Source organism: Mesoplodon densirostris, chromosome 2 (assembly GCF_025265405.1).
Source record: "Mesoplodon densirostris isolate mMesDen1 chromosome 2, mMesDen1 primary haplotype, whole genome shotgun sequence".
Taxonomy (NCBI): Eukaryota; Metazoa; Chordata; class Mammalia; order Artiodactyla; family Ziphiidae; genus Mesoplodon; species Mesoplodon densirostris.
This window is the reverse complement of record NC_082662.1, coordinates 121,368,656-121,432,769: the sequence shown is the minus strand read 5'-3', so window position 1 is coordinate 121,432,769 and position 64,114 is coordinate 121,368,656. Positions and strand designations below refer to the sequence as shown.

Sequence of the window (64,114 nt, the reverse complement as noted above, 5' to 3'; positions counted from 1 at the left end):
CAACTTTGCACCACCTCCATTGTGTGCCATCCAAATGGCATGAAGATTGACTCCTGTCTCTGGGAGCAGGTCATGAATACTCTAAGCTATTTTAATAATTCCATACACCTAGCCAGTGGTTGGTTCAGGATCTCTAAACCAATCCGTGGATGGATTCCCTTAACCAGAGAGACAGGTTTTGGAGTCATACACATGATGAAATATGATCTAATGAAATTTGAATTTGCTGGAAGCTTCTGGGTAAAGTTTTCTCCCTCCTAAGAAAGGAAGGAAGAGGCAGTTTTTTTCTCTCTCCATGAACATCATATTGTAATTGTGAGGACCAAAACTGCTGCAGTCACCTTGCAACCAGCTTGAAGAACAAAATTCACAGTGGGAAAAGCAGACATAAGAGAACATCAGGGAAACAGTACTGGAACCACCAGAGTAAGTCAACACTGAAGTCTGCCTTCCCTCTGAAGTTCATGTTACATGAGCCAAGATTCCCTATTGAATTTCCTTATTGAATCAATTTGAGATAAGTTTTCTGTTATATGCAACGTAAACCATCCTAACTCACACATTCCAGTAGGAAAATAAATATCATTTTTTTTTATTTCAGAAAGATCATGCTGGTGATTTGGAAGGGGTAAAACTAGAGGTATGGCTTAGCAGAGAGATAATTGAACCACTCAGAAAAGATGATGAGAGTGTAAATTTAAGTTATGTCATGCATATGGCTGGGAAGGAATGGATACAAGACTATTTAGGTGGAAAGAACATGATTCATCATTGGATGTAAGGATACATGAGAAGGAATTTTGAATAATCTCCAGCTTTGGGGAGACTAGCTCGATAGTAGTAACATTTAGAGAGAGAATAAAACTAAGGAAATATAATATTAATGGAATTCCTTCTTAATCTGAATAATGGGGGTAACCATGCCCATTTCCTACTATTGTTGGGGACATTTATTGAGTTAGCACACAAAGCACCTGGAATATAGGAGATGCTCAATAAATAACAATAATGTTATCCATTACCTGTATTCCTCCTCCTATTAAAAAAAGTCTTTCCATCTTTCAAGATCAATATCTCAAATGCCACTCCTTTGTGAAATATTTTCTGCTCTTACAAATTAGATGCAGTATTTTGTATCATGCCACCCTTCCTGATCCCATCCCTGCCCCCATCCTATTCATAAGACAGCTACATCAACTGTGCTATTTTATCTTGACACCTACTGCAGCTTTACACATATGATATACACATGCCAGCTTCTCAGGATGCTGCTAACTCCTTCTGCTCTCCAGGAGAAAGTTAGTTCTTAGGGATTTGTAGAAATCTTGGGGATGCTTCTCCAGCTCATTAAATTAAAGGATCGAGGAAATTCTATCTAAATTTCAAGTGCTAGAGAGAGCTTCAGTACAACCTGGAGTTACCCCGGGTTAGTCAATGAGGCAACTGAACTGTCTCTGAGGGCCCAGGCAAAAAAAAAAAGGTTTTATACTGGGGAGATGCTATATTTTACTTGGGAGAAAGTCTCCTATTCCCCTGTTGTTAATGTACATTCCAGTATCTCAATTCATCAGGGGAGCTATGGGACAATTCAGAAGACAGACTGGTGAAGGAGATGAGTAGTACAACAGTGAGATATGTGTGTCAAGGAAATGCCTGAGACAGGCCCAGCCAGGGGATCCAGGACAGGAGAAGAGAAAGAAGGGTTGCTGATGGCAAACTTCACTAAGCACCTACTGTGTATATGGAACTATGCTAGCTGGGCACCAGGGGATGTAAAGATAAATTTGGTCTTGAGGCATTCAAAACTTAGGAAGGGAGAAAGACAAAAAGGAGATTAATTTGAAAACAGTAAGAAAAGTACCACAAAAGTAATTGTGGTATGAAATAGGAGTGACATGAAATAGAGGGGAACGCATTTTTTTTTGAGTGTAGAACTGAAGTGAGTTTTTTATTTGTTTCAATCAAGCATATGATAGAGTGATTAACCATTCTATCAAGCATATGATAGAATGAATGCAAAGTAATGTGCTCAGATACACCTTAAAATGTGAAAGAAACCCAACCCAACTCGTCCACTGATGGATGAGTGAAAAAACAAAATGTGATATATATGATACACACACACACACACAAAATAGAACATTATTCAGCCTTAAAAAGAAGGAATTCACCAACTTGGATGAACCTTGAGGACTCTATGCTAAATGAAATAAGCCAGTCACAAAAGAACAAATAGTATATAATTTCACTTATCTGAAGTACCTAGAGTAGTCAAATTTATAGAGACAGAAAGTAGAATGGTGGTGGCCAGGGACTCAGGTGGGAGAGGGAATGGAGAGTTATTGTTTAAGGGGTACAGTTTCTGTTTTGCAAAATAAAGAGTTCTGTGAATGTATGATGATGATGGAACACAACACCATGAATGTACTTATTGCCACTGAACTATATACTTAAAAATTGTTAAGATGGTAAATTTTAAGCATTATACCACAATAAAAAATTATTAAGGACATTTTTTAAAAGTGTTCTCTGAGGGCCTCCCTGGTGGCGCAGTGGTTGAGAGTCCGCCTGCCGATGCAGGGGATACGGGTTCGTGCCCCGGTCTGGGAGGATCCCATATGCCGCGGAGCGGCTGGGCCCGTGAGCCATGGCCGCTGGGCCTGCGCGTCCGGAGCCTGTGCTCCGCAACGGGAGAGGCCACAACAGTGAGAGGCCCACATACCGCAAAAAAAAAAAAAAAAAAAAAAAAAAAAAAAAAGTGTTCTCTGAAAGACCTTCCCTAATCCCCTGCAGTAGATTAGGTCCTTCATTGTACAATCTGGTTCTGCACCACAGTTCCTCCAACATATTACTTATCACACCCCATTGAAATTTCTGTTGAATTGGCCACCATCCAATGCTAAAGTTTAGTTTTTTAAGAGAAACATTATTTTAGTATGTTTTAGCCACCAAAATCAACTTCCTCTTTGGGCATACAGTTAGATGACTTACCAAGCTCTCTTTCACTTAAGTATGGCTATATAATTATGTTGTCTTTAATGAAATTTGGTCCAAAATAATGATTGCCACTTCCAGGCTTGGTCCTAGGAATCTCCCATGTGTGGTCTCAGTGCTCACTTTCCCCAGATTGCAGTATTGATGCCAAGGTTGCCATGGGGAGCCGTGTGTTGAAGATGCAATGTCAGCAGGGGTCCCTGAAAGACCATGTGGAAACAAGTTGGTCTGCTGATGTGAACTTCCATCCAGGACTTTTATGTTAGCAAGACATAAAATCTACTGTGCATGTTACTGAAACTTCAGGAGTCTATTTGCTGCTGCATCTTAGACTACCTTACTAATCCACTAAGTCACTCAGCCTATCTGACTTCATCACTTATAGCTGTATGAGTTGGGCGAAGTTACTCAGTCCCTCTTAGGGTCATCTTCTTTTTTTTTTCTAATTGAAGTATAGTTGATTTACAATGTTGTATTAGTTTCTGGTGTACACCATAACATATTATAGCACTTACCTATAGTTGGAGCTTATTGATGATTATGATTTTACTCCAATGGGCTAGCATGGCCCTGACTACCCCCTCTTCTCTCATCTCTAACCATCAGCATTCTTGAAAGTTCACTTAAAACACCCTATACTTTAGAAATTTCAGTCCTCAAATCTGTATGTGCCTCTATAGAAAACTCTGCCTTTGTATTACAGCTACAGTATTTTAAGAATTCTAAGACACCATTGATTTTTAAATGCAGGATCACTTTAATAAAAGACTTTCAAGAGAAAAGCACCCTATCTCTTTTAGTTATACACACTAATATTTTGGCTCACCTTGATTTCCGAAACCTTAAATTATTGGGGAAAATTCTTCTTAGAATAAATGACATAGGGTTTTTACGAAGTTATTTTATCCTTTCTTGCTCAAACTTCCTCATTCTCATGCAATGTGCATGCACATGGGTTCACACATGACAAGATATAAATGGGATAAAAATTCCATTGATCTTTGACAATCTATAGTACCACACCATGAAAGGACTACACGTCAGTAAATGTGACTTAACTCAGCCATGGAGGAGTGATGGTCTCATCCAGGAAACAGCCTGGCTCTCCTTGGGGCACTAGCAGTTTTCATTGCCTTGAGGTGACATAAAAGGTTTTCTGAGCACCTGTGTCTGGATGTACCAAGTTCCTAGTACCCCCAGGAATATAAGGAGAAGAAGCTCCTTCCCTAGGAGAATCCTTGTCACGGAAGAAAGTGCCTGCAACTGCCTCAGAACCTGAAAGAGAGAAAGTAGAGTGAGAGGGATCAGAGCATGTGTGTGTAAGTGGAAGGGGTGTTGTTGGTAGGTGCTGAGAGCTGGCATCTACTCCCTCCAGCTCTTTCTAAAGATTCTCAAAGCATTTCCCATAAGCCCTAGAAAGGCTAGAAGGGACCAGTTACCTGCACAAAGCTGCCTAACAAGGTTGAGGCTAGAGATACTCTTGCTAACAGGATTCATAGCTGTGCAGGTATAGGTCCAATTCAGATCACAAGAGTTCTGGGAGTCACTGAGGACTGATCCTTCCTGGGGCAGAATGGTCCTTGGTCCTATTGGTGTCCACCCATATATGGTGTTCTCTCCTCCTTCCTCCACAGAACACCTCAAGGTGACATTACAGGTGCTGTGCTCACAGATGAAGGAATCCACTCAAACGTGAGGCCTTGGCAGTCACTCTGCTTGAAGTAATAGTTTTAAAAGATACAAATAGCAATAAGGGGCCTTACTAGGCCATCCCAGGAGGAGAGGACACAGGGAATACATGGGAGAGAACATAGCAAGGAATCCACAACCCTTTGGAGAAAAGATTTCTGACTCTTCCAATTCCAGCCCTTAAGGGGCTGAATGGAGGAAGAAGCAAGTTGTGTGATGCTTTTCAACCAGGGCCATCAGCCAGACTTTGCTGACAACTGAAGAGGACAAAAAAGAATAAGAAAAGGGACGAGAAAGATCTACCTAAGAGAGGTTCTGGACACCCCAAAAGAGTGAAACCAAAGGACAATCTTTACCAAGGGCCATCTAACCCCCAACGCCCCCGGCATAGAGGATGGCCTTATTCACCCTGACCAGTAGGGAATTGGTCCTCTATGCTCTTACGCACTGAAGATCCTCAGATCATAATTGGTAAACAGTGAAGAGGTCGGTGTGCTTATCATGACTCTGTAAGGTCCTGTGCCTGCCATCATCAGGTTGCTGAGCTGCAAGGCGTAGGACTCGGTGACATTCAATCGATCTTTCTGCTTTGGGTCAGTCACCTGGTTTAGCGTTTCATTTGGTTCTGTGAAGACGATAGATTTTCCATCATGAAGCCCGGTGATGGACATGATCTTCTCTTCCACAGGAAACTTCAGGGTAAGAGTTACAGACTCCCCCAGGACCCCATTCACAATCAATGGGGTTGAGCTGATTTGTGAAACTGTGAACACAAGGAAGGAAATGACTATAAAAACTGGCCCTGATACCCTCCCTTTTCCCTAAGTCTCCCAGTCAGTCATAGCCTTACCAGATTGGGGCCCAAAAGAATGTGAGACCTAGCGGTGGTGCTTTGGCTGGAGATGGAATTGAGCAATGCTTACTCTCCTTCCTGCTGGGATCATGTTCTCCAACCTAGGGATTGGGTTCCTACTGAGGGCTATTGGCCCTGGAAGCTTAGAAGGGAGATGGCAGGGGAAGTCAGGGCCCAGCCTTAACCTGCCCAGCCTTTTTCTTTATCCCTAAATTTTAACTCTCATGACTTCCTATTTATGAAATGCTCCCCCACGACGCAGCTGGGGTTTTGATATCGCTGTAGTTCTGGTGGCTCAGTGGTGTATGGTATAACGATCTCTAGATGACAGTCTCTAGAGGATCCTGCCTCTTCCCGTGCAGTTTTGGAGGAGCCTGTTGATTTCTCCAGGCCTCTTCTCTTTTATAAAATAATGGAGATAAAATGTAAAGCCTTTCAACTCTGACATTCACAATGTCATGATTCTATGTACCCCCAACATTCTCTTTTCCTCCTCCTTCTTTCTCTCTTTCACTATCTAATAGGTCTTTCTCTCTCATGTCCTTGAGTCATTCACCCGCTTTTTTCTGCCTGGTCTCCCAATCTCTCCAACAAGGGGCTCTCAATTCTGGGAAAGTCCTTCCCAGGCAGCGCCCATGTAGACCCTCTGCCCCTTGGAAGGTCAAGCTACAGGGGAGGAGCCTCTGACCCACTCACCTGGAGACTGGAGAAGCAGGAGGAAGAGGAGAAGCTGAGCAGGTCTCATGCTGGCAGGACAGAGCTGGTTTGCCCTGAAGATCTCAAGGAAATAAGAGGAAGGCACAAGAGAACAGGAAGTTCTGTTTCACAGCACAGATAACACGATGAGATGCTATTATTTCCCATGTGCATCATTTTTGTTAAGCACATCCCTAGCACATCCCTTGATTGGCCCTGACATCTGCCTCAGATTCTGTCCTTAAAGTCAGAAAGAGTTCACAAATATGAAGATGGCACTTTAGAGAACCTGATACACTTTAACAAATGGTTTTGATGTGATTGTTAAGCTATTTTAAAAGTTAAATTCTCCTCTTACCCCCATTTTAAAGACAATCCTAGATATCATGCCATCATCTTTGTATTTCAACGTGTGTTTTAAAATATACATACATTTCTTACATAATCTCCATGCCATTATCACAACTAAAAAAATGAAAATAATTCATTGGTATTATATAATATCTAGTCTGTATTCCAAGTTCTCCCAATGGCAGGAAACTATTTGTAGTTGGTTTTGCTTTAATCGGAATCTAAACAAGATTCTTGTGCTGCATTTTGTTATTGGACCTCATAAATATCTTCTAATCTACAGAAGTCAGTGCCCCTCACCTCCTCCTTCTGTTTTTTTTTTTGAGAGAGGTTTCTCTCTTTCACTCTTTCTCTTTTAAGTATCATTATAAACTCATGAATTTTTGTATAATTCTTTTTTTTAAACATTGCTTTTAAAAAAATTATTTTATTTATTTTTGGCTGCATTGAGTCTTTGTTGCTGCGCGCGGGCTTTCTCTAGTTGTGGCGAGCGGGGGCTACTCTTCGTTGTGGTGCGTGGGCTTCTCATTGAGGTGGCTTCTCTTGTTGCAGAGCACAGGCTCTAGGCACACGGGCTTCAGTTGTTGTGGAACGTGGGCTCAGTAGTTGTGGCTCTCGGGCATAGTTTCTCCGAGGCATGTGGGATCTTCCCGGACCAGGGCTCGAACTGTGTCCTCCAGTGCATTGGCGGGCGGATTCCTAACCACTGCGCCACCAGGGAAGTCTGCATTAGTCTTTTATAATTTCTTTGAATTCTTACACATGAAGGTATTCCAGGCTCAACTTGTTCATAAACTTCCACAGACATAAAAGTAGCCGTTCCTCAAAAGATCCCTTATTCCTTTAATGGGGGAATGCTACTTAGACACCACAATTTTGTCTCTAAGCATACTCATTGGTATTGGGTTGTCATTGCTTACAGACATTTTCAGTGGACAGAATTAGGAAATACATATTCTTTAAAGAAAAAATGGAACAGAAATTTGTATTTTTCCACTTTCTATTTAAATTCTTTGATTTTACATATATCTCTTTCTTTTACAAGAAAACGTCTTGGTTCCTAACAGCACTAATGTAAAAATGTGTTTGTTTTATCCTGGAAAAAAACATATACAGTTTTAAGATAGTAATAATATCAGAATTTTTCATAGCAACAATAAACACTGAATGAGTTTAACATTTCTTTGTAGGTTTATTCATCCTGTAACCAAGCAGGCCTTCTCAGACTAGACACCCACCCATGTCCTCCGCCTGCCTTTTGTCTGTAGTAAAACTTTAGTTAAAGAACAAATTTCATCAGAAAAGTGAGAAAACACAGAAAGAAAGAAAAACAGTCAAGCAAGACAAAATAATAATACTCTAGCCATTAAATAAAGTCAAGGACCTTTAGTTCTTCCTCAAGGACTATAGATAATATTCTGAGCCATGTCCTCTGAGCTGTTTTGCAGATACTGAAACCCCCATCAGCTTGAAAAAGTTTACTGTATGCTGCCCACAAGCACGTAGACCCCAGACTGGTTGGAACCAGATGTTGATGATGCTGACTCCCGATTACCTCACCACCAACCAATCAGAAGAACGTCCGTGAGCTAATCACACCCTGCTCCTTGAAGACTCCTCACTCGCTCCTCCAGGGTGGGTCACACAGTCTTGCGGGCATTAGCTCACTGTGGCCCTCTTTGCCTGGCAAAGCAATAAAAGCTACTCTTTTCTACTTCACCCAAAACTCCACATTTCTATTTGGCACCGGTGAACAGAGGCCAAGTGTTGGCAACAATCCATAGATATCTTCCACACAGAATGTACAATGAAAATATTAGGGCTGGCTTTCTGCAATCAAATCAGCTTGGGATACAAGAGGAGTCCCCATGGATCTGCCATATTACCACAGCCCTCTGTCCAAGTGAGACTGTGAGACCTTGCTGCTCAAGGAAGGGGTGGACGGCAACTTTCTGTTAAGAGACAGACAGTGAGTCTATGCCCGGAGTCCTGTGCCTCTGTGTCTCGTGAGTAGCCTCATCTTCCACACATTTGGAACCTTATGCTAAATGTAGGACTGATAACCAAGTGGAAAAGGAATTCTACTTCACTGACTTCGCAGCCCAAATGAGCAGAATGAGAAATAGTTAGACTGCCAGGAGGGGATGGAAGGAACGTGTCTGTCCAAGCTCCTCCACCTGCCCTTCTCTCCCTGGTGCAAATGCCATACAAGCAATGAGCAGACTCTGTGGGGCAGCAGAAATGGGACTGGTGAGGAGAAGAGTGCAGGCAGCATGGGAGCGGAGTGGGGAGGCAGCGAAGGTAGCCATGTGAGAAAGGTCCTTTCCTCCATATGTTTATTTATTATGGAAAAGGCTAGAGACCCTTGATGAAATTTCCACCTGAAAGACCAATTATTACATGCATTCTGCCACCTCTGCTTGCAATATTTAAAACACTAATAATATTTCACATTTTATTTAGATTTATAAAAGGCTTTAACATTTATCATTTGCTCTTGTCTCTCTCTGGGTCCACTAAGGTAAGTATAAATAATCGCTATAATTTAGGTGAATAAGCAAGGCCCAAATTTCTCAAATGACTTACTCTTGCTAAAATTCATCTGATATCAGGCCAAAATGCCAGAGCTATCCTACCAAAGTGATTACTTAAAGACTCGTATAGAAAGCAATGCTGTGTGAATAATCACTTTAGTCTCCCAATAAAGTATGGACCACTGAGAATTTTCACATTTTTACCTACTATAGAATTAAAATCAAGTCAGTCAAACATAAGGAGAAGATATATATTTCTCTCTGGGGATACAGAGATGAGACAGGTAGCCCTAATTTGTTCTGGGTCTATTGGAAGAAAGTGAGTTTAAGCAAATATTTATAATATTGTATCTTATCGTAGACTTAGAATTTCCAACTCTTGCCCATCTTCCTGTGCCAACCTTGAAACCTCTGGCCTTCTGGGACCAGTTCTTACCTGGACCACCACATATATACCAGGCCAGGCAATGAATTACCACCTTCACCAAGCCTCGACTTCTATTACTCTCTGGGGTCCCAGCCTGGTTCTGCATTGAAGCAATTTTATTATTTGGGACTTCCTATTCTTTGTTTTTCTTCTGTGACCCAGTTCTTCTTCCCTTTTCTTTTTTTTTAAAGTTGTTTATTTTTGGCTGCGTTGGGTCTTCGTTGCTGTGGGCTTTCTCTGGTTGTGGCGAGCGGGGCTACTCTTCGTTGTGGTGTGCAGGCTTCTTATCGTGGTGGCTTCTCTTTGTTGCAGAGCACGGGCTCCAGGAGCCCGGTCTTCAGTAGTTGTGGCCCACGGGCTTAGTTGCTCCATGTCATGTGGGATCTTCCTGGACCAGAGCTTGAACCTGTGTCCCCTGAATGGACAGGTGTATTCTTAACCACTGCGCCACCAGGAAAGTCCTTCCCTTTTCTTATACACCTTTCCACTGAGCCTTCTGGACCCCTTATTTCATAGTCAACAAATTTCCATATATCTTTCATCTAATTGCAGGATGTTCACTTTATTAGTTATCCGTAACTGGAATCAGGCTGGCTATCAACATCACTCTCATCTGCTTCTGGGGCATCCCATAACATGTGGAGCAATCCAAGATCCTTAGCAAGTCTTATGAGGACCTGCCATTGTCTGATTTGTCTCTTGAGCCTCATTCTTACACCTCTTTGCCTTGCAGCTAACACCCCAACAAGCTTAAAATGCCTACATCTTTCCCTGTGCTGTATTCTCTCATCTACATTCTTGGCTCCTGCTATGCTATCTGTCTGGAAAGCTCTTCCTCCCACCCTTTATTTCTCCTTCCCCTACATAGGGTAACTCTTAATCATTCTTTAAGGATTAGCTAAAAATAATTAAAATAGTAGCCAACATTTATTGAGGGCTTACTCAGTGCCAAGCACATGAATGTTCTCCTCAAATCCTTTCAGCCCTCAAATGTGGTAGGTTTTATTATTTTTCTCATTTTCTAAATGAGGAAAGTAAGGCTTTAAGAGTACTGGGACCTATTCTGCCCCTAGGTTCATCAGACCCTTTTTTTTTTAGATTCCATATATATGTGTTAGCATACGGTATTTGTTTTTCTCTTTCTGACTTACTTCACTCTGTATGACAGACTCTAGGTCCATCCACCTCATTACAAATAACTCAATTTTGTTTCTTTTTATGGCCGAGTAATATTTCATTGTATATATGTGCCACATCTTCTTTATCCATTCATCTGTTGATGGACACTTAGGTAGAGAATAGACTTAAGGACACGGAGAAGGGGAAGGGTAAGCTGGGATGAAATGAAAGAGTAGCATTGACATATATACACTACCAAATGTAAAACAGATAGCTAGTGGGAAGGTGCTGCATAGCACAGGGAGATCAGCTTGGTGCTTTGTTACCACCTAGAGGGGTGGGATAGGGAGGGTGGGAGGGAGGCGCAAGAGGGAGGGGATATGGGGATGTATGTATACATATAACTCTTTCATTTTGTAGAATGAAACAGTTATATGTATACATGTGTTAGTAGAAACTAACACAATATTGTAAAGCAATTATACGCCAATAAAGACGTCAAAAAAGAAAAAAGCACTGGACCCCTTTCTCCAGGAGGATCCCACCCACCAAACAGGTTCCCATATTATCCTATACATATTTTTATCATTGCACTTAGTACATAATATTGAAATAATATTTGTATATGTTTTCTTTTTTCACTGGGCCAATGAATTCCTTGAGAGCAGAGATTGTTTCTTACTTATCTGAATTCTTGAACCTAGCAAGATGACTGGATCAATGAGTATTTGCTGCATGAATAGCTCACTTTATGAACAGATGGATGGATGGATGGATGGGTACCATCATATAGCCTGTTCAACTCTTATAGAAACATAGAAGAGGTAGAACAAACTGCCTAGGAGCAGTAAAAAAGGACTCAGGGAGGAGGTGTCCTTTCTAATGAACTTGAATGAAGAGTAGGAGATGTCAGACAAACAAGTGAATGAGGGCACAGCAATAGCTTCAGTGCATGCCAGGCACAAATATCTCAGATTTAAGGTGTCCCAATGTGTTTGGGCAAGGCTGACAAATAGAATATGTATATTTAGAAGAAGAAGGAGATGACAATATAAAGAGAGAGAAAGACCAGATTGTAAAGAGCTTTGCATTAATTACCTTGAATGATTGTAAGCAGGGAAGAACCTATTAAATTATTTGAATCATCTGTTTAGACAGTGGATGGAGAATGGCTTGGAAGGAATATAGAGTGATCTGTGAGAAGTTAATTGAAACCATCCAGGAAAAAGAAAAGGACATGAGCAACGGTGATGGTGGTGAAGAAGATGAAGATGGGATGGATATGAGTGTTAGGCTGTATGGATATGAATATATGGATATGATGGGATGGATATGAATGATAGGCTGAAGTGACTGAACTTAGTTACAGGCTAATTGTGGGAGGTGTGGGAGAGGAAGAAGTTTCAAATGACTCCAAAGTTTTTGACATGGGAAATGAGATAATAGCAGTGCTATAAACCAGTAGTGACAACCAAAAAAAAAAAAAAAAAAAAAAGAAGAACAGGTTTTGGTGAGAGGAGGCACAGACAGACAGAGAGGAAAGATTATGAATTCTGTTTGGAGTATATTAATTCTGTAATACCTATGTGATGTCCAGGTAAGTTACATGCATTATCTCATTTATCCTTTGCAAAGCCATCTTCAGTAGGTGACATAGTGACATAGCCCTATTTTGTGGGGAAAGAAACTGGAGCTTCTTATTAACTAAAACATCCAAGGTCAAACTGTTAATATGTTGTTGTGTTCCCTCTCTTATCAATGTCCCCAGTTCCACTGAAATATGTTCAAGGTGGTCCCCTTAGAACTGTGTTATAAAGTGCCCAAACGGGGGATTTGAGGGTTTGGCAGTAGATCCTGATATATGGAATCTTGCATTCTGCTTCCTAGAAATGAGCTACCCTTTCTTCTTTGTTGTATTAGAATGGCAATATACTAACTCCCATGCTTTCTCAGATCTAAATGAAGATATTATGGAGGAGGTTAGAAATAAAGGAAGGAAGTCACAGAGGAGAGTTGGCCCAGCAGCATATAGCACCCACCAGAAAGCTATGTATGTGGTAACCATGGACAGGAAATGTTACTTGATCTCACAGCCTGATAGAGAGTGCAGAAAACACCAATGTGCAAAACACTGTCTTTGTAGGTGACATTGTGAGTGTTAGAAGTTGGAACTGGATCTGGCTTTATAATCAGCAGGGTCAAAATGGAATAGTTATTTGGAGATGCAAGGAATTCACCTACGGGTATGAAGGGAAAGGAGGGACTTTCTGTAGTTGTAGGAAGGCTGCAAGTAAGAAGAACCTAAACCCTGACTCAGGGCATGTCCTCATCGAGGAGGAGGATGGCAATTAAAGAAATTGGGAAGAAAGGCCTTTGGAATGTCTCTACGTTTTAGAAAAAAAAGACATTTTATAGAGGTTCATAGTAGAAAAATCAAACAAAATACAAAGGCATAAAGAAGAAAGCCGAAACCCTCTAAAACCTTGCCATTTATAAATGATCCTTATCAATATTTTGGCAAAATTCTTTCTAGACTTCTCTCTGTGCATATACATATACACATACACATACACATAAGCATGCGTGCACACACACACACACAAAATAACACACATATGTGCTTAGGTGGAATCATCTGATTTTCTGATCTGCAACATTTTGTAACTCAAAAGATATATCATAGGCACCTTTCTACATCCATGAAAGCATATATTCATAATACTTTTATAATTGCCTAGTATTCTATTGAGTGCATGTATTGATTTACATAAAATTATGCTAGAAGTGTTTCTCAACAGTGTGACAGTAAAAATTTTCATACTTACATTTTTAAAAGTTTACCTAGATCTCTCTTGAGGTTAAATTCCTAGAAATAGTATTGTTTGGTCAAACACCTGTACATTTAAAACTTTGATATGCATTTACAAAATTATCCTGCTACCCAAATATTGTACCAATTTAACAGATGGAAAATTCTTAAAGTATTTTTATTGACTTGGATTCCCCTGCATGGGTCATGTCATGGAAAAATGAAGGCCACATAAATAACATCACACACTCATGCATTCAATTTTATTTCCTCCAAGTGACTTTCCAAGTTTGTTTAGAACAAAAATTAAAACTCAAGCATGAATATCAGAACAGAATGTGAGGAGGTTTCCCCTGAGATACTGGTCATCTGCAGTTGTTGAGGGACTAAGCACAGACTCAGAGACACATGTTCAGCTCCTACATTTACTCTATAGAAACAGGATGGACTTCCACCCCAAATGTGGTTCAAATGTCAGAGTAATGGTGCCACACACATATACCAAGAGGGTCTGAAAGGCTTATTACTTCTATAATGAGACTTTCTGGCTAGAGGAACACAGTCTTCCAGAACTGGTCTGAAAAAGTGGAGAGAGCAATGAAAAGTGTTAAAATGAAACACAGAGGCCAGACTTAAAACTTCCCTGAGCAAGCAAAGCCAGTTTAGTCAAACAAGCAAAGCTTAATCTGGCTTATTCTGCAAGACAAATGAGGTTAACTTGGGTCACTTCTTGCTTATGCCTCTTGAGAATCATAAACGAAACTTAAGTTCCCCAAAATTGATATTAGATAACCACTAACCAATTCCCGGTCATTTAAGAAAATTCTTGTATTAACAAATCACTGTAAAGAATAAACACTCACTGCTTTCACATTATATAAGCTGCTTTACAGCAATATACCTCTGAGCCTCATTCCATGTTTTGGTTTGAATGCTTCCAGTTTGCAAACTGTCTTTTTGGTGTGCACAATAAACTTGTACTAATCACTACTTATGTGATTCATTGATTTTATTTATATTTTTTAATGAACTTTGACAAAGGAGTCTGGCTTGGGGTTTTCATAGTACATCAGAGTGGGGCTGGTATGAGTGTTCCTGCATTTGGTCAGAGGCTTGTGTGTTTTGAACTTCTTGATTGTGACAAAGGAAGGAATATCCAGCTTTTCTTATCAGCTTGGTCAACTTGCTCAGTTGTGGGGAAGGGAAAAGGATGAGGTGAGGCTTAAAATCTGTCAGCAGTCAAACATCAAAAATATAATGTCAGATTCTTACTGCATTTACAAGGCCAAAACTTTGTCAAAAAGAGCTTAGCAGTTTCATGAAGAGCAGAAATGTAGAAGGCCTATAGTCTTCTTTAAACCTCAACTGAAAACATCAAGCCAAAGATTGACAAATGGCCTGTAAAAGACCTATGGAGTTCTAATCTCTTAAATGAAAATAAAAGTTCCCACTGCAGAAATGATAAAGGAGGCACTTCAATAGCCTAAGACTTGCAAATATTTGAGAGGATTTCATCCTTCTTGTTATATCTAGAGTGGTCATCCACTGAGGTCCAGCCAGCATCTATATATTGAAAACCTATATCAAATATAGGAAATCTTTTTTCTATATAAAGCTAAATATCCACCTAGAAAACATCAAGATCCACATTTGTCAAATCAACTCAAATTGTTTTATATTATAACAAGAAATTTAAAATGTTCCATTCATAGTTTTAATATAAAGCACAAGATATATAAATTTATATTTAAATAATAATATTAATAATAATGTATTACATTTATTGAACACTTACTTTGTGCCAGATACCCCATGTTTATTGCACATTATTTACAATAGCCAAGATATGGAAACAACCTACGTGGCCACTGAAGGATGAATGGATAAAGAAAGTGTGGTACAGATCTTCCTTGACTTACGATAGAATTACATCTGGATAAACCCATTATAAGTTGAAAACACTGTAAGACGAAAATGCATTTAATACACCTAATCCACTGAACATCTTAGTTTAGCCTAATCTACCTCAAACATGCTCAGAACACTTACGCTAGGCAAAGTCACTTAACACAAAGCCTACTTTAGAATAAAGTGTTGAATATATCATGTAATTTATTGAATTCTGTACTGAAAGTGAAAAACATATTGGTTGTATGGGTACAGAATGGTTTTAAGTGTATTGACCATTTCACCATATCATTGTGATTGTGGACTGACTGGTAGCTACGGCTGCTGCCACTGCCCAGCCTCAGGGGACAGCACCGGAAGGCATATTCCTAGCCCAGGAAAAGATCAAAATTCAAAATTTGAAATATGGTTTCCACTGAGTGTGTATCACTTTTGCACCATCGTGAAGTCAAAAAGTCATAAGTTAAACCATCGTAAATCGGGAACAATTCATATATATATATATATATATTATATATATATATATATATTACTCTGTCATAGAAAGAATGAAATCTTGCCATTTGCGACAACATAGATGAAACCTGAGCGTATTATGCTAAGTGAAATAACTCAGAGAAAAACAACTTATATGTGGAATCCTATAAAAAACTTATCTGTGGAATCTTGAAAAACAAATCAGGCTCATAGATAAAAAGAACAGGTTGGTGGTTGCCAGAGGTGGGGAGTGAGGGAGGTGGAAGAAATGGGGGAAGAAAGTCAAAAAGCACAAACTTCCGGTTATAAAATAAAGTCATGGGGATGCAGTGCACAGCATGGTGACTATAGTTAATAATACTAAATTGCGATACTTGAAAGTTGCTAAGAGAGTAAATCTTGAAAGTTCTCATCACAAGAAAAAAAATGTAACTGTGTGTGGTGACAGATGTTAATGAGACTTAACTGTGGTGATAATTTCACAATGTATACAAATACTGAATCATTATGTTGTACACCTGAAACTAATATAATGGTATATGTCAATCATACCTCAATTTTTAAAAATTTTTAAAAAGTAGAACCTTTCAATGAAGTCATTTGGGTTAGAAGTTTTCTTAGTGGGAATTATTTTTCTAATTATATGTTTATTGAACTGTAATGTACAGAAAAGTGTGCATATGATAAATGAAGAGTTCAGTAAACTACCAGACAGTGAGCCTATCAGTGTTAGCACTACTGACACCAAGAAATTAAAAATTACCAGCAGTCCTTAAGCCTCATCTGTTGCCCTGTCCCAATATCAACATGCAATCTCTCCTGAAAGGTACCAGGAGGCTTCTAATACCATAGGTTAGTTTTACCTATAACCAAACTTTATACAAATGGGGTCATACAGCATATGTATTTTTTCCATCTGACTTCTTTTGGTTAACATTTTGTTTGTGAGTCATTCATGTTGTGCAGGCTAGCTGAAGTTTCTTCATCTTCGTTGCTATATGGTATCCTTCTGTATGTGTACACCACACTTTATTAATACATTCTACAGTGATGAGCATTTGTTTTTTCAGCTTGGGTCTATTGTAAATAATACTTCTATCAACACCATGTACATTTATTTATTTATCTATCTTTTTATTTATTTATTTGCACTTACATGCTCTCATTTATTTAAGGTATATACCTAGGAGTAGAATATTACTGGTTCATAGAGTATGTCTATATTAAAACTTTAAAACTTTAATAGATAATAAAAAACCATGTTCCAAAGCAGTTGCACAATTTATCCATCCATCTGCAGTATATGTGGGTTTCCATTGTTCCAAGCAACATTACTCCACTGATAACACCTAGTATGATTAGTCTTTTTATTGTAACTGTTCCTTGTGGGTGTATCTTGGTATCTTATTTTAGTTTTAATTTTTATTTGCCTGATTACCAGTGAAATTGAAACCTTCACAAATGTTTATTAGTTACATTGTTACATATTTTTCAACTCCTTTGCTCATTTCTCTATTGAATTGTCTGTCATTTCCTTTTTATTTGTATAAATTCTTTATATATTTCAGGTAAGAGCTTTTTGTTATATGTTTTGCAAATATTGTCTTCTATTCTGTGCTTTGTTTCTTTACTCTCTTAATGGTGTTTTGATGAGTGGAATTTCTAAATTTTAATTTAGTACATCTTATCATTTCATTTAGGCTTCTTTCTTTTAGGTTTTGTTTAAAATTTCTTTCCCTACCACAAAGTCATACAGAGTACAGATATTCTTCTATAAATACAGTATCTTTTAGATTTGTTGTTTTACACTTCACATGAGGGTCTACAATACACTTAGAATTTTTTCATTTCTTTCCCACATGGATAGCCAATTGATCCAGCACTATTTGTTGAAAAACTGTCATTTCTCCATAGCTCTGCAATACTTTTTGTCATACATAAGTGTTTATATACATCTGGGTGTGTTTCTGGAGCTTTTATTCTGTTCCATTTTTCTATTTGGGCTTTCTTTTGCTTCAACCACACTGTCTTAATTGGAGTAGCTTTATAAATAGATTTTGATATCTGGTAGAATTAGTTCTGACCTCTTTCCTCTTCTTCAACAGTGTCTTGGCTGGTAGTAATTCCTTTCATTTTCATATAAATTTCAGAAACATTTGTCATTTTCCACACTAAAAAAACCCTACTGTGTTATTGTCTGGGATTGTCTATATATATTAATCTGGAGCTATTTACATCTTTACAATATTGATTCTTCCAAGTTGGATACATATGCATTCATTTATTTAGGTCTTCCTTTATATCTCCAAATAATGCTTTATAATTTGATTCTGGAAATCTTACACATCTTTTCCTAGATTTACTCTTAGGTCCTTGAAGTGTCTTGATATCATAAATGGTGTCATAAAGATTTTCAAGTTTACTTTTCTAAATGTTATTGTTATATGCAAATACAATAAATTTTTACATAGACTTTGTATCTTGTGCTTTTCTAAACTCACTTATTAATTTTAACAAATTATCTGTAGATTCTTCGGATTTTATTGTCCAAACAATATTGTTTGTGAATATGGATGGTGTTATTTTTTCTTTTTTAATCTTCCCCCATGCCCTGTCTTACCACTCTGGCTAGAACCTCTAGTACAATATTAAATATTTTCCTTTTTCCATTATTATTTCTTCTTTGATACATAGATTATTTAAAATTGTATTTCTTGTTTCAAAATATAAGATTTAAAAAAACTTCTGATAATTATTCATAGCCTACATTCATTATCATAAGAGGACATTATAAAGAGAGTATGTCAAAATATTTCACTTTGTGGATTTGTCTATTTCTCCTTATAGGTCTATCAATTTTGTATTATATAGCTTAAGATTATCCTACTAGGTGCATGCAAATTTTAAATTGTTACATATATAGTTATATTTTAAGATTGTCTTACTAGGTGCATGCAAATTTTTAAATGTTATGTATTACTCATAATTATATGATATATTATAAATTGTTATATATTAAACCTGTTTCATTACAAGGTGAATCTGTTCATTAACACTTTTGACATAAGCTCTATTTTGTCTGATATTAATATAGCTACTCCATTTTCTTTTGGTTCATATTTACATGCTATAATCTTTCTCTATGATTTTACATTCAGAATTTCTGTTTATATGTTTTATATGTCTCCTTAGTAAACATTACAAAGTTAAATTTTGTTTATTTTAATCCTATCCATCAATTTTTATGTTTTACCTAGAGCACTTAGTCCATTTACATTAAATATAATTACTAATATACTTGAGTTTATGATTCATATTATTCACCAACTTTGTAATTATTCAGCTCTTGATTTTTTTCTGATTTAGGGGGATTTGGAGAATATTTAGTAATTCATGTCACACTTTTTGATTTGCACTATTCAAAATCTTATTAAATATAACCTGTCACTATATTTGATATACAGTTCAACAATGTAATCTTTTTTGAGTTTTTTTAATCTCCTTTTATCTTGTGTTTTTGTTTGCTTGTTTTTTTGATTAACTAACTTGCATATCACTGTGTACAAAGAAGGGAGATATGACAAGACTCTGCTTATGGGAAAGGGGCAAGGGTGTCAAAGAGAGTTCTTGGCATTTCAGTTGGCTGAAAAGTCACTCTGTGGAATCAGAATGTCTAAATATATTTCTAAGTTATTTTGTTGTGGAGTGTGCAAGGCAAACCTCTCCTCCCCTACCTCCTCTGCAAATCTTCAGTAAATTCTACTTTGCTCACCAATCCTTTCTTATGAGTGAATTTTGATTTTGGCAGGGAAAGGCATTAGAAAAAGTGTTGCAGTATTGCTTTATGGGTCCACATGGCAGTGTTAGGAGAGAATGTGAGGCACAGGAACTTGGAGGCAGAGGAGATCATAAAAAAGTAAGTCCCTAGGAATTTACAGAAACACTGGAGAAATTTCCCAAGGGCACGGACTTGAGGAATTGAGGTAATTCTACCTAAATTTCGAGTGCTGGGGAGGAGTCCACTGCAAGCTGTGTTGTACACTACTGGAGTTATTCCTACATTAGCCAATCAGGCAGCTGCATTGTCTCTGAAATGCCCAAGAAAAACAATTTATACTTGGGAGAAACCCCTTAGACCTCTGCCATCAGTGCCTTTGGGTGGACATTAATTAATTAAATTTATTGAACCAATGGTCTTGTGTACAGAAAACCTCTCAGGACTAACCATGCTGAGCATTCACTGCTTCAAGTTAGTCACACTGGCTTACTGAGCCTCTGGAGGGACTGCCCTGACCAGAGCTAGCCAATTCCTAGAGATACTAAACAGCTCGCATCACTTTTCAAATGCAAAGACAACCAATCTAGAGCCCATACTCCTAACCACCTCCATTATCTCACACTCCCAGACACTATCCACCAGCCCTAACCACCCAGGGCGAGGTACCAGGCAACTAGGAACAACTCCTATGCTCCAGAGTCCACTGAAATGATTCAAACTAGCCAATTCTAGAAACAGGAAGTATTCTGTGCTTTTGGATACAAGGGTCCCTAGCTAGTTAAGATGCATGTCTAGCGGAGAATTTCAATGACCCCAAATTCTTGCATCTTCCTATACGTAAAAAAAGCACTAAAATCATTAAGTTGAGATATCTGTTCTTTATGATAAGCATTAATAGTTTTATGTTTGAATACATGTATTTCTCAGACCCCCCCGCAAAAAAAATCACATATATCCTGGCTCCTCTCCCACCTCTTCAGAGCAGTTCCTCATAGCTATCTGAGAGACTGCCTCCCAGGTTATAGTCCTCAGTAAGGTCCTTGTATAAAACTGAAACTCACTACTCTTACATTGCGCTTTTTTTTTTCAGTTGACATTCTCTATACCAGTAAAGAAATGGACCAGCAAAACATTTCACTGAATTCAAGTTATGTGGCCAAAGAACAGCATAAAGCTAATTAGCTTAGATAGAAAATTAGCTCATCCTTTTCAACTCTTTAGAACTATGGTCTAACCACTAACTGAGATAGTTAAATCATAAAGCAGTTCCTAAAACTGCCAAGACATTTGTTTTTAATATCAAGTGTAATCCATGGTTACTGTTTGAGATTCTATTTCTCACCTAACAGTTATTCAACTAGATAATAAACTACCTCCCAGTTAGAAAGCACCAACATACACTCACACACACACGTGCACTTTCTCTTCTCTGTATACTGTGTAGGAAAAAAAGACCTGTGATCTAAGGAATGCAAGTTAGAGGAGATGCAGATAAAATTAGTTTTATTTGGAATGAAGGATTGTGGGACTTTTGCCTGACAAGTAATAGAGACTTCTTAGAAGAAACAAACAAACAAACTAGCCAATTCTAGACCTGCTTACCCTGCCTCGCCTATTCCTTCCCAGGGAAACCACAATAGAGGCTATGGCCTCAGTTCCCCCCCATCCTCTCTGCTCTTGTGCCTGTGACCTATGTTTTTCTGTGTGCCCCCTCCTCTTGGGAACTGTGAGAAAAAAAGGTGTTTTTTCCATGGCAATGGTCTCCTGATCTGTAGGCCTTTCTGATCTTCAAACTTTCTATGTATTCACTATATTTTAGAGCAGCACAGTACCTGGATGTGCCAAGTTCCTAAGATGTCCAGGATCACAAGGAGAAGGGACACTTGTCCCAGGAGAATTTACATCACTGGGCAGTAAGTACCTGCCACTGCCCTGACCTGAAAAAGAAGTGAGAGAGGCCAGAGCACGTATGTGGACAGTGGAGCGTGTGTGTGTGTGTGTGTCTGTGTGTCTGTGCCAGGAATAGGTGTGTCCTTTTCTCAACACTCCCTGACCTTCTCAGAGCATTTCCCAGGGGTCCTGGAGATGCCAGAAGGATCAATTACCTGCACAAGGTGTGTGGATGGAATACTTGGACCTTTGGCAATCATCTTGGGACCACAAGAGCCAGGCTGCCTGCTGAGAAGGCCAAAGTGGAAAGAGAGAAAAAATCTGGGTCTTCAACAGCGGCATTGAGCTGCTTTACCAACTGGCCTAGGAGGCCATGCCTCCTCTGGACTTCCAGTGGGGTGGAAGATGAATTTCATCCCTGTTTAAGCTATTTGAGTTGGGGCTCATTTTTGCAGCAAAAAGGATCCTAAGAGATACACTGACACAGGGCATTGAATTGTTAAATTAGTTTAGATACTATCTTAATTAATCTGGGTTTTTTTTTATGTGGTAGATGTTACTCATCTACTAACAGTGTGTAGATGTCACTACATGTTGAACTCCCCCTATTTTCTGATTTCCTCATATCTTGAACTAACAGCTTTCCTAAAGTCCCTCTACCACAGATTGACTATCTATCATTTTCTCCTTATCATTCATTAAATAAAATTTTAAAAGCTGTGTTATAATTGTATTGAATATTGAAAATAATAACTTGGTGTTAAATTAATATAAGCATACCTATGACATCTAAGAGGTGAAAACAGATAATGTATCTGTCTTACTGCTTCAACTATTTTGTATACTGGAAAATAGTTTTACATGCATCACTTTATTTAAAAATTGAAATACTCAGAAGTAAACAAAAGAAAAAAGCAAATAATTCATCTGAGGTTATTTAATCTTCAGCCTGGATCTGTAGGTGAGTTTTATCACTGAGATAAATCCTTTCTCTGCTCTATAGTTTCTCTGAGGGCCTTGGAGCTCATTTCTACAGTTCTTATTTAGATGGTGCTCATCTCATAAACCACTTTGAAGTTTAGAAGAGGACGAGGAAGTGGAAGGAGAGGGGAGTAGGAAAGTACACTGGGTTGGATAGTGTCCTCCAAAAATTCATGGCCAGCATGAATGAAAAAAGAAAACCCTGAAGAATGCAAACAAAAATCTCAAAAGCGGCTGAGACACTCCAATCAAATATAAAAGGTAAACTTGGTAAGTATGAATTTTAGGAGAAGATGTGATTAGGAAATTTGTTCATTTGGCAAGTAAACATTAGGTAACTTTTTTTTCATGCAGTTTGATTTAGATGAACAGGCTTGACTGTTCATGGAGCAGTGTGAGAGAAAAGGAAGTTAAAATGCTTTTCCTGCAACAAGGCTTGGTTGCTGGGCTAATTCATAGTAAATAGGATCCTACTCTTCAATGTAACTACAGATGAGTGAGGAGAGAAAAGTTAAGGGAAGCTGCTTCAGCCTCCATGAGAGAAATCTGGATTTTCTTCCTGAGGTACTCAGATTTGTTAGGTGTATTAGTTTTCTATTGTTGCTATAACAAATTACTACATATAGTGTTTGTCTTTGTCTGACTTATTTCACTTACTATAATGCTTCCAAGGCCCATCTTTGCTGTTGTAAATGGCAGAATTTCCTTCTTTTTTAATGACTGAATAGTATTCCATTGTATATATATTGACCACATCTTCTTTATCCATTATTACGTTGATGGGCATTTACGTTGTTTTCACGTCTAGGCTATTGTGAATAATGCTGCATTGAACATGGGGGTGCAAATGTCTCTTCAACATAGTGATTTAGTTTCCTTCAGATATATGCCCAGAAGTGGAATTACTGGATCATATGGTAGTTCTATTTTTAATTTTTTGAGGAACTTCCATACTGTTTTCCACAGTGCTAGTACCAATTTGCATTCCCACCAACAGTGCACAAGTGTTCGCTTCTCTCCACATCCTCACCAACACTTGCTATCTCTTGTCTTTTTGATCATGGACATTTTAACATGTGTGAGATGACTTCTCATTGTGATTTTGATTTCCATTACCCTAGTAATTAATGATTGTGAGAACCTGTTCATGTACTTGTTTTCCATTAGTATATCTTCTTTGGAAAAATAATTGGTGAAAGATGTTACCTCGGTATGGATTTAATTTTCATTTCTCTTATGATGAGTGAGGATGAAGGGACTGGGTTTTGAAACAGGAAAAAAAGGCATGAAAGCCCCTGTGATGATAAAGACCTTGGGTGTATATCCAATTATGTCCTCTGTTATGCCCCAAAATATCCTCACACCAAGCTTAGCACCCAATTTCCTCTGTCATGAGTAAAAGTTCTCTCCTCAACTGCCATAATTCTCAAAAAAATTATACACCAAATGGCCTGAGTTCACACAAGAGAAACTGGGGTTTGAAAGCATATCTCTCTGATACAAGCTCCTCAGTTAGTGTCACTCCATTACACTACATTAAACCAAGAGCAGAGCAGTGGGACTTCCAAGGAAGAACAAAAATCTGCTACAGGAAAGTTCAATGTAAGACAAATCCCCAAGAGTGGGTCAACAGCTGGTAAGCAAAGCAATAAGATAAAATAATAAGATAAAATAATCATCTGAGTTAAGAAGGCATTAAGAGAAGTAAGGATGAGCCCTGAGCACACAGGGCTATCTATTTTTATAGATAGGTACTTGAGATATGTACAAATTCCTACAGATATTTGGATAAGGCAGGTGAATCGGGAGAGAAATTTTCATATAGTTCATACTAATTGACATTGTGTGATGGTAATTGTTAAAGTTAAGTAAACGTAATTCAATTTAAAACATTGGATTATAGATATGTTTACATGGCTTCTATCTGAAATTAATTAATTAATAGCTAATTAAGTAATACTATGTAGGATGCTAATCTATATTGACACTAACTTTAGTCACATGGTCACAGATAGCTACAAGGCAGGCTAGGGAAAATAGCCTTTAGCTAGACAGTCATGTACTCAGTTAAAAATTTTACTACTCTAAATCAAGGATTGACAAACTATAGCTGGCGACAAAATCTTGTCAGTGTCTCTTTTTGTAAATAAAGATTTATTTGAACATAAAACAATACTATGTAGGATGGTTTAGCTGCTCAAAAAGCCTTGGAGGAAATGGGGAGATATTCGTCAAAGGGTACAAACTTCCAGTTATATGATGAATAAGTTTTGGGAATCTGATGTACAGCATGGTGATTACAATTAATATTGATAATACTGTATTATACACTTGAAAGTTGATACAAGAGTAGATCTTATATGTCCTCACAACAGTAAAGAAATGGTAAGCATGTGACCAGATGGCAGTATTAGCTAATGCTATGGTAGTTATCATTTGCAATGTACCAAATTAACACGTTGCACACCTTAAACTTACACAATATTACATGTCAGTTGTATCTCAACAAAGCTGGGGAAAAAAGGCCTTAGAAATTACTCTTAAGACTAATTCTGATTCTCAGATAACAGAAACCATCATTTCCAAGCATATCAGTTGACCAAGGTAGAAAAGGCTCAGCAGAAAAAAAGAGATTTTTCTCATCAATACCAGGTTGTCTAAAGGGGGCTAAGTGTCCCTGGCTAGATAGACTTTTCTCAGTCATCACTGCTGTCCTGCAGGATGGAAACTTCAAAGGACCTGAGACTCTTCAAACCCAAGCCTAATATATTCTTTTCTTCCACCTGGAGAAGTATCCCTGCACTAATTTTGCATATCCAGATATCCCTCCCACATGGACCAGCTCCTTCCCCAAAAGGCACGATGCTTGAGGATGTTAAAAATGGCCTTTGTTCACCAGTGGCTAGGAGCCTTAGCCAGGGGATATTCCCCCCCAGCCATCCTCCCCTACAGCATCCAGTTGCTTTCTATTCCTATTTCTGTCTTACATTTCTCATGTCATTTGACCCATAGATGCATCCTACCTTCTCAATTGTTCCATTGCGTCTGGACAAATTTGGATTCATTCAACATCTGAACGGTTTATGAGCACCTGTTCTGAGCTAAGCATAGCATAATCATAGGCAGCTTCAGCAGAAAATGGGCATTCATTTCAGCCAAAAGCAGTGATGTGATCTCGGGAAAGGATGCCATGAGCCAGAGAAGGTAAAAACTGGTGATTTAGGGTGACAGACAAGGCTGCAACCCAGTTCTGGGGAGCTTGTCTTCGGCATTGAGCTTGAGCCATGAATATCGTTGATTGCAGTGTACCCAAATGCACTTTAACCCACTTCTATGAGTCATACTTGGTCTATTTACAGGCTGAAAAGTCTTGGTCACTTCACTACCCCACCTCTCACATTTCCTGAAGCTCATGACACTACCTCAATCCCACAGGTAACGTCAACCCACAAGCCAGAGAAGGAAGAGGTATTTCCACAGGCTCCATTAGGCCAACTGCTTCCTCTTCTCTCCTCAGAGTTGTCCCTGAACCTGGGCTATGAGAGGGCTCACCATGGATCTGCCTTATTATCACGGCCCTCTGTCCAAGCGAGACTGTGAGACCTTGCTGCTCAAGGAAGGGGTGGACGGCAACTTTCTGTTAAGAGACAGTGAATCTATGCCCGGAGTCCTGTGCCTCTGTGTCTCGTGAGTAGCCTCATCTTCCACACATTTGGAACCTTATGCTAAATGTAGGACTGATAACCAAGTAGAAAAGGAATTCTACTTCACTGACTTCGCAGCCCAAATGAGCAGAATGAGAAATAGTTAGACTGCCAGGAGGGGATGGAAGGAACGTGTCTGTCCAAGCTCCTTCACCTGCCCTTCTCTCCCTGGTGCAAATGCCATACAAGCAATGAGCAGACTCTGTGTAGCAGCAGAAATGGGGCTGGTGAGGAGAAGAGTGCAGGCAGCATGGGAGCGGAGCGGGGAGCCAGAGAAGATAGCCATGTGAGAAACGGCCTCTCCTATAGAGGTTGATTTATTTGGTATGGAAAAGACTAGGTGCCCTTTATAAAATTTTTATCTGAGAAGCCAACTTTTTACATAGATTCTGCTGGCTCCACTTGTGATTCTTAAAATACTAATAATATTTCGAATTTCATTGGATTTGTAAAAGGCTTCAGCGTACATCATCTCCTTTCATCCTGCTTGTAATCTATCAAGAAAAGCCACCATTTTATAGATGAAGAAACAGAGACCTGGGATTTCTCAAACAACTTGGTTGTGTTACACTTCATCTGGTGGTTCCAAAGAGGCTGAGTTCAGTATGCAGGTCCAAGCCAGAGCATCAGAGCTACACTGCTGAAGGAACTTGTTTAGCCCAGTTTAGAAAGCAATCCTGAACAAATATCAGGGGAAATCTACTGTCTTTAAAGATTCTTGTCTTTGTGGATACCACTGAAATTTTTCTTTACCTGTTATAAAAATTAAAACCCAAGTATCTCCATGGATGCGCTTCAGGGCTTCTTAGAATTTGGGAGCTATAAGGACAAAAGAGATTGTCATTACTAACAGAATAGGCAGGGATATATTTCTTTCTCTATATGATACCGGGAATACAGATATAAGAAAGGCAGCCTTAAGGTGTTGACAGTTTGAATTTTCAAGTCACAGATGATGTTGGGGGTGTTTTCATATATTTTTAGGCATTGTTAATTCCTCTTTTGAGAATTGCATAATCATATCATTTACCCAGTTTTAGCTTGAGTTGTTCATCTTCTTACTGATTTTTTTCAATTTCTATGTATGAAGGTAAAACTTTTTTTTTCAAAAAAAAGACAGACACAAGAAAACTACAGACCAATTTCATTTTCATTTACTATCCACTTCCAATAAACTACTAACAAAATGGAAGCCAGTAAAATATTAATGGAGAAAATACACTATGCTCAAGTATGGTCCAATCCAAGAAATCAAGGATGGTTCCCTGATAGGAAAATTATTAGTTTAATTACATATTAATAAGTCAGAGGTTACAAACTGCATAGCTGATTCAAATTTGCTTAAAAGGTATTAGATAAAATTCAGCATCAACCCCTCAATTAAACACACACTCATGTGTGCATATGCATGCACACACTTACGTACTCTTAACCATGTAGAGCTAGAGAGATGCTTCCTTAAACAAAGGCCAGATGAAGCACTGGAAGAATTACCCCCCAAATCATGAATGAGTCAAAGATGTTCATTATAAGCACTACTATGTAACATTTTCTGGGAGATGTTAGCAAGTGTAATTAGTCAAAGGAAATACATGTAAAAATTGAAAAGGAAGATGCAAAATTATTATTATTTGCAGTTGACATGACATTATACCTGTGAAATATAGATTTAACTAAAAAGAAAAACTACTAAAAACTAAGAAAATCCAATAAGGATATCTGCTTATATTATTGAAATCTAAAAAATCAATAGCTTTTTCATACAGAAACAATAACCGGTAAGTAAATATAATAATACATCTCATTTACATCAGCAAAAAATTAATAATACCCAGGAATAAATGTAATATGAAATGTAAAAAATTAAATAGCTACTGGGGAGTTTACTAGAAGACTTCAGTGAAGGGAAGGATTCAGTTTGAAAGCATATCAGTTCACCATAATTAATCATAAATTCAGTATGTTTCCAGTGAAAAATCAACAGAATTTAAAATTTTTTCTTCAAAGATAGTAAAGTTTATCCAGGTGGGAAATGAAACACAAGGAACCTGACAGAGAGCCAGAAAATTTTTTGTTAAAAAAGGGGGGGCTTCCATGGTGGCGCAGTGGTTGAGAGTCCGCCTGCCGATGCAGGGGACACGGGTTCGTGCCCCGATCCCGGAAGATCCCACATGCCGCGGAGCGGGTGGGCCCGCGAGCCATGGCCGCGGAGCCTGTGTGTCCGGAGCCTGTGCTCCGCAACGGGAGAGGCCACAGCAGTGAGAGGCCCGCGTACAGCAAAAAAAAAAAAAAAAAAAAGGGGGACTAGTACCAAATATTAAAATACATTATAAAACTACAGTAACTACTACAGTAATTAAAAGAGTTTGGTACTGAGAAATCAATGGAATTGAATATAAAATCTGGTAGAAATGAATCCAAATACATATGGAATTTAGCATATGCGTAAAATAGCATTTCAAATCAATGAGGAAAAGATGAGTGATAATTGTGTTGGGACACTTGGCTGGTCACTTAGAAAAAAATAAACCTGAATCCCTTTCTTACTTCTTGAAGTAAAATTAATTCAAATTGGTTCTAATACAGAACTTATTTTTCTAAATGAAACTGTGTGTACTAGAAGAAAACGTGAACTATTAAAAGATATTCCTGGAATTGAGAAAGACTTCCTAACAAGATATAAAACACAGAAACCAAGAAAAGATTGTTAAATATGACCATTATAACAAAAAACTGTTGTTAAAAAAAACTTATTGACAAACCAACAGAAAAAAATCAAAACTTCATTAACATATAATGAAGCTTTTAAAAAACAATAGAAAACTAGGTAAAATGCAAGAGGAGGAGATTCTCTGAAATGGAACGTGAAAAAGAAGGATAAGAAAAAAATGCTAGATCTCACTCATAACTTAAAAAACACAAATTAAAAGAATAACGTGGGCTTCCCTGGTGGCACAGTGGTTAGGAATCCGCCTGCCAATGCAGGAGACCGGGGTTCGAGCCCTGGTCTGGGAAGATCCCACATGCCGCGGAGCAACTAAGCCCATGTGCCTTAACTACTGAGCCCGTGCTCCTAGAGCCCACGAGCCACAACTACGGAGCCCAAGTGCCACAAATATTGAAGCCTGCGCGCCTAGAGCCTGTGCTCCGCAACAAGAGAAGCCACGACAATGAGAAGCCTGCGCACAGTGACGAAAAGTAGCCCCCGCTCATCACAACTAGAGAAAACCTGCACACAGCAACGAAGACCTAACAGAGCCATAAATAAATAAATACATTTATTTATAAAAAAGAAAAAGAATAATGTGATACCATTTTTACCTCTTCAAGGGTTTAGAATTAAAACTATGAAACTACCCAGAGGAATTCAACTGCTGAGAAGCAGAAGTGCTCGCACATGCTAAATACAGCCTCTTTGGATAGAAATGTGGTCAAAACATAAAATGCACAGGTATAACCTTTGACCCCAAATTTCATTAATAAAAACGTATCTTATAGTTATTACTGCATAAGTATGTGCAAATTGACATTAACAAGATTTAGTAAATCCATATATGGTATGAAAAGAACTCCAAGATCTATTGTTGTGTGAAAAAGGCAAGATGCAATGTATGATCCCGTCTGCGTAAAAAAAAAAAAAAAACAAGTATGCCTATATCCTTCTATATTCATAAACAATTTTTGAAAGTTATATAAGAAACTTATAATAGTGGTTACAGCTGGGGAATTTAGGAGGAATAAATAGGAAAAAAAAGGTTGTGGATTCACTCTTTTTATTTGATAACTTTTTCACACTTTAAATGCTTACGTGCATGTATTTACTTTGGTAATTTAAAAAAATGTTTATAAAAATGTAGTGAATCCCTACTATCTATTCAAACACTGTGCTAAGGCCTGGGGAGATTCTAAGGAGATTCCAATAGGGGACTTGCAATTTTTTTCAACATGTAAATAAATAAAATAAAGGTAAGACAATATTATACAAATTCAAGGACAGAGGAGATGAGCAGGAAAGTCTTCTTAGAGGAGGCGGTATTTGAGCTGGGATTTAAAAGAGTTGATAAGATTTGGTTTCACAGAAATGGGATGGAAGGCATTGTAGGTTGGGGAAAAGGAAGGAACTTAGGTCTAGAAATAGCATATTTTAAAACACATAACAATCATACAGAGTTCTGGAAAGGTAGTTTGGAAACCAACTTTTGGAAAAGTCAGTTTGGGGTAATATTATGGGGTCTTAAAAGAATGATTCTGTAGCTAATGGGGAAACATAGATGGTTTCTAAGCAGGGAAATGACAAGACTACTGCTGAGTTTTAGGAACTCCAGTCTAATAAGGAGAGTGTACTGAAACTGGCAGATGATGATGGCAATACAGATGGGAGATGGTGAGGAACTAGCTACGGTGGGGCAAGCAGTGGGAATGGAGATTAGAAGAAGTTGCAAGAGATGTGATAGAGACAGGAGAGACGTTGGTCAAGATTTCAGGGTAGGTAGTCAACACTGGGATTCTCTTTAAAAATTGACATTTATGCTCAACTGCTCTGTGATACATCATGCTAGCTTATATATTCATTCAAAGCAAAATTCATTGAGAAATGTAATACAAATAATAATAACTAATCAAATGGAGAGGCAGAAATAAATATTTGTTAAACACCTGCACTTGATCAGGGCTCACCCTCTTCCCTGCCCACATCACTAAAAGGCAAACAAAATTTCAGGCACCCTCAGGCTTAAGGCTCAGATCAAATGGTCCCCATCAAAACGGTCTTTTTCATAATTCTTGTGAAATTTTGTTATCATAAAAATCAGACAGACCATTCAGTTGTTATTGTTCAACAGTTATTTAAAGTTTCTCATGTCAAGCACTATGGTAGACACTCAGCTGATGCCTTCAACACAGCTCACAGTCTAGTGGGGAAAATAAAGAAGTAAAAGGACACTGTGACATGTGTGATAACTGATGACTGAGAGCAAGGAGTGATTCATTCATCAAGGAGTAGAGAGCCTACATGGGAGCTGGGACTTGGAGGATGACTAGAACCTTCATTCGTTCATTCAACAAGCACACACTAGCACCTATTATGTTCCAGGCATGTTCTTATGCATTGGTGAAACAGTGATAAACAGTACAGATACTAGTCCTGCCTCCATGAAATGACATTCCAGTGAGAGGAGACAATACAGTGAAAACAAAACAGAGGGGTATTACAGGGAGGGACAAAGAGTCTTCTTTAGGTTGGGTACAGGAAAGATTCCTCTGAGAAGGTCACATAAAGCAATTCATATTCCAGTATACAACCCTAAGTAAACAGAGCCAAAATTATCTACAGCACAAGCGTTAGACTGTTTTTCTACATCTGTGCAGCAAGAGCCATTATGAAGGTGCTTTTTATGAGTCAAAAATTGTGCTAAGAATGTTACATCAATTATCTCATTTATCTTTTGCAAAGCCATCTTCCATAGGTGATATATCCCTATTTTGTGGGAAAAGAAATGGAGCTTCTTATTAACTAAAGTGTCCAAGGTCAAACTGTTAATATGTTGTTATGTTCCCTCTCTTATCAATGTCCCCAGTTCCACTGAAATGTGCTCAAGGTGGTCCCCTTGGAACTGTGTTATAACGTGCCCAAGCAGGGAACTTGAGGGCTTAGCAATAGATCCTAATATGTAGAATTTGCATTCTGCTTCCTAGAAATGAGCTACCCTCTCTTCTTTGCTGTGTTAGAATGGCAATATGCCAACTTTCATGCTTTCACAGATCTAAATGAAGATATTATGGAGAAGGTTAGAAATAAGGGAAGGAAGTCACAGAGGAGAGTTGGCCTAGCAGCATATACCACTGACCAGAAAGCTATGTATGTGGTAACCATGGACAGGAAATGTTACTTGATCTCACAGCCTGATAGAGCATGAAAACACCAATGTGCAAAACACTGTCTGTGTAGGTGACATTGTGAGTGTTAGAAGTTGGAACTGGGTCTGGCTTTATAATCAGCAGAGTCAAAATAGAATAGATATTTGGAGATGCAAGGAATTCACCTGCAGTTATGAAGGCAAAGGAGGGACTTTCTGTAGTCATATATAGGAAGGCTGCAGATGAGAAGAACCCAAGCCCTGACTTAGGGCAGGTCCTCACTGAGGAGGAAACAACAGAAAGAGTGAATGAGAGAGAACCCAAGAGTCATTTCCAGCTCTCAGATTCTGAGATCTTTGGAAAGACTTGAGTTCAGAAAGAAAAAAAAAAATTCAAACTTTTTTGTATTTTTAGAAAAATCAAATGTTGAGAAAGGTATAAAAAAGAGAGCAGAAATTATCTCAGTCTCACCACTCAGAAATCACCTTTTCTAATCTCTCCAGACTGTTCTCTATTCATATGCATGTATAAGCAAATATTATATATGTACATAAATGGTTCATTTTATATATGATCATCTGCAACCCTTTTTTTCAGTGTATAATGGGTATCTTTCTACTTCAAAGAAAGCCAATACACATCATCCTTTCATGATTGTTTACTATTTTATTGATTGCGTATATCATAATTTATACATAATGATACATTTAAGTTATTTCCAATTTGGTCCAATGAACCCAATGTAATTTGAGAAGATTAACATTTTTGTGTTTACATCTTTGAGAGTTTGTCCAACTCTCTCCTCAGGATAATATCCTAAACATTTTAACATTTTTACACACATTGACAAATTAGTACAACAAAAGATTATATGGATGCACACTCCAATCAAGACCAGTGAGAAAGCCAGAAGTTAAAAGTCTTAAAACATTCTGTATTGACTTGTAACTGTTTTTTTCATCATCTTAGCAGTATATTTCAAAGAACAGAAGTTCTTGATTTTGATGAAGTCAAATTTATCATGTTTTTCTCTCATGAATTGTGATTTCAGCATTGTATATAATAAACCCTTGCTTAATGCAATTCACAAAGATTTTCTCCTTGTTTTCTTCTAGAGTGCTATACTTTTAACTTTCACATTTAGTGTAGCCTATTCTGATTTAATTTTTGCAATCTGGGGTAAGGTTGGGGTTGGTTTTTTATTAAATATCATCACCTATTTGTTCCAGCTCATTGTGGAACAGACTATCCTTTATCCCAATAAATTGCTTTGGTGCCTTTGTAAAAAACAAAAACAAAAACTATTGACTATATAAGTTTGGATCTATTTCTAAGCTCTCACCATGGATCTTTTTTTTTGTCTTTATGCAAATTCTGTATTGTGTTGATTACTATCACTTTATAATAAATCTTGAAATAAGATGGTTTAAATCACCCAACTTTTTCAGGGTTATTTTGGCTATGATAGGCCCTTTGCATTTCCATACATATTTTAGATTCAGCTTTTCAACTACCCACCGCCCCCACCAACACACACACAGACTGATGACATTTAGATTGAGATTGCATGAATCTAGAGATCAATTTGGGGAGAACTAACATGGTAATATTAATTCTTCTGATCCATGAACATAGTTTAATCTCTTTATTCATTCATATCTTTTAAAATTTCTCTCAGAAATGTTTTGTAACAGGTCTTGTACATCTTTTGTCAAATTTATCCCGAAGATTTCATACACTTGATGCTATTTTAAATGATATCAGATTTTAGTGATTTAAAATTTTAAATTATTTTATTTTCATTTTCCACTTGTTCAATGCAAGTGAATGGAAACACAGTTGATTTTCATATACTGAACTTATATCCTGCAACCTTGCTAAACTCACTTATTGGCCCATTGGCTTTTTTGTAGAATCTCTGTATGATTTTCTACATGCCATCTGCAATTAAAGGTGATTTTATTTCTTCCATGCCAATTTTTCTGTTCCATTTTTTTCTTGCCTTATTGCACTAGCTAAGACTTCCAAAACAATGTAGAATAGAAGTGATGAGTGCAAAAATCCTTGTCACTTTCTGATCTTGGGGTAAAAGTATTCAATCTTTTCCCACTAACTACATCTTTAGCCCTCCTGTTCCTAGTAGGGCTGAGAGTTTTTTTCTGCATCAACTGAAATGGTAGTATGAATTTTTGTTTCTTCTCTGTTAATCAACAGATTAAATTTTCTAGATTCCACATGTAAGTGATACCATGCAGCATTTATCTTTCTCTGTCTAGCATGGTTGAATAATATTCTATTGTTTATATATACCGCATCTTCTTTATCCATTCCTCAGTTGATGGACACTTGGGTTGTTTCCTTATCTTGGCTTTTGTGAATAATGTTGCAATGAACATGGAGTACAGATATCTCTTTGATATCTTGTTTTCATTCCCTTTGACTGTATACTCAGAAGTGGGATTACTGGATCATAATTTTTACTTTTTTGAGGAACCTCCATACTGTTTTCCATAGTGGTTGCACCAATTTACATTCCCACGAACAGTGCACAAGTGTTCCTTTCTCTCCACATCCTCACCTATACTTGATATCTCTTGTCTTTTTGATGATAGCCATTCTAACACATGTGAGGTGACATCTCATTGTGATTCTGATTTCAATTTCCCTGATGATTAGAGATATTGAGTTCCTTTTAAAGTACCTGTTGGCCATTTTTATATCTTTTTGGGAAAAACATGTATGCTTTATGTATTTTGAAACAAACATTTAGGTGCATAAACATTTAGAATTGTTATATCCTCTCGATTAATTGACCCCTTTATCTTTTTGAAAACCCCACTTCTTTATTCCTGGTTATAGTCATTGCTCTGAGCTGATATCGCTAGCTTTCTTTCTATTAGTGTTAATAGTATATACTTTCCCCATCAATTGACTTTTTTTTTTTTTTTTGCGGTATGTGGGCCTCTCACTGTTGTGGCCTCTCCTGCTGTAGAGCACAGGCTCCGGACACACAGGCTCAGCGGCCATGGCTCACGGGCCTAGCCACTCCGCGGCATGCGGGATCTTCCTGGACCAGGGCACGAACCCATGTCCCCTGCATCGGCAGGCGGACTCTCAACCACTGCACCACCAGGGAAGCCCCCATCAATTGACTTTTAATCTAGTTGTGTTTTCATTTTTATATCAGATCTCTTGTAAGAATCATACCCCTGAGTCTTGCTTTTTTATCCAATCTGACAATAACTTCCCTTTAATAGGGATGATTAGGCCATTTGTATTTAATGTGATCATTAATATGACTGTGTTTAAATCTACTATCTTGGTATTTATTTTCTATTTGTCCCATCTGTTCTTCTTTTCCCCTTTCTGCCTACTTTGGAATTGATTGAATATTTAAATTATTTCCAAATTATCTCTTTTGCAGGCTTGCTACCTATAATTCTTTGTTTTTTGGTAGTTTATTTAGTATTTATAGTATTCATGCTTAACTTATTACAACCTATATTTGAGTAATATTATACCACTTCACCTATAATACAAGAACCTTACAATAATATCCTTTCATTTCTCCCACACTCTAATTAAGTTTTTGTGCTCTTATTGTCATCCATTTTATTTCTATATATTTTATTACCCCTAGAGTAGATTGTTATTACTTTTACTTTTAGCAATCAATTATCTTTTAAAGTGATTTTAAATATAAGAAAAATAATTTTTTCTTTACCCACATAATTACTATTTCTGGTACTCTTCTTTCCTTTGTATGTACCAGGGTTTCTCAACCTCGGCGTTACTGAAATTTGGGGCCAGCTAATTCTTTGTTGAGGGGAATGCCCTGTGAAACTTGTGATGACTAAAAATATCTCAAGACATTGCCAAAAGTCACTCCTAGTTGAGAAATATTAGTATTGTTTCAGATTTTCACCTGGTACCATTTTCTGTCTGTCTAAAGGACTTCCTATAACATTTCCTGTAGTGTATATATACTGGTGTAAATTATTTCAGCTTTTGTGTATTTGAAAATGTCTTCTTTTCACCTTCAGTTTTTGAAATATTTTCCCTAGATATAGATTTCTAGGCTGATTTTTTCTTTCAATACGCTTAAGATTTTGTTCCACTGTCTCCTGACTTGCAGCGTTTCTAATAAGAAGTTTGCTGTCCTTATATTTGTTCTTCTGTAGGTATGTATTTTTTTTCTTCAATTGCTTTTGAGATTTTCTCTTTATCATTGGTTTTAGGCAATTTGATTGTGATGTACCTTTGTGTAATTTTCTTTGTGTTTCTTGAGTTTGGGGTGCATTTACTATTTTGTACATGTGGGTTTATAATTTTCATCAAACTTAGAAAATTTTTGTCTGTTGTTTCTTTAAATAGTTTTGTTCCCACTCAGGGAATTTAATTACAGGTATATTAGGTTACCCAAAGTTGTTCCACGTTTCACAGCTTCTCTGTTTATTTTTTTCAGTCTTTTTTTCTCTCTGATTTTCATTTTGGATAGTTTCTATTGCTTTGTCTTCAAGTTCACTAATTTCTGTCTTCTGCAATGTGAAATTTGCTGCTACTCCCATCCAGTGAATTCTTCATTTTATACAATGTAGTTTTTATCTCTAGAAGTTTAATTTGGGTGTTTCTTTAATATCATCCATATTTCTACTTAGCAAGCTCTCTTTTCTCTAGATTCTTGAACATCTGAGATAATAACAACAACTGTATTAATGTCCTTGTCTACCAAGGTAGAGCCTTATGTCTCCCTAAGTTGATGAAATAGAGCTAGGAGTCCAGGAAGGCCAAGGTGCCTAGAGTTTATGGGGGTGAGAACACAGAAGAAAAGATACACTAAGAAAGAGCTCCTGGGATCTGCAGAGGGGTTCCTTGAATCTTCAGCTTAGTGTTGAATGGCTCATGTGCGTGAGGTAAATAACCAGGCTGCGTAAAAAAAAATCACCCTAAAAGCCAAGGGAACAATCTCTGGAGCTCACGCTGGTCTGGAAATAGTTTGTATTCTCACCAGAGTAGAAAATTTTATAATTCATAGACCTCAGTTAGAATAATCAGAAGCATATTGACTCAGTAGTGGGATAGAATTAGCTCTGTAATAAGGCTGCTCTTGTCTCACCTAAAAAAGATTTAAAACAAGTCTCCAAAAGATTGAACTATTTCCAAGTAGCTTAACTGTACCCTAGAAAAAAGTTCAAGAATCTTTATAGGAAAATGAGAATATCCAGCACCATAAAGATAAAATTTGCTACTTCTGGCATTGAATCAAAATTTACCAGGTATGAGGACTTTCCTCATGGTCCAGTGGTTAAGACTCCATGCTCCCAATGCAGGGGGCAAGGGTTAGATCCCTGGTTGGGGAACTAAGATCCCACACGTTGCATGGTGCAGCCTAAAAACAACAAAAACAAACAAAAACAAAATTTACCAAGTATGAATAGAGGCAGGAAATACAATCCATAATGAAGAGAAACGTTAATCAATAGAAACAGACCCAGAAATGAACCAACATTATATTTTATAGGATATTAATATAATCAATGTCCTTCTGTGTTATATTATGCCACAGAAAGAGAACTGACACATCTGTGTGATAAGGCCATGGTTGTGTACTCTTATTCTTATCAAATGAAGGCAAATGGTTCTGACTACCTTGCTATTAGGAATTTTAGCTAGCTAGCTAGATAAATTGCTTTTGTTTGATCTACAGCAAACATTTTCCTAGATCTAGATGCCAGATCTGTGATTATTTTATCCACAAAAATATGCACATCTGGAACTGCAGTTGAAAATACAATAAACTTTGATTAAGGTTGTAATAATCCATAGTCATTCTTCAAGATATATCTGGTGTTTGCACTGGCCAGTAGGTCAGTTAAATGAGAATGTGGTAGGAATCAACACACCGTACATTTCATGATTTGATGGTGCCCTTAGTATAGAAATCTCTTCCAGGGATGTGATATTGCTTTAGTTTACTGTCTTGGCAGATGAAACCAGTTATAGGAACTTCTGCTTTGTCCTTTCCACTACAATAGTCTTCATTCTATGATTCAAAGAACCAATGAAAAGATTTTGACAATTCCTAAGTGTGTAAGTGCATTCTGGAACTGGGGAAATAACCATAGGATGGTCCCGCGGTCCCATTGGATCCACTTGAAGTAGACTCGGGCCAAGATTTCGTCTATCACCTGACTCCCATGAGTTCTACTTCTGACTACTGGATCATGGGAACATTTGAGTCTCCAAAAATTAGTGTCAGTTCAGAGCCAGTATCAAATAACCCTAAAAATTATTGGTTATTTTTCCTTTTCCCAGTACACAGTGTCCCTAGTAAATGTTGTACATTTTTCTGGAAAAGGCTTGGGGAAGTGTGGTCACATTCCTTCCTTAAAGGAATCAAGAAACCCAACACCCCTCTCAGTAAAAGGGATCTGAGTCTGTCAACTAGATTAAATCTGTAAATTGGGTAAGACATCCAAGAATCCCTACCCTGTGACTTAAGTCAGTGTTGTGCCACAAGACCTAGAAGTTCTCTGCTTACTTTATATCCAACAGAACTTTAGGCTGCCCATCATTCTATGTTTTGGAATCCAGTGAATCAATTAAACATCACCACAGATCCCTGTACAGCAAATTGCTCTTACACTGTTACATCCCTCTGGCTTATGATAATTGTGCCGTCTTTGTCTCTCACTGAGTGCTAACACCTAACTATTCCTCGATGCCATTATTTCCACTAAAATCAGGGCACCCAACAATTTCAGGATTTCCCACTGTCAATTCCAGCTTACAGCACAGAGATGTAGTTTTCAAAGATGCTGGTTCTCTCCTCACAACTTATTTTTTAGTTCATCATGAAGGTGCTGACCTTCAGACACCTGAAGAGGGGTGAGTAATAACTAGACAGTTTGCATTAATAGATTTATTATAATATTCCCATCTTCCTGAGTCTTCAGATTCCTTTCTCTATAGAATTCCAGGGAAGTTTTGGCATTTTGATCTCTATTGAATGTGAGCCATCATTAAATCCATGCTTCAATTAACCAGTCAAGCAGAATGTTTATGTCACTCCCCAGTGCATGAGCTAGCACATTAATTCCAAATCCTGGGTGAGTGTGCCTTTATTTATGAATTCAGCCAACAAATCTTCTATTTTATCCTTCTTGGTTTAACATCCTAATATCCATTTCTGTGTATACTCTTTATATATGTGTCTCCCACTGACTGAACCCAATCAGAGGCCTGAGAGCAAGGGAGCCCATAGAGGTCAGAGCACAGAGCAGAGTGGGGAAAGTTAGAAAGAGGATCTGGAGATACAGAAAATATCTGGCATATGTATATACTGGTACAGTAATTCCCCTACATAAGAACCTTCAAGTTGTGAACTTTCAAAGATGCAAACGTGCGTTGGCATGTCCAATCATGTAAGTTAGTTCACATGTCTGGCGTACCTTGCCACGTGCGTGCATCCTCTACAAGTGGTTGTGCTTTTGTGTACTTTACTGTACAGTACTGTATAGAGTACAGTAGTACAATATCTTTATTTCAAGCCCAGGATGTCTGGTAGCAAGCATAAAAGCAGCAGTGATGTAGGTGGTACTGCTAAGAAGAGATTCACGACACAGAAAATGGCAAGGGGATTTTCTTTATTTGAGGAGGCACTGTTAGTTTTTGAGGCATAGGACCTGAATGTAGAATGGTACACGAAGGGTGCAGCAGACATTCAGAATGCAATCCAGTGCCACCGTGTCGTCTATGGTGAGAAAAAAAGAGCTACCCAGACATCACTGGATTGTTTTTTTCAAGAGGGTAGATAGAATTGAATCCAGCAAGGAACCAGAACCTGTGCCATCAACGTCAGGCATGAGTGAAACTGCAGCTTGCCTTCTGTCTCCTATTGCTGACGATCCTTCAGCTCTACCATCTCCCACCCCCTCTCCCTCCTCCAGTCAGTAACTCTTCTTGCCTATTCCCTCGATGCCAGCCCCTGGAAGCCAGCAATTGTACTGTACTACTATACTTTTCAAGGTACTGTACTGTAAGATTAAAAAGTTTTGTTTGTTTGCTTGTTATGTATTATCTGTGTGAAAAGTATTATAAACTTATTACAGTACGGTACTATATAGCCGATTGTGTTAGTTGGGTACCTAGGCTAACTTTGTTGGACTTACGAACAAATCGGACTTACAAACAAATTGGACTTATGAACACGCTCTCAGTACAGAACTTGTTCGTATGTAGGAGACACTGTTCTGGACACGTTAGGTTTGAAATATCTAACATCCAAGAGGAGGTGTTAAGTAGTTAATGTTAAGTAGTTAATGTTAGGTAGAAAAAATGAGTCTGGAGTTCAGCGGCAGGTTGGAGGCAGAAATACAAATTAAAATATAATTTGATAAGTGTTCATATTTTCACAGTAGTCAGTCTTTCCATTCAAAAACATTCCACCTCCTTTTATTTTGTTCATTTATGTCTCTTGGTAAGATTTTTCATACACACTTGGCACATTTCTTATTAAGATAACTCAATGCAACTCAGCAGTTATTGAGAATGTATTATAAGATTGGCAATGGTGCTAGAGTGAACAAAGCAGACATGATTCTGGCCCGAGTATGAAATACAGATGAGGAAATGGATAATTAAAATTCGGTATGATAAGTTGTTTTTTTGTTTTTTTTTTGCGGTACGCGGGCCTCTCGCTGATGTGGCCTCTCCCGTTGCGGAGCACAGGCTCCGGATGCGCAGGCTTAGCGGCCATGGCTCACGGGCCTAGCTGCTCCGCGGCATGTGGGATCCTCCCGGACCGGGGCACGAACCCGTGTCCCCTGCATCGGCAGGCGGACTCTCAACCACTGTGCCACCAGGGAAGCCCAATAAATATGTTTTGATAGTAATGGACTACTTTTTCCAAAGGTTTCCCTCCTTTCCCCCTGATGGAATGCCCCACCCCAGGGTGCCTTACCTGAAGCACTAGGTGCCTTGAATCAATTCAGCTGTCTTTCTCTGCCAAGTCTTCGAGCAAAGCTTGGATGGCAGAGGTGGCATGTGGCTGGTTATCGTGGTATGTAGTATGTAGATAGTGAGGTTCTTGTGATATTATCACTTGAGACCTGTTAAGACAGGAATACATACACCAACTAAACCCCATCTACCCATCATTCCTCTTCTCTCCCCATGAGAATCAGCCTGAAGTTACCCCATCCCCCATTCCATACTCTTAAAAACACAGGGAGAAAATCAGGGATACAAATTTTAAGACTATATTCATTTTAGGTCTGTTTTTTGAAAAATCTAAAATGTTTCTTGAATATTGAAAAAAGTAAAACCACTCTAAAAGAGAATTATTAGAGAATTAAAACATAGCCTTTACCACAAAATAGTGTACTTCAAAAGAAGTGAGGTTGTTGGCAAAAATAATAAATACTTAGTGGTGGGCACTTTTTATCTGTTTAATTGTTTTGCTTTTGTGTTTGGATAAAAGCTGTTTCAGAACAGTGAGTAAGCATCTGGAATCTAGAAAGTTAACCACTGTGATTACTAAAGGCTTAAATAACAAACTCTGTAGCTTGTTTTCAGTAAAGAGATATCAGCTCCCACAAAGAGCCAAAATGTTCATAATAGATTTTTTTCAAAGTTGCAGAACAAGAGATGTTTGTTGAAGATCAACAAATCATAGGAAAAGATTTACTTAGCCTATTCTAACATCTTTAGCATTTCCCAACTAGTGTAAACAGATAGAACTTTTCCAACAGATGGAAAAATTTGCACCAAAACCCCTCAGAACTCAATGATGACACCACTGATACCCCTCCCTCCCTGCCTTCCTCCCTCTCCCTCCCTCCCTTGTTCTTTTATCTTTAATCTCAAAATTGCACTAAAAAAGCTATTTTACTTTAAACTTTCTTTATTAATTATAATTTAGTAAGTTTTATAGAGTATGTGTTATTTTTGAATACTGTATTTTAAGTTAATCTAATAATAGTTCATATTAGAAAATACGTATTTTCCATTAATTTACACTTTTATTTGTACTTTATAATATACTTATTTTTAAAGTATATTTAAATGTAATAAATACATAGTTTCACTGATCTTTGTTTTGTAATAAGTAATAAAATATTGGCATTGTCAGTTTTGTGTCAATAGTGCCAATCCGAAAGAGGAGACACTTGGGCTCATGGATTATACACATTTCAACTTTACTAAATTTTGCCAAATTGTTCTCCAAGATATTCGTATCTAATTACACCCCAATTAGTAGTATATAAAACTTTGTATAGCTCCAAATCACAGCCAGTATTTTGAATTAGTTAACTCTTACATCATTGTCAATCTGGTATGAAATTATATCTAATGTGGTTTCATTTCTATTTCCCTGATTGTTAGTGAAGTGAAGCACCTTTTCCTATGTTTACTGGCCATTGTACTTGTCTTTTTCTTATTGTACATTAATGTTCCCATTTTATCAATATATTAGGGTTGCAATTATCTTCTCCCAATTTGCGGACTTCTTCATTTTGTTAATAGTATATTTTGATAAATAGAAGTTTTAATTTTAATGTAGTGAGTTTATTAATCTTATCTTTTAGCTTGTACTTTTTGTGATTTAAGAACTCCTTCCTTGGGCCTCCCTGGTGGCGCAAGTGGTTAAGAGTCCGCCTGCCGATGCAGGGGATACGGGTTCGTGCCCCGGTCTGGGAGGATCCCATATGCCGCGGAGCGGCTGGGCCCGTGAGCCATGGCCGCTGGGCCTGCGCATCCGGAGCCTGTGCTCCGCAACGGGAGAGGCCACGACAGTGAGAGGCCCACATACCGCAAAAAGAAAAAAAAAAAAAAAAAAAAAAGAACTCCTTCCTTAACTCAAGGTCATTAAGTCAGTCACTTACATATCTCCCAAGCTTAGTGTTTTATTTTTTCATAATTGGATCTTCAATTAGAGTGTGAAGCAGGAATCCAATTTTATTTGTTTACACATGAAAACATTACCATTACCATTTAAAAAACAGCCTATCCCTTTCTCATTCATCTGCTATGCCAGCTCTGTCCTATATCAAGTTTTTATACATATATGGGTCTGTTTCTGGGCTATTTTAGTCCATTAATGTCTTCTTGACTCCAGAGCCAGTTCCTCACTATCTTTTTTTTTAATACACAATTCATTGGAGTATAATTGCTTCACAATGCTGTGTTAGTTTCTGTTGTACAACAAAGTGAATCAGTCATATGCATACATATATCCCCATATCCCCTCCCTCTTGAGCATCCCTCCCACCCTCCCTATCCCACCCCTCTAGGTGGTCGCAAAGCACCGAACTGATCTCCCTGTGGGATACATCTGCGTCCCACTAGCTATCTATTTTACATTTGGTAATATATATATGTAAATGCTACTCTCTCACTTCGTTCCAGCTTACCTTTCCCCTTCTCCATGTCCTCAAGTCCATTCTCTACGTAAGTGTCTTTATTCCTGTCCTGCCCCTATGTTTGTCAGAACCATCTTTTTTTTTTTAGATTCCATATATATGTATTAGCATGCGGTATTTGTTTTTCTCTTTCTGACTTACTTCACTCTGTATGACAGACTCTAGATCCATCCACCTCACTACAAAAAACTCAATTTCGTTTCTTTTTATTGTGGAGTAATATTCCATTGTATATATGTGCCACAACTTCTTTATCCATTCATCTGTTGATGGACCCTTAGGTTGCTTCCATGTCCTGGCTATTGTAAATAGTGCTGCAGTGAACATTTTGGTACATGACTCTTTTTGAATTATGGTTTTCTCAGGGTATATGCCCAGTAGTGGGATTGCTGGGTCATATGGTAGTTCTATTTTCAGCTTTTTAAGGAATCTCCATACTGTTCTCCAGAGTGGCTATATCAATTTACATTCCCATCAATAGTGTAAGAAGTTTCCCTTTTCTCCACACCCTCTCCATCATTTATTGTTTGTAGATTTTTTGATGATGGCCATTCTGACCTGTGTGAGGTGATACCTCATTAGTTTTGATTTGCATTTCTCTAAAGATTAGTGATGTTGAGCATCCTTTCATGTGTTTGTTGGCAATCTGTATATCTTCTTTGGAGAAATGTCTATTTAGGTCTTCTGCCCATTTTTGGATTGGGTTGTTTGTTTTTTTCATATTGAGCTGCATGAGCTGCTTGTGTATTTTGGAGATTAATCCTTTGTCAGTTGCTTCATTTGAAAATATTTTCTCCCATTCTGAGGGATGTCTTTTCATCTTGTTAATGGTTTCCTTTGCTGTGCAAATAAGTTTCATTAGGTCACATTTGTTAGTTTCTGTTTTTATTTCCATTTCTCTAGGAGGTGGGTCAAAAAGAATCTTGCTGTGATTTATGTCATAGAGTGTTCTGCCTATGTTTTCCTCTAAGAGTTTTATAGTGTCTGGCCTTACATTTAGGTCTTTAATCCATTTGGAGTCTATTTTTTTTTCTTTTTTTTTCTTTTTCTTTTTTTTCTTTGCAGTACACGGGCCTCTCACTGTTGTGGCCTCTCCCATTGCGGAGCACAGGCTCTGGACGTGCAGGCTCAGCAGCCATGGCTCATGGGCTCAGCCACTCCACAGAATGTGGGATCCTCCTGGATTGGGGCACGAACCCGTGTCCCCTGCATCGGCAGGCAGACTCTCAACCACTGTGCCACCAGGGAAGCCCTGGAGTCTATTTTTGTATACGATGTTAGGGAATGTTCTAATTTCATTCTTTTACATGTAGCTGCCCAGTTTTCCCAGCACAAATTATTGAAGAGGCTGTCTTTTCTCCATTGTATATTCTTGCCTCCTTTATCAAAGAAAAGGTGACCATATATGTGTGGTTTTATCTCTGGGCTTTCCAGCCTGTTCCATTGATCTATATTTCTATTTTTGTGCCAATACCATACTATCTTGATTACTATAACTTTGTAGTATAGTCTGAAGTCAGGAAGTCTGATTCCTCCAGCTCCATTTGTCTTTCTCAAGATTGCTTTCACTATTCAGGGTCTTTTGTATTTCCATACAAATTGTGAAATTTTTTGTTCTAGTTCTGTGAAAAATGTCATTGGTAGTTTGATAGGGATTGCATCGAATCTGTAGATTGCTTTGGGTAGTATCATCATTTTCACAATGTTGATTCTTCCAATCCAAGAACATGGTATATCTCTCCATTTGTATCATCTTTAATTTCTTTCATCAGTGTCTTATAGTTTTCTGCATACAGGTCTTTTGTCTCCTTAGGTAGGTTTATTCCTAGGTTTTTGTTGTTGTTGTTGTTGCAATAGTAAATGGGATTGCTTCCTTAATTTCTCTTTCTGATTTTTCATTGCTAATATATAGGAATGCAAGTGATTTCTGTGCATTAATTTTGTATCCTGCTACTTTACCAAATTCATTGATTAACTCTAGTAGTTTTCTGGTAGCATCTTTAGGATTCTCTATGTATAGCATCATGTCATCTGCAAACAGTGACAGTTTTACTTCTTCTTTTCCAATTCGGATTCGTTTTATTTCTTTTTCTTCTCTGATGGCTGTAGCTAAAACTTCCAAAACTATGTTGAATAACAGCAGTGAGAGTGAGCAACCTTGTCTTGTTCCTGATCTTAGAGGAAATGGTTTCTCTTTTTCACCATTGAGAACAATGTTGGCTGTGAGTTTGTCATATATGGCCTTTATGATGTTGAGGTAGGTTCCCTCTATGCCCATTTTCTGGAGAGTGTTTATGATAAATTGGTGTTGAAATTTGTCAAGAGCTTTTTCTGCATCTATTGAGATGATCATATGCTTTTTATCCTTCAATTTGTTTATATGGTGTATCATATTGATTGATTTGCATATATTGAAGAATCCTTGCATCCCTGGGATAAATCCCACTTGATCATGGTGTATGATCCTTTTAATGTGCTGTTGGCTTCTGTTTGCTATTATTTGGTTGAGGATTTTTGCATCTATGTTCATCAGTGTTGATAGTTTTCTTTTTTTGTGACATCTTTGTCTGGTTTTGGTATCAGGGTGATGGTGGCCTCATAGAATGAGTTTGGGAGTGTTCCTCCCTCTGCTACAAATTGGAAGAGTTTGAGAAGGATAGGTGTTAGCTCTTCTCTAAATGTTTGAAAGAATTTACCTCTGAAGTTATCTGGTCCTGGGCTTTTGTTTGTTTGAAGATTTTTAATCACAGTTTCAATTTCAGTGCTTGTGATTGGTCTGTTTATATTTTCTATTTCTTCCATGTTCAGTCTCAGAACATTGTGCTTTTCTAAGAATTTGTCCATTTCTTCCAGGTTGTCCATTTTATTGGCATATAGTTGCTTGTAGTAATCTCTCATGATCCTTTGTATTTCTGCAGTGTCAGTTGTTACTTCTTTTTCATTTATAATTCTGTTGATGAGTCTTCTCCCTTTTTTTCTTGATGAGTCTGACTAATGGGTTATCAATATGTTTATCTTCTCAAAGAACCAGCTTTTAGTTTTATTGATCTTTGCTATTGTGCCCTTCATTCCTTTTTCATTTATTTCTGATCTGATCTTTATGATTTCTTTCCTTCTGCTAACTTTGGGGTTTTTTTTGTTCTTCTTTCTCTAATTGCTTTTGGTGTAAGGTTAGGTTGTTTATTTGAGATTTTTCTTGTTTCTTAAAGTAGGATTGTATTGATAAACTTCCCTCTTAGAACTGCTTTTGCTACATCCCATAGGCTTTGGGTCATCGTGTTTCCATTGTCATTTGTTTCCAGGTGTTTTTTTAATTTTCTCTTTGATTTCTTCAGTGATCTTTTGGTAAAAATATGCTCTTATTTAGTAGTGTACTGTTTAGCGTCCATATGTTTGTATTTTTTTTACAGTTTTTTTCCTGTAATTGATATCTAGTCTCATAGCATTGTGGTTGGAAAAGATACTTGATACGATTTCAATTGTCTTAAATTTACCAAGGCTTGATTTGTGACCCAAGATATGATCTATCCTGGAGAATGTTCCATGAGCACTTGAGAAGAAAGTGTATTCTGTTGTTTTGGATGGAATGTCCTATAAATATCAATTAAGTATATCTTTTTCAATGTGTCATTTAAAGCCTGTGTTTCCTTATTTATTTTCATTTTGGATGATCTGTCCATTGGTGAAAGTGGGGTGTTAAAGTCCCCCACTAACTGTATTACTGTTGATTTTCCCCTTTTTTGGCTGTTAGCATTTGCCTTATGTACTGAGGCACCCCTATGTTGGGTGCATAAATATTTACAATTGTTATATATTCTTCTTGAATTGATCCCTTGATCATTATGTAGTGTCCTTCTTTGTCTCTTGTAATAGTCTTTATTTAAAGTCTATTTTGTCTGATATGAGAATTGCTACTCCAGCTTTCTTTTGATTTCCAATGGCATGGAATATCTTTTTTCATCCCCTCATTTTCAGTCTGTATGCATCCCTAAGTCTGAAGTGGGTCTCTTGTAGACAGCATATATATGGGGCTTGTTTTTGTGTCCTTTCAGCCAGTCTACGTCTTTAGGTTGGAGCATTTAATCCATTTACATTTAAGGTAATTATCGATATGTACATTCCTATTACCATTTTTGTAATTGTTTTGGGTTTGTTTTTGTAGGTCTTTTCCTTTTCTTGTGTTTCCTGCCTAGAGAAATTCATTTAACATTTGATGCAAAGCTGGTCTGATCCTGAATTCTGTTAACTTTTGCTTGTCTGTAAAGGTTTTAGTTTCTCCGTCGAATCTGAATGAGATCCTGCTGGGTAGAGTAATCTTGGTTATAGGTTTTTCCCTTTCATCACTTTAAATATGTCCTGCCACTCCCTCCTGCCTTGCAGTTTCTGCTGAAAGATCAGCTGTTAACTTTATGGGGATTCCCGTGTGTTATTTGTTGCTTTTCCCTTGTTGCTTTTAATATTTTTTCTTTTTACTTAATTTTTGATAGTTTGATTAATATGTGTCTTGGCGTTTTTCTCCTTGGATTTATCCTGTATGGGACTCTCTGCATTTTCTGTACTTGATTGATTATTTCCTGTCTCATGTTAGCGAGGTTTTCAACTATTATCTCTTTAAATATTTTCTCAGATGCTTTCTTTCTCTCTTCTTCTTCTGGGACCCCTGTAATTTGAATGTTTGTACATTTAATGCAGTCCAAGAGGTCTCTGAGACTGTCCTCACTTTTTTTCATTCTTTTTTTCTTTATTCTGCCTTGTGGTAGTTATTTTCAGTATTTTATCTTCCAGGTCACTTATCTGTTCTTCTTCTTCAGTTATTCTCTTATTCATTCCTTCTAGAGAATTTTTAATTTCATTTATTGTGTTGTTCATCACTGTTTGTTTGCTCTTTAGTTCTTCCAGGTCCTTGTTAAACATTTCTTGTATTTTCTCCATTCTATTTCCAAGATTTTGGATCATCTTTACTATCATTACTCTGAATTCTTTTTCAGGTAGACTGCCTATTTCCTCTTCATTTGTTTGGTTTGGTGGGTTTTTATCTTGCTCCTTCATCTGCTGCGTATTTCTCTGTCTTCTCATTTTGTTTAACTTACTGTGTTTAGGGTCTCCATTTCTTAGGCTGCATGTTCGTAATTCCTGTTGTTTTGGTGTCTGCCCCCAGTGGGTGAGGTTGGTTCAGTGGGTTGTGTAGACTTCCTGATGGAGGGGACTGGTGCCTGTGTTCTGGTGGGTGGGTCTGGATCTTGTCTTTCTGGTGGGCAGGGCCACATCCAGTGGTGTGTTTTGGGTTGTCTGTGAAGTTAGTATGATTTTAGGCAGCCTCTCTGCCAATGGGTTGGGTTGTGTTCCTCTCCTGCTAGTTGTTTGGCGTGGGACATCCAGCACTGGAGCTTGTTGGCCATTAGGTGGAGCTGGGTCTTGATGTTGAGACGGAGATTTCTGGGAGAGCTCTTGCCGATGGGCAGGAGGTCTCTGGTAGCCCAATGTTCTGAACTTGGCTCTCCCACCTCTGAGGCTCAGGCCTGACACCAGGCCAGAGCACCAAGACCCTGTCAGCCACATGGCTCAGAAGAAGAGGGAGAAAAAAAGAAGGAAAAATAATAATAAATAAAAAAATTATTAAAATAAAAAATGTTTTAAATAATAATTTTTAAAAAAGAAAAGAGCAACCAAACCAATAAACAAATCCACCAATGATAACAAGCGCTAAAAACTATACTAAGATAAACATAAAAATCAGAAACAAATCAGTTGCAGACAGCAAACCCCAAACCCCACAGTTTCTTCCAAAGTCCGCTGCCTCAATTTTGGGACAATTCGTTGTCTATTCAGGTATTCCACAGATGCAAGGTACATCAAATTGACTGTGGGGATTTAATCTGCTGCTCCAGAGGCTGCATGGAAAAATTTCCCTTTCTCTTCTTTGTTCACACAGCTCCTGGTGTTCAGCTTTGGTTTTAGCCCCACCTCCGCACATAGGTCGCCCTCAGGCCTCTGTTCCCACCCAGAGAGTACAGGGTTAAAGCAGAGGCTGATTAGGGGGCTCTTGCTCACTCAGGCCAGGGGGAGGGAAGGGTACAGTAGTTATAATTGGAATGAGGGGCGAGCCTGCAGTGGCAGAGGCTGGTGTGACATTGCAACAGCCTGAGGCACACCATGTGTTCTCCCGGGGAACCAGTCCCTGGATCACAGAACTCTGGCAGTGGTGTGTTGCACAGGCTCCTGGGGGGAGGTTGTGGATAGTGACCTGTGCTTGCACACAGGCTTCTTGGTGGCTGCAGCAGCAGCCTTAGCATTTCATTCCTGTCTCTGGGGTCCGAGCTGATAGCTGCAGCTCACACCCATCTCTGGAGCTCATTTAGGTGGTGCTCTGACTTCTGTGGGCAGTGAAGGAATCCCTTCTCCTCATGCACCCCGAAACAATGGTCTCTTGCCTCTTAGGCAGGTCCAGACTTTTCCCCAGACTCTCTCCTGGCTAGCTGTGGTGCACTAGCTCCCTTCAGGCTGTGTTCATGCAGCCAACCCCAGTCCTCTCCCTGGGATCTCACCTCTGAAGCCTGAGCCTCAGCTCTCAGCCCCTGCCCACCCCAGCAGGTGAGCAGACAAGCCTCTCAGGCTGGTGAGTGCTGGTCAGCTCTGATCCTCTGTGCAGGAAGCTCTCCGCTTTGCCCTCTCCACCCCTGTTGCTTTGCTCTCCTCCATGGCTCTGAAGCTTCCTCCTGCCACCCATCCCCTGTCTCCACCAGTGAAGGGGCTTCCTATTATGTGGAAACTTTTCCTACTTCACAGCTCCCTCCCATCCTTATTCTTTTATCTCTGTTTTTTTCTTTTTTCTTTTGCCCTACCCAGGTATGTGGGGATTTTCTTGCCTTTTGGGAAGTCGGAGGTCTTCTGCCAGCGTTCAGTAGATGTTCTGTAGGAGCTGTTCCACATGTAGATGTATTTTTGTTATATTTGTGGGGAGGAAGGTGATATCCACATCTTACTCCTCCGCCATCTTGAAGGTCCCCTGGCTATCTATTTTACGTTTGGTAGTGTATATATGTCAATGCTACTCTCACTTCACCCCAACTTCCCTTTCCCCCTCCCTGCATCCTCAAGTCCATTCTCTATGTCTGCATCTTTATTCCTGCCCTGCCACTAGGTTCATCAGTACTGTTTTTTTTAGATTCCATATACATGCGTTAGCATACAGTACTTGTTTTTCTCTTTCTGATTTATTTCACTCTCACTATCTTAATTATAGCTTTATAAGAAGACTTAAGACTTGAGCACCCCACTGCATGCACACACACACATACACACACAGACACACATACACCAGTTTTATTTTTCTTTTTCAAAATTGACTAGACCAGATTTTTATGCAGAGGAGTGACATGATCTGACTCACAGTTTTTAAAAGGAGCACCCTGGCTGTTGTGTAAAGAATAATAATGACATCAGAGAGAGAGGAAAAATTGCTAGAATTATGTCCTTGAATAGATGAAAGCGGATGGCAACCAGTGGAAATAAGAGGGATTAGCTTTGCAGAGCAGCATGCAAAGTTCAACTACGGTAATAAAGGCAGAGTCTATGCGTGTAGATGCTATTATGCTATTATGGTGTTGGGAATCTGGAGATTCTCTTCTGATTGTTTTAATCTTTTTGGTGAAATCATCAGTTAAGAATGAGACATTGAAGTTTTAAGAAGAAAGGAAATGGTGTAGAATCATTGTTGAGGAGAATAGGAAAATAATTGATCACCTGGAGGCATTAAGAGCCCACTTGAGGTTTGTGGTCATTCATTTAAAGAGAGAACAGTGAACATGGCTGTGTCTCCCAGCCACATACAGCTGTAGAGATTTGGGCTTAATCAGGATTCTGCTAATTAAGGAAATAAAGTGAAAGATGATAAAGGAGTTGAAGGGAGTGATTGTAATGGTTGACAAGCAATCTAAACTGGGTAAAGAAGGGAGTGAAGACATGTGAGTGAGAACACTGAAAAGTGGTAGGATCAATGGATTGGAGTCTATGGGGTCAAGGGAATGTTGCAGAAGGGATCTGGAAAGGCGGGAAGCAGGAGAAAGAGTGGGATGCATGAAATTCACATTATGAGAGGGTTGCCCATAGTGGCAATTACAAGGTCAAAGTTATGAGTGGGGCTGGCTTCGTGGCGTGCAACCTTATGCAGCCACCCAAGGCCTTATACACTCAGAGGGCCCTGCACTTGGTTTACTGTTCTGCTGTCACCATCTCAAAATTCCTAATAATTTTTTAAGAGGGATGTTAAATTTTCATTTTTTCTAGAGGCCCCACAAATTATGTAGCCAGTCCTGGTTGTGAACATGGGAGTGAGAAGGCGATGTAGGTGGAAGACAAGATTATTGAAGGAGAGGAATTCGAGGAACTGAGAAATTGGGATGTTAAAAGATAATCTACATGTGAATTGAAATTGCCAACAATTTAGTCAGGAATAGTACTGAAGACAGTGACAGTGAGCTAGGAGCTAAATCCTGGAGAAACGAGTCACAGTAACACAGAGCTGAGGAGCTGTCAGCATAGTGACATCTTGATTGGGTAGGAGGTGATATAATCTACATGAAGCTCAAAGCTGAGGGTTTGGAGACAGGAAACAACACTGAAGAGCTGCAAAAGCAAGAACACTGGCCTCCCCTCCAGGCCTGCAGTGAGGAGAGAGCAGCAGTTAGGAGAGAGCAGCAGCCTTTTAGTGGGGTCCCGGGGAAGCAGTGTCGGTGGGACAGAGCCAGGTTTCCCTTAGAGTGAGAAGGTGACAGGGATGATTAGAGAATAGGTTGAAGACATAGAAGACTTTGATGATGGCAGACATTGTGTGCTAGAGAACACATGGAAGGATTTCAGGAGCTGGGGAGAGGACACAATACAGGCTGTACAGAGCCTTGTAGGATTAGAAAACAGGAGAAAAGATATCCTGAGAGACTAGGGTTCTTGCAATGACTAACAAACAGGGATAAAGGGCATGATGAGATTAGCCCAGTGGATTCCAGGCAGAGGGTGGAGACAAGACTGCGAGTGCTGGGGGATAAAGAGGGGCTCCCTCGTCACCGTGGTGACAGGGGCAGAAGACCCAGGGGAAACATGGTCTTTATAACTGCCTTGAGTGTAAATGCACACTGAAAACTCATGTACCTTTTAAAAGTTTTATAAGTGGCATCTATAAAATAATAATTAGAATAGGAGGCATTACAATAAGTCTTTATGTTGACCCAATAATATTGCTGTTGTATAGATACTAATCTCACTGCTTTGTAATCTCTTACAGCATTTTTGGGGGTAAACATTCCAAAATAAATGCATATAGGTATCACAAGATCAGTAAATCAATTTCTTGTAAAGCATCACTGCAATGTGGCTTATTTCATTAAAAATACTTTGCAAAGAATAAGACTATATTTGAGCAATGTCTGTCTTTCTAACTTGAAGTATATGGCTTTTGGATTAATTAATATAGAACCTCCATTTGTTTTATTCTTTCAAACTCCTCTAGTAAAGATTTTCTTAGCCTGATAATACAACAATGTAATTAAAACTAAAGTCATTTATTTAAGAATTTAACTTAGGCTATATGATAGTTGAGTTTCAAGAAACCATGTGAGCAACCAAAAGCAACGTATGGACCTTGTTTGGATCCCGATTTGAATAATACTTCTGTGAAAAGACACTCGTGAGACCTCTTCCCAGACCGTGGAATACTTTAATTTGTCACATATAGACAAGGATTCATGTAAAAACTTTTTGTTGCTTGACATGTGATTTAAAGACACCCACTAGCTTCTTCTGGCCTCAGGAAACCCCACAAAAAGGATTGGGATTTGAAGTCAATTGTCAAAGCCGCCAGACAATCAGCAATGACATCTCCTGTACCTTAAAGCTATAGCTATCTGCCTTCCCAATTCAGTCAAAAGATGGGTCATCTGATTCTTTGGCATGGGTGCAAGTGAAGGGGTGAGGACCGATCAGTCAGATAATTTGAACTTCATGTCAATGTTGTTCATCCTCATTTTTTACATTTTAATATTTCTTTGGAATCAGAACATAGTTAACAGTTGATAGAGACATTTAATGTATGCGTTTTTCTCCTCAAAAGCTATTATTAAATTGACTGTATCCTACAATTGATGACATCTTGGAATTGAAGAAATATGGTAATGTACGTTATTTCCTGTTTTGGAAATTGCTCAGTTGAGTCTGTTATCTAAATTCTAGTTAGATTACCTACCCAGTGGCTCCTGTTCCAGTGAGGAGCAAGAGCACAATACATCACTTCCTTGCACAAAATTCCCAACCTTCTCTATTTTAGTTACATTAACTATCTCTAATGAGGTCAATGACCTGTCACTTAATAAACAACACAGGAATGGCTTGATGGTGTTTTGTATGTTGTATTAACTTAGGACTAAGTGAAAAAACTAGAGAGAAATACCAAGACAATGGAAACTGTAAAAGTTCTTCCTTATTCTCTTTGCTACAGCCCAGACGTCCACCACAGAATAAAGGTCTCCATTTTAAAACCTCTCTTTCAAATTCCCACAGATGAGAAGGCCTGAAAATGATCAGTTTCTTTTTGGGATCCAAGATTGACAAAGACATTGCACACAAAATACAGTGGAAGGTGTTACCTGGATTTGCATATAAGAACACTGTGATTCACACAGTTATCTTTCCACAGGTTTAAAAATTTGGTCTACACATACCGAATCTTCAAAGAGAAACATGGGTATTACAATATACAGGTAAGAACATACAAGAACTCCTATAACAAAAACAACACAGGCTGTGGGGAGAAAAACCTGAGAACATCTCTTGAACCTGAGATGCCATGAAGAGGCATTCTAAACAGGGAAGCACTGTGGAGAGTTAGAATCAGATCAGTAGTTGACCTTGTTTTTCTTTCAGAGAAATAGGAATGCACTAGAGTTGGGTTCCATTTTCAAGAAAAACAAGGCTGTTGTTCAAAAGTGTAGAGGCACAAAGTTCCTCCAGGGGTCAAATATACCAACCTGAACTCCATATAAGACTACTGTCAAATTATAAGACTAAACAACGAACAAGATGAGTGGAAAGAGAAGGTGGGGAGAGGTCCGAATGTTTAAGAAGTCAACATTCGGGGACACCATAGCTGAATGAAAATGCAAAGAGGAGCATCAGTCAACTGGTAATTTAGGGATTTCTTTAATGTTTCTGGTTTACTGAGAGCTAAGCAGAAAAACCTTTTTTCTTTTGAAGTTACTTCTCTGGTAGGAAATAGAGTATAATAAATGTCATTGAATCTTTAATTACTAACATACACTCCTGAAATAATCTTTCTGAAACACTTGCATAAAGGTTAAGCAGATTTTTTTACTGCAGGATTTCTCAGAATCTTCAATATGCTAATGTTCATTGTGACTATCTAAAAGAGATTAGAATATACAATGATCCCCAGACACACACACACACACACACACACACACACACACGTAATTTTTCTTTTGCCACAAAGGACATTATTGAGGCAATTGACAAAATCTGCATCAGGTCTGTAGATTAGTAATAGTATTGCATCAAGATTAATTTCCTCATAGGGAGGGTTGGAGGGAGACACAAAAGGGAGGAGATATGGGGATATAGGTATATGTATAGTTGATTCACTTTGTTATAAAGCAGAAACTAGCACACAATTGTAAAGCAATTATACTCCAATAAAGACGTTAAAAAAAAAAGTTCCCTATAATGGCCATTGATATACTAAACTGTCTTTGGTCAGGTCTGTTCATTTAGTTAGAAATGTACCTGAAAAAAAACAAAAAAGGATCAATTTCCTCATTTTAGTGTGGATATGTAATGTTCTTGCTTTTTAGGAAATACAAAGTATTTAGGGTCAAAGGGATATCATGTCAGCAACTTACTCTCATAATTTTTTCAAAAAAAGAATACATATATGTATACATATATATTTAGAAAGAGAGAATGAAAGGCAAATACAATAAAATGTTAACATTTGGGGTATGGGTGAAGGTTATATATGGAAATTTAAAAATATTTTTGCAGCTTTTAAAGCAACATATTTAAAACATTTATTTCTTTGCTGCACATATTTTGGGAAATTCTGGATAATTCCTTAATACCCCGTTTTGTCTCTTGTCTGAACAAAACAGAGAGGCATCCAAATCAGTTATAACAGACACAGAGGGGCATTTCATTGAGGAGCAGCTCTGTATCAGGGCCTGTGCTGGATGCTACCTTGGGCTGAAGTGACAGCCTTTTGTGGAGCCGACTTCCATGTCAGCCTGCATCTCTGTCATGGAGGTTAACCACGCCCCAGGTCACAGAGCCTTCCTGTCACCACCCCTCTATAGAACAACACTGTGGTCCTAAGAGAACCACAGTGATCATTAAGAAAATCAAATACATAAGAGCCAAGGAAGCCCTTGTGTTTTTAAATTATTTCTATAAGATTATATTAGAAAATTGTACTTGGTTTGTAGGTGGTAAAGAGAAAACAACTATTCACAATTTACCTGAGTCATGTTGACATCCCCATTTTCAATTTAAATCGGGACTTTTTTTGTCTTGTTTTCCTCTTATGGAGAGTCTGAATTCATCAAGTATGTAAGTTGCATATTTTGCATTTCCCATCAGAAGTCCTCCCATATTAGTCCCCTACACTCTGACATAAGCTCTTAGAGGGGTACGCTCCACAGTGTACCTATAAGAACTGTTCCCAAATTGCCAAGAATGGGGGCTCATTCGATACTGCAGACTGAGGTGGGGACCTTTGATTGTTAATCTTCTTTACTCAGAGTAGCTCAAGTCAGAATTCCGTTTTAAAAAGGAGGGTTTCTGGTTATTGCGTACGGTGTGAGCTCCCACACAAGAAGTGTCGGCCACCTGTTTTCAATTCACCGCTCAGAGGCAGCCCTGAAAACCACTGTTTTGAGAAGTGTCATCTTTCACACACAATTGCACGATGATGAGTGATCTTGCATTTTTGCAGACCGTGGAAGGCGCTCAAAGACAGATCTTTCCAAACCTAGAGGAACTGATCTCCAAGTTCGAAAAACCAAATCAAGGGCTGGTGGTTCACCTTTTAAGGCCAATAAAGAGAACCTCTCCCTGCCTGAGATGGAGAAGATCGAAGATAGAGCTGGATGGTATTTATGGTAAAAATACTTTCACACGGATGCCAGACAGGAACCTTAGTCCCATTTCCACCACTGGCCTACTTTGCAGAACCGATACAGATAATTTCCCCTTTCTATGATGTTAGCTCTAAAAAGCTTCATCCTACGAAGAGCACTTTCCATTTTGTTGGGAAGTGGTGCCTTCGAGCTCCTGGAGGTGGCAAACACATAGAGCTCTCTGTGCTTGGACAGCCCGGGGAGCAAGAGTGATTCCTGAGCGCTCTCCAAGAGCTGACTTCAGACTCATTCTGTGACCTTGTGCAAACAACACAGGTTTGGGAATAGATGGCCAACGAGCAGAATTTTCAAATGAGAAAATTGCTTCAACCCTCTCCCCAAGCCTCATCCTGTTACATTTTGCTCAATATTTGCTAAGCATTCATTTATATAGTGTTAGGGGAATAATTATTTCAGATACACCCCAAAAGTTATTAAGCCATGGTGGAAAAGGAGAGATGGTCAGTAAATCTGAGTGAGGAGAATCCAGATCATATCCCAAGCAGCTACTCTTGCTTACATCCCTGCAAGTCTGCTCCCAGAAGAGAATCTAGTATCTGTCAGCTACAACATAGTTCGAATTTAACTCAGACTTCCTGAGACATTTACAGTTTAACCCTGTCTTCTCAAGGTGGGATGTGTGGTGATAGCCCCATGAAAGGGATTTCAGTCATCAGTGGGTAGGTGATAGGGATGGGAGCAGAAGTGCTAGCTAGGGAGAAGGGTGCAGGACAGAGAGTTCTGGGGAGCCTGCGATCACTCCACACCCATTGTACTCTGTCTATAGCAAAGTTGCCCTTTAGACTGCCAGAGCAAACTTCTCACCTCCCCAACAAGACTAAGCGTGGCTTTTTAATTATGGAAAAAAAAACCAAAAAACCCTCCTCTACCATTTTCTCTGTCCCCCTTCTGCCACGTAGAGGAGTGTGCACCCAGAGGAGAAGCAACCCATGCACCCACTTCCTATAGGTTCAGCTGCAGATGTAGTCCCACGGCCATTTTCTACCATAACTTATAGATTTTGAAGGTGTGGTTCCTGTTCCCAACTAGGTTTTAAAGCATCGTTGGGTCTTCCCTGAACCCTCCACAGCATGTAGAAGAATAAAAGGGGGCAGAGTAGAAACCGAGGGATGTACCTGTGCTGCAGTCCTCAGGCAAACCCAGACGAGTTGCTCAGGATGCTTGGGGTGGTGGTAGTATTTGTCTCAGTGATGATAAAATAACCACAAATTCCAACAGGAGAACCCTTTAGAGTTCGTCCCCAAGAACTGGGCGAGAGTCTCGCCATACCAGTTGTCCATGCTTGGTCAGCCTTGGCAGAGCAAGCTCCCAAATCCTCAGCTACCAAAGTAGGAACTTCCTCCCATTAGCTCATCTTCTTCCTCCCTTTCCCTTGGCCTCCTTAGAACAAGCCTTAGGTGTTCTCACTCTGAGGGAGGCACAGGTGTTCTGCTGGTGAGTGGAGGCATCTGGTCCTGGAAACTCTGATGTTCGACTTATAAACAGACCCCCTATTTTGCCAGGAGAGCTCCCTGTGGTACCCCAGCCCTTGAAGGTGTCACTTTGATGTGGCATCAAGATCACCCTCTGCCTGGGGAGAAGTCTTTCCCTTGACGGGTGTTGGTCAGTGTGACGCCTGGGTGTTGAGCCTCATGGCTGGTCTTCTGCTTTTTTTTTCCCCAGAGAACAGTAACAGCGATTATGTGGATGTCTTGCCTTGAAGATAAGGAGACTGGACAAAGCACTTATAGAAGAGATGGGGTGATAGCTCTCACCAGTAACCCTGCTTCTCCTGCAGGTGTAGGTCTGCAAGGCCAAACTCTAGGGGACAATTCAGACTCTCCTGGTATGAGTGACTGTCCACCAGTCTCAGAGAAATCACTCCCCCTGCCCCACCTCCCATGCATACACCTTGAGCAGCTTCAAAACCCCTTTTCCCCTCTCACTCTTCTTTCTTGCAATAGGACAGCCTGAACCTATTCTTGACTTGTTAAAGGTGCCACCACTACATCACAGTTGACGTGCCCCTTTCAACCACGTGACCAGAGGGGAGAGAAGAGAGAGCGCTGGCTGCTAGTTAGAAGCCTGAGTTCCAGTCCTGGCTCTGTGACTGCGGACAAACCTCTTCCTCCTTCTCTGTTTCTTCATCTATAAAACGAGTGGCTAAGCAGAAGGGTACACAATGCCCCAGCCTCTCTGCTGAGCCTGGTTATGTCCAGTGGAGTTGGGGAACCCTGGAGTGATGGACAAGTATACAGCATCAGCAAGAGATTAGGATCCCAGCCCTCCCAAAACAGCCAACACATTCTCTGCACCTGCCTGTGCTGCTCTTGGTCATGGTGGGAGCCCTGACCCACTCATGCACATTTCTCCCTTCTGCCTGGGCTACTCGCCTTCTTTCTAATCTTGATCCCTGCCAAATATTGCCCTGGAGACACTTCCTCTCTGATTCTGCCTAATTTCATTTATGCACTAACCACTTCAGCAGCAGAGATGTGGTTTTGCATTGTGGTACGTGAGGGGATTTTGAAGGTGTGATTCCTGTTCCCAACTAAGTTTTAAAGCATGGTTGGGTCTTCCCTGAACCCTCCACAGCACGTAGCAATGCATGCTGCACAGAGCTGTGCCCCATTCAGAGACATTACTGACTAGAAGCTCATTCCTGAAGGGTTTGTCGCATTGGTTCTAAGGCCCTATGAATTTTTCTGCTAGTTCACATTTTAAATTAAGACCTGATTAGTGTGGAATGTACCAAATTCTATGCCCATTCTATCACCCATCTTCAAACCGTAGTGATTCATTTCACCCCACTAGCCTTACCTTTTAAAGTTATTAAAGAGAGGAACTTAGATCTCTAGGAAACATGAGCAGACATTGTGGCTGGAATCCGAGCCATTCTGACTTTTGGGTCACAGCAAACCATAGTAGAGAAGAAGTGCACTGTAGCCATATTCAGAGAGCTGAGGGGGCCAAATCCTTCTGGATGGTTCGGTAAAGCAAACCTGCTCTCCAGGGTCCTGGGTCTTTGATCCTTTCTCCATGGTACAAAGAAGCATGTTCCAGTTGTCAGAGCCTGCAGCAATCCGTGGCACAGAAAATATATTCAGTGAATATTTCTTAAATAAATGACTGAATAAATCAATATACATAAAATGTGGCCATTTATTCTGGATAGCAGAGATTTGTTTGAACTTTATACATTTCAAAATCCAGTAGAACGTGACTATTAATTCAAGACCTTTCAGTTATAACTCTCATGGAAGTGATCTCCTTTTTTCTGAGCAGCTATGTGTAGCACCTTACATGATGCTTGGTCCCAGTGGGTTTTCAGCATATATTTCAAACGAAGCAAGCCACATTTAATAGCTGATGTGGATGTCATGCTATAGTTCCCTGAAATTTAGAAGACCCTGAACAGGTTATATGAAGAACAGCTGAAAGTTCTGAGTATGTGGGACTGGATGAGGGAAAACTTAAACTAAAGCAGTCGTTTCAAGTGTTTGAAGTGCTGTTCTGTGAAAGAGCATTAAGATTCACTGGGTACAATGCCAGACAGCAGAATTCAGACCAATGGCTGGGTGTTTATAGGAGGGCAGTTTTAGCCAAATATAAGAAAGAACTCTGAACCCACTGGAGCTATCCTACATTCAAACAGTCCTCCCTCTGCTGTGGTCCAAGTGACTTAGGTATGGAGAGTAGAGTTAATCACATTCCTTTCTTCATAACTCATTACCACCATCACACAAGACTCTTGTTTTATTTCATTTTTCTTCCCTTCATCCCTAATTCCCATTTCAATGGAACGAGCTCTGTACTATTTGATACATGCCCTTGGTATGTATGCACCCTTGTAGAATATACAGAATTAGTTGTGACTATATATATCTTTTACACTTACGTGCATGATATGGTGGTATTGCTCCAATTCTGTTATTACTTTTTTTCACTCAATAGTATGTTTAGTTCTATTCCATATTGTTGAGTGTACATCTAACCCAGTGCCTCTAACTGATGCATGGTATTCCACAGCGTTCATCCACCACATTTTGCTTCCCTCTAGAGATAGAGATATCTAAGTTGGTTCCAACTGCCTGCTACCAGGAACAACACTGTGATGAGCAACCTTGAGCAAGTCTCTTTATGGAAGTGTAAAAGACTTCCTCTGGATTATATGGGTGGGTCATAAAGTGTACTCAGATTTAATTATGATGTAATCAAGCCCATTAAGTGCTTTTTTTGCCTTATGCTTTGTGCTTTTTGATCCTTGTTTTACAAGCCCTTCCGCACTCCAAGATCGTGAAAAAAAAAATATCCTACATTTTCTCCTACTGACTTTATACTTTTACACTCTGCAGTTAGGGTTTTAAAGATGGCAAGGACTTTTGTCTTTTTCACTGGCATATATCCAGCATCTAGAAAGGTCCTTCACCCATAGTAGATGCTCAATAAATATTTATTGAATAAATGATTAATCTGGGGTTAACCTTTGTTCATGGTGAGAGGTGAGAATCCAGCTTTGTATTTTTCCATATATATTTAAGTGGTTTCTGATTTCAACCCGCTTAATAATTCATTTTCCCCCTTCTGACTTATGGCATCTCCTTTATATCACAACTGTTCTAATACTCTGGCTTTTAACTGTCTGGTAGAATAAGCACTCTCCCTTATTTTTTAAAACCAATTTAGCTGTTTGTGGACCTTGATTCCTCCACATACATTTTAGAATAAATAAGTTTCTCAAAACGTCTTCCTGGAATTTTGTGTAAAGTTGCAATGAATTTGTAGAGTAATTAGGGGAGAACTGATATTCTTGTGATGTTTTCTCATGCATAAACATGCTACATCTATTTTGTCAGGCCATCTTTTTTGGTTTTTAATGCAATCATAAATTTTCATTACAGAAGTCTTGTATATTCTGTTAGTTTAATTGCTAACTATTTTTAGTTGTTATAAATTTAAGTCATATGTTTTATTACATTTCTTTTTTTTCTTTTGATTTGAGGTTTCTCTTTATTTTTTTTTAATTGGGGTATAGTTGCTTTACAGTGTTGTGTTAGTTTCAGCTGTACAGCAAAGCGAATCAGCTATATGTATACATATATCCCCTCTTTTTGGGATTTCCTTCCTATTTAGGTCACCACAGAGCATTGAGTAGAGTTCCCTGTAGACTACAGCAGTAGCAAACTGTTTATGCTCTGATTAGATCTACTGGTTTATCTGCTGATTTTATTGTAAATTAGATTGTAAATTCCATGTAAATGATTTTGTCAGCTATAAATGATAGAATTTTGTTCTTCTCCCTTTCATCAGTTATACATTTTATTTATTTTCTATGTTTACTTGGTTGGCTAGAACCTCCGGTATACATTAAATACTAGCCATGAAGGTGGACATTCTTATGTTGTTCCCATATTATATGAAATGCTTAGAAATTTCCCCATTTAAGCACAATGATTGTTGCAGCATTTAAGAAGGCTATTTTAGTTTTTATCAGAAATGTTTTGAAATTTATTAAATGATTTGTTTCTGTATCTACTGAGATAGTCACATTCCTTTAATCTTCATTCCATTATAGAGGTAAATTACATTAATTAAATTTCTAATATTATACCATCCTTGCATTGCTTAACTTGATCACGTTACATTATTTTTAATAGACTGTTGGATTCAGTAAGTTAGTATTTCATTTAAGATTTTTGCATTAAAACTCGTAAACCAAACAGAACTATAATTTGCTGAATCATGGTTATACTAACCAGATCAATATAAAGTGAATTAAGGAGTCTTTCTCTTTTTTCTATTATTTTTTGACAGTTTTGTAAGGTATGGATTATCTGTTGATTGAAAGCTCATTAATACTCTCTTGTAAAACTGAGTTTGAAGTTCTGGTGAAGAAGGAGAGGGTGTCTTTTATTACTATTTAAATATCTTTTTTTTTTTACAAAATTTACAGAGTTTTATTAAGTGTCAGACACATGCATTATATCTCACACATGTTAAAATTTGTATTTGAACCCCAAATTTATTTTATTAAGAATTTCTCCCCCAGAGCTCTCATGTGAGCTATAGTTGGTCCCATAGGAAGAAGAACAACAATAAAGACTTTAATGGGGAAGTTTATTTACAAATATATGTTTTTTAAAACATAGTCTGATGAGAGGGAATTAAACATATAATTTTTATTACAACTGGTTTGTGCAGCAAAAGAACTTGCTTATTACTCTCTTTAATGCATATTGGTTTATTCAATTATTTTGCCAAATTTGGTATTCTTTATTTTTCCAAGAATTTATCCATTTTGTCTAAGTTTTCTAAAGTATTAGCATATAGTTAATAATACTATTTTATTATTTTTAAGAATATGTTGTGACAGTCATCATATCTCCTTCTTCACTCTGTATCTTATTTGCATCTTACTCTTTTTACTAATCAATTTTATGCATCTTAAATGGTCCTTTCAAAGTCAGCTTTTAGCTTTAATATTTTTTGTTATTGTTTTTAGATTGCTATTCTCTATTTCATTGACTTTTATTCTCATTTTTGAGCTTATTTGGCTTATTTTCAATATTTATTGTTTTCTAATAAATATACTTAAAGCTATGAATTTATCTCATAGTACTACTTTAGCTATACCCCACAAATTTTAACATGGTATTTATTGCTGTTCAGATCAAAGTATTTTTAATCCCTGTAAAAATGCCCTCTTCAATCCAAAGAGAATTTAGTAGTTTGTAATTATTTTCAAACATGTACAGTACTTTAGTTTTCACTTTAATACAGATTCCAAACTATACAGCATTAAAGTTAGATAGCATAGATTGACTTGATGAGGCTTCCTTGATGACCTAGTATATGTGAACATTACATTTGTTTGGAAGAAATGGTTTTTTCTACCCATTTTAAAGCTCACTCTCTTCACCACTGCCACCAATGTATTCAAGATTATAGATCATATAAACCAAAACTTTTATATTTTTTCTTATTTTTCATTTATTTGACCTATCAAAGAGAAATAAGTCTCTCATTTTAACCCAATATATAATAGAGTTTAGCTTTCTAATTACAATAGTTGTACAGATTTGTCTTCATAGTTCCGCCATTCTTGTTTTAACAATTTTGAGGTTATATTTTTAGGTGTGTATCTTTTTATAATTATTTCATCATCTTAATATCTTTCTTTTATGAAGGGTTTCTCTTTGTCTCATAAATTTATGCCTTTAGGGACTTCCCTGGTGGTGCAGTGGTTAAGAATCCGCCTGCCAATGCAGGGGACACAGATTCAAGCTCTGATCTGGGAAGATCTCACATCCCACAGAGCAACTAAACCTGTGCTCCACAACTACTGAGCCTGCGCTCTATAGCCCACGAGCCATACCTATGGAAGCCTGCGTGCCTAGAGCTCATGCTCTGCAACAAGAGAAGCCACTGTGATGAGAAGCCTGCTTAC

At 38.4% G+C, this 64,114-nt stretch overlaps 1 protein-coding gene across 1 annotated transcript; it reads left to right on the top strand.

The window, feature by feature from the left end:
* The first annotated feature begins 26,044 nt into the window (after nt 1-26,044).
* SH2D1B (SH2 domain containing 1B) lies at nt 26,045-58,388 on the top strand. The gene is made up of 4 exons (XM_060088363.1): nt 26,045-26,193; nt 54,177-54,240; nt 56,484-56,649; nt 58,351-58,388. Exons 1-4 carry the CDS (start codon nt 26,045-26,047, stop codon nt 58,386-58,388), a joined length of 417 nt encoding a protein of 138 aa, XP_059944346.1.
* The last annotated feature ends 5,726 nt before the right edge of the window (nt 58,389-64,114 follow it).

Excerpts from the sequence above, each read along its gene's own strand:
- SH2D1B (XM_060088363.1), top strand. The coding sequence starts at position 26,045 with ATGAGAGGGCTCACCATGGATCTGCCTTATTATCACGGCCCTCTGTCC. Across the intron at positions 54,241-56,483 it reads ATGGGTATTACAATATACAG|ACCGTGGAAGGCGCTCAAAG; the intron begins GTAAGAACATAC and ends GCATTTTTGCAG. Across the intron at positions 56,650-58,350 it reads AGAGCTGGATGGTATTTATG|AGAACAGTAACAGCGATTAT; the intron begins GTAAAAATACTT and ends TTTTTTCCCCAG.